Source organism: Silene latifolia, chromosome Y, assembly GCF_048544455.1.
Source record: "Silene latifolia isolate original U9 population chromosome Y, ASM4854445v1, whole genome shotgun sequence".
In the NCBI taxonomy this organism is placed as follows: domain Eukaryota; kingdom Viridiplantae; phylum Streptophyta; class Magnoliopsida; order Caryophyllales; family Caryophyllaceae; genus Silene; species Silene latifolia.
Genome location: NC_133538.1, coordinates 285,848,896 through 285,920,984, shown reverse-complemented (window position 1 = coordinate 285,920,984; position 72,089 = coordinate 285,848,896).

Here is a 72,089-nt window from a genome sequence, read left to right as displayed (position 1 = left end):
CCACGATGTCACCGTAATCGTGCCCGCATCGATTTCCTTGTATCTAGCCCTCCACCACATCTTGGCATCGTCGACTAGATACATGCTTGCAGTGACAACTTCCGCGTCTTCGTCGAGCCCACTTACTCGGAAGTATTGCTCCATATCGAAGATAAAGTTATCGACCGCTTTCGAATCCCTCGCCCCATCGTAGGCACGAGATGGAGGTGCCTTCACTTTATGGCTCCCCACAGATTTCCCGTCATTGGCCACCGCTTTCACGAGCGTGGCGCAAGTGTTCTCTAACATCTCGACTTTTCGATGCAGATGATTGATCTCTTCCTCCCGATCATCGGGGATCGCACCACTGATCGCTAGGATGCGGGTTTCCATCTCGTCCACCTTCGTCTCAAGGTCACAAACCGTCTTTTGCAACTCCTCGAGGCTCGCAGCCATCCGCATAACGATGTCCTCGAGTTTAGGAAGCTTGACGTCGATTGCGTCCTCTAAGGCATCCACTCGGTCCTCGATTGTTTCGCCCATTTTCTCGATCTCGATGAACAAATGCGGCGTCTAAACCCGTCGAAGACCGGCTCGATACCAAATGTCACGGTCCGCTACTTTTGCCGGACCGTGGCGCGCCTTGCTGCCCGTTTCAAGGCAAGATGCAAGCGACAAGGATCTTCGTACTAGTGAGGGATCGCCCACTAGCACGATACTCGGGTCGGTGTGTGTCGGGAATCCTAGTCACGATTATCAAGTCCGGCACACGAAAGCAATAAAAGTAAGCAATACGATTATTGAAAGCAAGCAACAAGCAACAACAAGCTTTTGGATGAGAAGCGGTTTTTCATTGACTAGCACCTCTCAAAGAGGCAAACTTGATAGTTTGGTCCTGGTAGCAGGAAACATTGAATTTACAAGTTTAGTTCAGAATAGCGATATACCTATTTATGGAAACCTATTCTAAAACTACTAAGAAAATACTTACTACAAATGTACAAGGGAAATGAAATTACATAAGTATAAATAAATCTAAGGGTTCAAGTGTGCGGATCGTCACACCAAGCATGTTCAGTTCACTGCTCCTCGAGTGGGCCTGAGATTCATAGATAACCCTGACAAGGGGTTGAAAATTCCTATCGCACTATTCCGTTTGAATAGCCACAGCTCATCATGACCCAAAAGATGCCCATTCGCCAAAATCAATTAACTATTTGGGTCATGGGAATCTTTTGAGCCACGACCAGGATTTATAAAAACTACCAGAACTCTATAAGCGGTCACTGCCCGACAGAGTGTCCCATACAGTTTTAGACACCTCAAAATGTTTACCTAGCCTTAAGGGTACCCGATGATGAGGCTAAAACTTAAATGACTAAATGGAAATTGACAATGTTATAATTTACGGCTCTTTACGCTTATTTCCCCATAAATTACTCGAGATGACACAAAATCACCTTAAAACCTTCCATTTTCTTTAATTTCACTTTGACATTTATACTTTCAAGTTACGGAGTAATGGTGTATTATCCGCCTAAAATGGACCGGATTGATATTATGGTGGCCTTAACTGTGCTCGGTTAAATTGGATTTACGTCCTTTATTACTTCACTCAAAAAAAAAAGCTACGTATGATGATGGGCTACTCCAATTCCTCTAAGGTGTAGGAAACAGGATGCCGAAGACCAAAGATAAGTTTTTAAGATTTAATTTTCCAACCTACTATATCATAAGTTAGGATTCAAGATAACCAAGTATTGTTATGTGATCAAGATTCAAGAGAAGCAAAGGAAGGATATATATATATATATATATATATATATATATATATATATATATATATATATATATATATATATATATATATATATATATATATATATATATATATATATATATATATATATATATATAAATGAGTTGAAATGTTTGTGGATGCGCTACGTGTCAACCTCCTTAAATACACGTATTAATTACAATTTGAAATTAAATACAAACATAATAAATCTTTGTATAAATCTCAAAGAAAATATTAATTATAGTTTAATAAATTTTATATTAAATAATTACGATGATTTGATTCTAAATTTGCTAAAAAGTTATTTTGATAAAATTTCTAAAATGTAAATAATTACGTTCATTATGATAAATGCTTTTAATTGAGTATAATTTTCATCATATTTATTGAAATATTTATTTTGATATGTAGAGATGATTAAAGTGAGTGTCTCACAATGTTTTACATTTACGTAAAAAAACATTTTGAGAAAGTTATAAAACTTAGACTATTAAATCCATTAAGAAAAATATATTTGGAAGAGTCATTGTATATATTAAAAACACAACTTTAAAAAAACTACTAATAGATAAGTTTTTATAATCTGAGAATGAAAAAAATTATATTAGACAAATTGAATACATATGAAATTTTGATAGGTTTCAATAGTGTGATAAAGAGTATGTGTACGAGTGTGTATGTACATAGTGATCGCGAGTGCATTTGAATAATCAAAACAAAAGTAATGATTATTAAGTAATACTCCGTATAGTATTATAAACGACATGAAAAAGTAGAAAAGACATTACATTTTTCTTTAATATCTTTAATTAAATATGTATAACTCAAATATAAAATATTGATTATGACTAACCAAATACTTCGTATTACTTTTAGTTAAATATTTTATATGTTATCTTTTAAATACTTTGAAGTTAAACATCAAAAAATAATATTTGAGAAAGTTCAACCTATTATATTTACAGGTAATAAACTCTTAAACATCATTATACATAATTGTTTAAAAAAACAAAAGGTGAAAAATTCTCATAGATATGTTTGACACATATCACATGCAAAACACAATCAAAACATTTGAATAAGTTGAGTTCGAACTCTATATGTTTGATAGATAAATGTCACATGTTATACATAAAAAATTAAAAATTACATAAAGTTATGTTAACATCATTTTGAATAAATATTAATTGATTTGAGACATAAAGTATCGTGAAATTATATAATTTGAGAACTTATTGTTGATTGTTATATTATTCGAATAAATTTTATTTTGATTAATATGATATTTCACCAGTCACAAATTTATTTATAAAACGTTGATCATGCATAATTAATTATCACTTATTTTGTTTTAATTAAAACTCTTATGTATTTTATTTTAAAACATTGAAGTTAAACCTAAAAATATTAAATTTGAGAAAAAAATTATTTATAAGAGAAAATATTGAAGGTCGTATATGAATTATATAATTTTTCTTCAATTATAATCATAAAATATTAAAACAGGCCGCGCGAAGCGCGGGATACTACCTTGTATTAAAAAAAAGGCAGATGCGGGTAGATGAGACTTTGGCACATGAACTCTTGGCACCAATTTCTATCTTCTAGACTTCCTCAAATTCTAAACCCATGTTCTATAAATATACTCTTATCATACCAATAATCAGGGAGGCACACAAATATTCCAGACGACAGACATACACACAAATAAACGATATATACACAAATCAAAGACCAGATCCAGTAATTCTATACTCAAATATCAATAAATCGTCCCAATTTCATATAAGCGCATAAGAGCCAATAATTAACGACAAAATCGAAATTCATTAATAGTCAAACATCTAGATAGGCCTGAGGGTACCGACAGCAAATAATTTTTTTCTTTACTCTTTCTTTTTCTTTAATTCTTTTATTTTGTCTTTTATTTATTTTCTCTATTTTATTGTATTTACTAACCAAGTTAATTTGTCCTTGTCTCAGATTTATATCGCATTATGTATAATAATTGTATAATTAACCTTTTTTATTGTCAGTTTCATCAAATATATAATATTACAAATAAATAGTAGAGGCCGACAGTTTGATGGGCGGTCCGGGTGCCTAACACCTCCCTGACCGTACCTTTACCCCCGAATCCGCAATCTTTGGTTTAGGCCAGAGTGACGGATCAGTCCCCATACCAGGGATCAAAAGCGGCTTTTTCCGTTAACTTATTTTTGTATGTTTTTTTTTATAAAACCTACTGGCGACTCCATATTATTTATATATTTTCAAAAATGAGATTTTTTCAGAGATTTCACAGTGGCGACTCCGCTGGGGACTTATTAAGAGGGTAAGACTTGAAATTTATTTATAATTTTATATATTTGACTTTTTTTTTACCTGTATAAATATGACGATGACGTATTTGTTACATATTTTGTGCCTCAAAATTTTAATTAACATGGTTGTGGCGTGCGTAAATGGTGTATTAGCTTCACAGAAGCCAATTTGAAACAAGTATTAAAAGAAAAGCTTAATTGACTGGTTTTACATGGAGTATGGTCTCTCATAACAATGGCCATGTTCTTTTGATGAAACTTATCGATCTGAATCGAATCAATTTATAGGATCTCGAATCGAATCGAATCAACTTAACTTATAGGATCTCGAATCAACTTATTGGATCTCGAATCGAATAGAACTTATAGGATCTGAGTCAATCAATCAACTTATAGGATCTCGAATCAACTTATAGGATCTCGAATCAATCGAATCCGAACTTATAGGATCTGAATCAACTTAAATTAAGTAAGGTATAGGATCTCGAATCAACTTATAGGATCTCGAATCGAATCGAATCAACTTATAGGATCTGAACTGAACTTATAAGATCTGAACTAAAGTGAACTTATAGGATCTGAACTGAACTTATAGAATCTGAACTGAACTTATAGGATCTGAACTTAACTGAACTAAACTTATAAGATCTGAAGTGAACTTATATTAAGTGACTTTAAGTCCAAAAGAACATGGCCAATATGGTGGTGTTTTATTTACATATTTTGTTGTTTATGCATTAACCTTTTTATTTCTTTTGTCTTTTTCTACGATCTTGTTTATGTTTATATTATTTTGAGACAAAAGAGGTGTAGGCTCCCCGTTAGCCAATATTACGCCAACTTAAGTTACCCTGATCTACCCTCGGTAAAGTACGATGTATACTTAGAAGGTCCATTCGACCGACTAGACCTTACACGTATTTTCCACCTCATGACGTCGCGTTTTGGCAACTCGTCTGGTCCATATGACTGGGGGAGCACAAAAGCGAGAGATACCCTCGGGTATTTTAATGTTGTGAGTATCCAATTTCCAACCCGCAAACCTAACCGTAGATCCCGTAGAACCTTTATGATTAGGATCATATGTGCATTATTGTTTGTTAATTTATGTTTTTTTTTCTTTCTTGTCCGATGAATCATTCGATCGTATCATAATACTATTAACTTACATAACATCGATTCTTGCATACAGGTTATATTCCTTTTTAAATATGAGTCACGTTACGTTGTCAACAATGAGAATGCACAAGGTCTTCATTAGCATGACCATAATTGCATTTAGCTGTTAGCTCGGTGCATTAGCTAGTATTATACCACTATATTTTAAGTTAGGTGTATCTTTCTTTATATATACTAATAGCTAGACTAATATCTGCGGCATAGTAGTTAGGACATCCTGTTAATACTGATAGAATTGATAATTGTATTAGTTGAATGGATGAATACAATGATACAGAGGTTAGGTATTTATATTGTGTACAAGAGATATGTTAACCTAAATGTGAGATATTCTATCCTAAAGACTAGGAAACAAATAACAAGAATTTATATAATATAATAGGCAAGAATAATTAGAGTTGATTGAGTCCTCTAATTATTCTCAACAAATACAAGATCTTGCATGTATGAGTCTAGATGTGTCTCGTAAAATATCATGTACTAATACTATCTAGATAAGTAGAACCTCTTAAGCTAACTATGTTTACTACCTTTTACGAACACAAAAATCATCATGTAAATATGTAATTAAATACTACTCCTGTAACCAAAGTTTACTCTCTTATTTTGTGTTGTAACGGAGGCGTCCCGTTACCCAAATAGTTAATTGATAAGGCGATAAGAACAATAAATAACGAATGTAAATAAAGTTGACACAAAGATTTACGTGGTTCACCAGTAAAATAACTGGCTACGTCCACCCTGCGAGGAGATCAAATTTCACTATAGTGGAGAAAATAGTACAGTAGTAGACCGGTACACACGCGCTCAATGTGAGCCAAAAGTATACCCTATTCTACCAACAAATATAGTAATCTCAAAGGAACAAAAGAGACTACCTCAATAAGACGAACGACAAATAATCTTGAGGCCTACCAAGATCTGAACAAACTCCTCCGATCTTCAAAGATAAACGAACACCAATAATAGAGCCCGGAACAAATTGAGTTTTCTTCTTCAGAAGGAACCTCACAAATCAACCCTCTTTATTGTGCTCTCAAATCTCTCTCTTAATTAACCTAGAATAAAACTTGGGTCTTTATATATTTATTCCACCCAAGATAAAATACCTAGTCTAATTAAGAAATAAGCTAATAGGAAATAAATACTAATTTCCTAAAACTAACCACGTACAAACAGAAGGCTAAAAAACCAACCAAAGTCAAACACTAAGCTTATTATATTAAGAAAGCCTCTAACTTTCCTTAACTCTAAGCAAAGTCACGTAAGGCACATTAATAGCCAAACGCACTTAATTGAGGTGCTAGTATCAGATGTACGTGCGACTTGCAGAATCAAAAAACGCTACTCACGTGAGACTGAGATAGCTCATCTTCGCTCTTTTTCTTGCCTTACATTAATCCGTCTTCGACACAAATTCAAGGCACAAATTCCTAACAAATCTACACCTTGACTTGAATTATTCAAACACGAACCAAACAAGAACCAAACCCCAAATCAGGTTTAATAGAGTCGATCCACAAGTCACTATCTGTCCCGATAGTCTCCACTGACTTGAACACAACCCACAAAATGGACAAACGAACCAAGTGTGCAACAAATGTGACCAATATACGAAGTATCCAATGTAGTAAGTTGAAAACTACCAATTGTACTAAGTACCCAACATATCTTCATACCAATAGGAAGGCCAAACGTAGCAAACTCCGAAGAGGGCAAAAGCTACCAAACGCCAACACAAATATATGAGATACCAAATGTCACTATGATGGAACGGTGTACCAAAACAACACACACTAGACTCCAAACAAAATCTCCTCCAAAACTACATGGCTAAATGTACCGTCGTACCAAGCTGTCCCAAAAGAAACACAAACACCATGAACAAAACAAATGTCTCACTTGAGTATACTAGGTGTCATGACCACCACAGAAATGCCTACACCAAGGCAACAAAACTCAAGTCGAAACCAAAACAAAACAAACATTCTAAGCGAGCACAAATTACCTCCATCAAAGGTACAAATTGTTAGACAAGATAGTCCAACCCAAAAGCTCCAAAGAATAAACTTTCGTCGAAGTTTCAAATGACCCCTTCCGAGGTCCCAAACGACTCTCTTTCAAGAGCCACAAACAGCTCCACCTGGAGCCCCAAACTGCCCCACCTCTTGGGGCGCAGACCGCCTCATTGAGGCGCAGAGACAAAAGTAGATAGCTTGTCTTGAGAACCCCGTAGCTTGACCTGTACCGGAATAGACTCCACCTTAATGTCAATACTACCATTCTCACTAAAGCTATCCAAACCCGAATTATCCAGAATATCACCAAGTGACCCAAGTGACCCAAACTGGATGTGCTTCAAAGTATCGTTCACATATCCAAGTTGCATATGCCCCAACTTAGACTCGAGAGAGACAAAAGAACGATTACCTGATGCTCCAACAGTCAGCACAGTGCCTTGAAGGACATAAACAGTTCCTTCCTTAACACCCCTCCAAGCAACAGAAGAACCCTTACCAACGCACAATGATCCACCATCACCTTGAAAACTGTAGCCCTGATCAACTAACATCCCAAGTGATACAAGATTTCTCTTCAAACGTGGAACATGTCTAACACCTTCTAGGAAGAAAACAACACCATCACATGTCCTAACCTGAACAGCCCCAACTCCAAGCACCTCACAAATAGAACCGTCACCCATGGCAACATTAACCCCATGTAAAGCTTCATAAGAAGTAAACCATTCTCTAAAAGGACACATATGATAAACGCATCCCGTATCCAAAATCCAACTATCCGAAGAACGTGGAACAACATCAACAACGAGAGCATAATCTTCCTCAGAATCGTATTTAGCAACCTTTTGTGCAACGTGAAAAACACCGACTTCCTTCAACTTAGGACACGATTTTTCCAATGACCAGTTCTTTGCGGTAATTGCGACATTCTTACGAGGACCCTTAGACTTGGCTTTACCCTTACTAGAACCCTCCGAATTCACAACAAGCCCTACAGGACTACTGTCTACAACACCACCTGATGCTACTCGGCGCAAATCCCTAGTGTGAAGCGCTGACCTCACTTCCTCTAGGGTCAAAGAATCTTTACCAACAACAAAAGACTCCACAAAAGTCTCAAACGAATTTGGCAAAGAAACCAACAAAATCAAGGCAGCATCCTCATTATCTACCTTAACATCTAAATTACGTAAATCAAGTAAAATAGAGTTAAGACGGTCTAGATGGTCCCTGAGAGACGTACCTTCCTGCATACGAAGACCAAACAAACGCTGCTTAAGAAGCAACTTGTTGGTTAGAGTCTTTGTCATATACAAAGATTCCAACTTCAACCACAAATCTATAGCAGTTTCCTCATCGGCAACCTCAACCATAACGTGATCAGATAAACATAACAGAATTAAAGAATGAGCCTTCTCCTCCAAGACTACATCTGCATCTGTCTTTCTTTGCATCGACGAACTACTACTGCTTGAATTTGCCTTTGAGATAACGGACCAGGACGCCTTCTTTGTCTAAGCAAAGCTCTCATCTTTAACTGCCACAGCCCAAAACTATTTCTCCCAGTGAACTTCTCAACATTCAAATCATTCGTTCCCGACATATTTTCACCTGAAAATCAAGAAACCCAAATAACGCCTAAAAGACAACTAACGCGAGAGCGGTCCCAAATCGAACCTTAGCTCGATACGAATTGTTAACGGAGACGTCCGTTACCCAAATAGTTAATTGATAAGGCGATAAGAACAATAAATAACGAATGTAAATAAAGTTGACACAAAGATTTACGTGGTTCACCAAAAATAACGCTCGTCCACCCTACGAGGAGATCAAATTTCACTATAGTGGAGAAAATAGTACAGCGATGAGACCCAGTACACACACGCGCTCAATGTGAGCCAAAAGTATACCCTATTCTACCAACAAATATAGTAGTCTCAAAGGAACAAAAGAGACTACCTCAATAAGACGAAGGACAAATAATCTTGAGGCCTACCAAGATCTGAACAAACTCCTCCGATCTTCAAAGACAGACGAACACCAATAATAGAGCCCGGAACAAATTGAGTTTTCTTCTTCAGAAGGAACCTCGCAAATCGACCCTCTTTATTGTGCTCTCAAATCTCTCTCTTAATTAACTTAGAATAAAACTTGGGTCTTTATATATTTATTCCACCCAAGATAAAATACCTAGTCTAATTAAGAAATAAGCTAATAGGAAATAAATACTAATTTTCTAAAACTAACCACGTACAAACAGAAGGCTAAAAAACCAACCAAAGTCAAACACTAAGCTTATTATATTAAGAAAGCCTCTAACTTTCCTTAACTCTAAGCAAAGTCACGTAAGGCACATTAATAGCCAAACGCACTTAATTGAGGTGCTAGTATCAGATGTACGTGCGACTTGCAGAATCAAAAAACGCTACTCACGTGAGACTGAGATAGCTCATCTTCGCTCTTTTTCTTGCCTTACATTAATCCGTCTTCGACACAAATTCAAGGCACAAATTCCTAACATTTTGCGTAAAGGTGTTTCTTACTTTTTTCAAAAAAAAGTTGCACTTACACTAGTCTAATCATTTCCAAAATAACACTTAGATACCTACTTTCATCTTAGTTAGCCATCATTTGCATTAACATAGATCTATGAACATATTTTTTTTAATTCCTTGTAAAAAAAGAGGCGTCTTATTTATTCAATTTTTTTTGTTTTAAGAAAAAAGTTCTTTTCTTTCTTTACAATTTTCTATTTTCCAATTACTTGTTTAACTCATTCGTGATCCATGTAGATATCTGTATAAATCGTCTCACACAACGAGCCTTTTCATCAATTTCGAAACAATTATCACAAATTTCTTTTTTCCAGAATCCACCGTAACCTTTTGGTGTCTTAGTCTTACCAAGAAAGTGCAATTCACTACTACATAGGGAGTACAATATTCAGTTTGTTTAATAGTTGGCAATGATTAGCCGAATGAACATTCACAACATAATTCCATCACCAATGTTGTCACTATTTATAAATTACGCCATACTTGTATAAGACTTTTAAGATTTCATTGTAATAGGACCATCCAAGTCCTTTCTCAGTTGCACATATATAAAAAAAAAAACTAAGAGTAAGAACAAACATGTCAATAGAACAAGAAAATTCACTCTTATAGTCATATCATCTCATACGAGTGTTCCTAACATTGCCTGAAAAAACATAAAACACTAGTTTACATAAGTGTCTAATCATAATAGGACCATCCTAGTCCTTTTTTAGTAGCATAAAAAAAAAAAAACGAGCATATGTCATTTTTTTATTAGTCACTTGTTCTACTTTTTACCCTTAACTAGTAGAATAGACTTGGAATACTTTAGGTCGTAACTTTTTAGTGTAGATTAATCGACCTCTTAGAATCAGCCTAAACGAGGGCGTGCATTTGACCACCTTTTCCATCTTCTATGGTGTGATAATTCCTTGATCGCCGTGTCTCTAGGTGACCTCTAGGTTTGGAGACTACATCCTTCTACCAGATTCGTCAATTTTCCATATGACTACCAAATGAGCACAACTCTCTACCTACCAAACTTGTCAATTTCTCATATCTCAAATGACTACTAGATGAGCACACAAACTCATATGATCGACCATTTTAGCAAATATTGCCAACCATTTCCATTGAGGCTATAAAATTAGCCGAAAAATATTAAAACCATATTCCTAGTATACCCGTGCCCAAACATATCAAATAAAACACGGGAGCACACACTCCATGCCCTTAAAACAAGATAGGTAACCACTAGTCCCTTAGGATGAACTTAAGATGTGAGTCTAAGTACCTATGCAAGCTCAAATATATCCAAATCTAGTTTCAAGACTCTTAAATATTCAAAGAGAAAAATTGTGATCACAAATAGATACAACTCCAGTGTCAAAGACTCAAAATTCACAAGTAAAAAAAAAATTCCAGTCAGAGTTACAAATCAAATTTCAGAGTAGTCATTTTTCCTTTCTCGGACGAGTAAATTCACAGTTTTATTGTCTCCATTCCTCTTTGAACGATCCTTTCATTCATTTAGGTGAGTGAGAGAGGCACACAGGTCTCCAGTGTCTTCTAACACCATAGAACCTTCTACTCCATTCCATTTATCACCCTCGTTCAGCATCTAAGAATTCGGGGGATGTACACTAAGTTTATACGGTCATATAAGTATTTTGTTTCTATGGTATTAGTTTTGCTTAATTAGTAGAGCTTGTTACTGTAAAGAGGGCAGAGCTCGTCAAAGAATAACTCAAATTAATAGGTCAAATAAAAATCATAAATATTCTCCACATCAGAGATATTTCCAGAGTAAAAATGTCCAGTCAGAGTCCATTCTTTCTATTTGGATCACATTTGGGTCAAATCCCATCCTTTTCAAAATATTTTCAAAAAATAAAATAAAAACATTTTCAATACTCATTTCAAATGTTACCATTTTTTGCATTCATCTTACGTGCATCATATCTAGGACACGCATTTTCATTTTAGGTGTCATATATTTGTCACTAACTACTCTCAGTCGACTACTTTGTCGTTCATCTTCCAGATTCATCCAAAGTAGGGGCTTTCTCATAAGGTCTCATTTTATCATAAAATAAAATTTTGCCAGTTTCAAAATCAATCAAAAAATTCCAGTCTAATCTTTATACGAAATAAAATTTTGTAATTCAATCCCTTTTCGTGAATAAAATTTTACGATTCTCAAATATAGCTTCTTTTCGAAATTAAAATTTTGAAATTAAACTTGGTCGGCAAGCCCTGACATGCATTTAAGTTCTTAAAATAAAATTTTCTGAACTTGCCCTTTTTTGCGAAATAATTTTTTTGCAATTTTCAAACATATCGGTCGGCGGGCCCTAACACGCATCTAAGTTTGTAAAATAAAATTTTACGATCTTATTCATCTTTTTTCAAAATAAAATTTTGAAATCCTTTGGTCGGCAGGCCCTGTCATGCATCTGAGTTCTTAAAATAAAATTTTCTGAACTTGCCTTTTTGCGAAATTTTTTTTGCAAATCCTAGTTTGTAAAATAAAATTTTACATTCTAAACCCTTTTCAAAATAAAATTTTGAATCCTCGGTCGGCGGGCCCTGACACGCATTCGAGCTTGTGAAATCAAATTTTGCAGGTTCACCCTCCAGCTAAACAAAGTTTAGCTATTCCAGATTCCAGACCGACGAAACAAAGTTTTGCCATGCCAGTTTCCAGAATGGTGAAACAAAGTTTTACCAGCTTCATTCCAGATTGACAAAACAAAGTTTTGTTATGCCAGTTCCAGACCAGCTGAACAAAGTTTGGCTATACCAGTTTCAGACCAACGAAACAAAGTTTCGTTGCCTCAGTTCCAGTTTCATTCCAGATTATTAAAACAAAGTTTTGCTAAGCCAGTTCATGTTATAATTTACGGCTCTTTAGGCTTATTTCCCCATAAATTACTCGAGATGACACAAAATCACCTTAAAACCTTTAATTTCCTTTAATTTCACTTTGACATTTATACTTTCAAGTTACAGAGTAATGGTGTATTATCCGTATAAAACGGACCGGATTGATATTATGGTGGCCTTAACTGTGCTCGGTTAAATTGGATTTACGTCCTTTATTACTTCACTAAAAAAAAAAAAGCTACGTATGATGATGGGCTACTCCAATTCCTCTAAGGTATAGGAAACAGGATGCCGAAGACCAAAGATAAGTTTTTAAGATTTAATTTTCCAACCTACTATATCATAAGTTAGGATTCAAGATAACCAAGTGTTGTTATGTGATCAAGATTCAAGAGAAGCAAAGGAAGGATATATTAAAAAAAAGGCAGATGCGGGTAGATGAGACTTTGGCACATGAACTCTTGGCACCAATTTCTATCTTCTAGACTTCCTCAAATTCTAAACCCATGTTCTATAAATATACTCTATCATACCAATAATCAGGGAGGCACACAAATATTCCAGACGACAGACATATACACAAATAAACGATATATACACAAATCAAAGACCAGATCCAGTAATTCTATACTCAAATCTCAATAAATCGTCCCAATTTCATATAAGCGCATAAGAGCCAATAATTAACGACAAAATCGAAATTCATTAATAGTCAAACATCCAGATAGGCCTGAGGGTACCGACAGCAAATAATTTTTTTCTTTACTCTTTCTTTTTCTTTAATTCTTTTATTTTGTCTTTTATTTATTTTCTCTATTTTATTGTATTTACTAATCAAGTTAATTTGTCCTTGTCTCAGATTTATATCGTCTTATGTATAATAATTGTATAATTAACCTTTTTTATTGTCAGTTTTGTCAAATATATAATATTACAAATAAATAGTAGAGGCCGTCAGTTTGATGGGCGGTCCGGGTGCCTAACACCTCCCTGACCGTACCTTTACCCCCGAATCCGCAATCTTTGGTTTAGGCCAGAGTGACGGATCAGTCCCCATACCAGGGATCAAAAGAGGCTTTTTCTGTTAACTTATTTTTGTATGTTTTTTTTATAAAACCTACTGGCGACTCCATATTATTTATATATTTTCAAAAATGAGATTTTTTCAGGGATCTCACAACAGTCTGCCTATGTGATCGACTAGTCATCTCTTACGACTCTATGACACTTGAACTTGCCATCAATTGCATCACACTTTAGTCACTTGGAAAGGTCACGTCATATAAGCAACTAGGGGCCAATACTATGTTAATCTAGTTCACTTAAATAAGGTTCAACATTGTCTCGACAACCTATTTGGAAAAACAAAGTATTAAAGAAAAGAGTTTTGCATAAAACTCAAACGATGAATGTATTATCACATATGTAAAATTGATAAAATATCAATTACTACATAATCTATAATCCATTTTTAATCTTGTATATAGTTGATCATCTCAATTCAATTGAAATAGCATGACTTATCATGCTAAGCCTATGAGAAGGCTTTGGTTAGTAAGTCTTAGCAACACTTTGAACTTTCCTAACCTGACTATATACTTTTTCCCTTTGTTATGTATAATCTTTATTATAAAACTTTTGAGTGCGTGTCTAGATCCAATCTAGACATAGGCTCTCTTGCCTTAGAATAGCTCCCATTGTCCTCACAGTGAGTAGGGATAGGACCTTCGGTTATTGGAACGAACTACCATAGTTCTTCCAATTCACAAAACCGAATCCTAATTTCATCCCTTCCTTCTTGCATATCTCATTATGCAAGTGTACTCAATTTCCGTTGTGTATATCTAATTGTTCAGCTGCCTAGGACGTTTCTAGTAGATATCCTCCTTAAATAATATAGCCAAGATGGTTCTCTAACCATCATTATGTGTTTAGAATATGGTTTTTGTGTAACCTCTTGCACATAAATCAATCTCATTTCTAAATGCTTAGCTTCATTTCTTTAGTACTTCCTGAGTACTAACTAATGAACTATGTGGCTATATAGAGACTTCTCTCAAAGATTCGATTTGTAACATCTCGTCATACTCCAAGTATACGAGGTTTAAGGATGGTAATACATCTTAGCGTAATGAATTAATCCCGCAACGGAAGCAAATGGATTCAATTTCTTCATATTCAATACTTTTGAACTTGTCAAGATTCTTATTAACATAAGAATATTAACTTTATGGTAATATCCATCGAACTGGATATCTTAGAGATGTATTATTCTTCTCCTAATTCTTTCATCACTCACAGTGATCAATATGCCATTCACATATAAGACTAATAATACCACCCTACTCCCACTAAACTTCATGTATAAACAAAACTACTCGATAAATCGAGAGAAGTTTATTACATGACTGAAACATACCATTCAACTCATTGACTTTGACTTAAGATTTCTTCTTAAGTTCGTATCCTACCTTAGGATAGTTGTGATTTACAAAACTCATGCAAGATGATTTTAAAATCCAACAGTCAAATAATATTATTAAATCCGAATTTAACGAAGCGTTGCAATTGGTGTAAACCTCTTACCACCAATCAACCAAGTTATGGAAACATCTTAATGTTTATGTTCAGTTCGGACTTTTGCGGAGTTGAAACTAGATAAAGCATCTTAATAAGTTACAGGTTTGTTACTTTCAAAAATAACATAACTCCTGTCCACTTTAGGTTTCGAAGAAATAATTACTGATTTTGACCAAGAAGGAATATCTTCCTACGTCTTATTCTCAGTTTGTGGCTCTTGAACATTTTCTCCCACTCTGTCTTTAAGAAATAATCCTCTTTTCCTTAATAGACAGCATCACGAGCCACAAACCCTTTGTTCTCGTGATCATGTAGGAAGAGAGAGCACATGTTTACTATCGAAACAAGCTACAATTTAGGTACCGTGCCTAACCATATCTCATATGAAAAGTAGATGATTGCTTTAACAATGTTTTATATTAGTGGAAAATTTAAATGCCGGACAAATTTTATAACAGAAACTGCCTCCAACTACAATGTAAAGATTCAATCATATTGTAATGAAAGTGAACTTGTGGTACCATATCACACTCTTTTTGGCGCAGATAAAAGTCATCACTTTATTGTTCCCCATTTTAACAAAGTACTAATACTTTGGTTTTATAATCTGTAGGTTTTGATACTTTTTAAACATTCATTTGAACTTATTCAAAGAATTTCTCTTCTTACCTCATTAAGTGGATATCAAGTATCTACCTAATTCGTTGGTAAAAGAGATGAAGAAGTAATAACCTTCTCTGATTGAAATTGTATTCGACCATACACTTCAAAGTGTAAATAGGGCGAATATCTTGCTCTATTCATAATCCTTTTCCAGAAAAAGTCATGAATTAACTTGTTTTGAATACAAGATTCGCACACACCAAAAGATTCCCAATCAAATGGTTTGGGAGACTAGTCAAAACTAGTTTCTAAATGTGATTTTCAATCGAGAATTGAGAAATGATTGGGGTCACCAACTTGAGGCTTGTATATATGACATTTTATTTCTAGTTTGAATATAATTACCTTGATTTGTATGGTCTGGCCATAAACTTAATCGTGGTATGTTAGGGCACAACGCTTGTTTTAATTGCATAATAGAGAAACCCTTTGCGTTTTATACAAAAAACTTGAATTATATTCTTATTTAGACATATTGTACATCATAACAATTATTGAGGTACATTTCTAAATTAAAATGAGTACACTACAACATTCTTGCTAGTCATCACACGATAATGCCAAATATTATGATGAAATCCACAAATTTGTATCAAATACTCATGATGTGGTATTTGGCAAGAATGCAATGTCAATGTCATAGAGTTTTAAGAAGGAATATGTTGGAGTCACACGACCAACTTCCTTGATCTTTACTTATTGGGGTTTGTATCTATTTTAGTGTCTAACACCTTCTCTTTCGATCCTAGTTCTATCCTTAACAATTAAGATAGGTACTTACTTCTTATTGCTCCCACTGACTTCAAGAATTTCTACTTGATGAAGACTTATCTTCATATAAATTCGTAATTAATCCTTCACAAGGGTTAACTCTATTGTGGGATTTGGTTTAATCAAAATTTCTAACAACTTAATTTACCAATTTAACATTGTCATGTTCTTAATAACTCGTGCTTGATGACAAGTATTTAGTTTAAGCAATAAGACTTTTGAACCGTGGATGCATAGAAGATATTATCAAAACATATTTTGACTAATCATTACTTCTATTCACACTTCTTCACAAGAAATCATACATAGGCATGTTAGAAATTTAAGATGCTAATCTTATATGACATAGGACAACTCCTATGGAGTTCTATGGAATAGATTGATTCCTATGGAACTAGTCCATGTCCTATTTAAACGGTTCATTTGCGGATTTAGAAAGAGATTTTATTTGTCGTTAGTAATAGTGGTTTAGCGGAGACTCATGTTACAATCGAATTGATATCGTATATTAATAGGAGAAATGATAAGGAACAACATAAAACAATGAAATAGTGGGAAAAGAAACATTCCTCATTAATATATGAAAACATTTTAGCATGTTTTAGCATTTATATAATGACCTCTACCCAATTATATAAATGATTACGAGATCCAAATCCATATTAACTCGGGCACGGGGAAACCGATACATCCCTCACTAATATAACTCGGTGGGTTAACTCTTTAACCGATTCTACAATTAGAACTCTCGGTCGATGAAATTACGTTAAGTTCATCTCTAGCCCCGGATCATAAGACTAGTTTTCATGTCCCGTTGAGTCCAACCAAATTTCGCGTGTAATAACATTTTATCACCCCACTTACCCAATGAAAAATGAAAGCACCCCGGGAAAACCAAACCTACCCCAAATGTCACGGGGATTCATGGGTCCTACTATTTGGTAAGGCTTAATCTCAATTTTTTTTAATATGTGTGAGGTCGAGTCAATTTATTATCTATCAAATTTTAAGTGGACTAAATTGTTGAACTAACGATAATTATAATTGACACGGTCGAATACTCGATATAATATGCATGTTTAGTTTATGGCGATTTGGCAATGCATGCAAACATATAAAGGAAAAGTGCAAAGGAATAAATAAATTTCCTAGTATGGCCTTCCTAAAATAGAAAATATAATATTCTATTTACAATTCGGAAACCAACTCCATTGGTCCCTTGAACTTCAAGTGGCACGCTTCCCAAGGACTCCGTCATGATCGAAACGCCTTTTCGATTGGCACCGTCTTGAAGGAACTCCGGAATTACAAATAATAATAAAATTACATAGCATTTCTATTATATATTTGTAAAAATGAATCTAGTAAAAATAAAAATGATACGAGATCACACTAAAATTACAACCGAATCGGTATTCCCTTACATTACAGGTAATACCGATTAAAACTAAGGCCATACTAAGATAAAATTACATAATTCAAAATTACGTAAATAAAATATGACATTCATAAATAAAATATGTATCATAAATATGTGTCTAACATGCCAAATTAATGTGCCAAATTGCCCTACTTAAACCTTATATCTTATATAATCCGGTTTTATGGAAATGCGTGATAATAACTTATTAAAATCAGAAATCGATACTTAAATAAAATTAAGCCCAAGTTAATTATCCTAACCTTCTTAGGACTCAAAAATTAGTCTTCACTAAATATTTTACAATAATTCAACTTGGTTTTGTATTATTACTTATTTAAACTTCTTTTAATCATAATAATTATGAAATAATTCCCAATAAATCATAAAAATTTGAAAATTTTTGAAATCACATTTTTGCATATACTGGAATATTACCAAGATTCCAAAAACCCAATAAAATTTGCCCACAAAATATTTATAATTACTTCATTAATAACAAATTAAACATAAAAATTATGAAAAAAAATAAAAATAAAAATTTTGAACATTCTTAAATAATTTCCAGAACCTAGAAATGGCAAAATTTCAACCAAAAAATTTCGAATTAATTTTTATGACTAATAAAGTTGCCCTTTTATCGATTTTATCATATAAAAATCAATAAACATACCAAATCAATCAAAATTAATCATGTAACTTTATATCTGATGTCCATATCATATATACAATATTAGGAAAAAATTTCATGCCATAAAATTCATAGCCATTTTTGTTAAAAATAGCCACTATTTATATAATTTTAACCATTAAAATTATAAATCATGCATAATGAATCATATTTATCTCAAATTTTACATACAATCTGTAAAATATTCATGTGACATCATATTAAAATTTCATGGTCTGGTTCGAAGTTTAACTATTTTTAGTCATTTAACATCCATTTATAGCATTTTTATCATATAAAAATCATAAATTATGCAATATTAATCACATTAATACGAAATTTTACATACAATAAGTAAATTATGCATGTGAGGTCATACTAAAATTTCATGAACAATTTTAAAGTTTAACTATTTTTAGTAAATAAAAGTTCATTTTACTCATTAAAATGTAATTATTTCACTAAAAATCATTAAAATAAGCAATAATCATCCATAAATCATCAAAATGACCTAAAAATATTTTAGAACTAGAATTTTTAACATGCATATAAATTTCGTGGCCTATCTTATATGTCCCAAATTTCTAGTTTTTATTTTGTTATCAAATAACTCATAAAAAAACCATAAAATGATATGTATGCAACACCAAAGCTCTTGATGCCAATTGTTAGGTTCATATATCTCTATTAGACTAATCTAATTCATTTTTATAAATTACTCATAATTTATGTCATGTGGATCTAGTTGCATGCAAGATGATTTTATACAAAATAAGAAGAAAAACATGTTTCTGACATTATATGTGGGACGAAAACGGGCACAAGTGTAGGACTCCTTCCTACACTCGATCTTGAGCTCATAATATTGGATGATCCTCCATAATTTCAAACTAGAAATTCTCCTCTTGATTGCACCCAAGACTTACCCTTAAATCTAATAAAATTATTAACTAGATAATTATATTAGATCCTCAAATAAAATTCTAATAATATAAATATTACTACACTAGTAGTATGTGAGGTTTATTAGATTTTTGAACATTTTACATAAACAATTTATGTTGTAAGTGTAGAGAGAGGTAGATTTTTTTTTCTTATTATACACATAAGAAAAATAAAAATGAGTATGTGAATGAAAACTACACAACTAGAGTGTAAGGGGGCACCGGTTTTTCTACTCATGGGGAAGGGTAATTTCTCTTTTCAAAACTCCTTTTTTTCTTACCCATAAGTTAGAGTAGGTCCTACGGTTTTAAGGCATGCTTATGGTGTAATGATGATGTCCTAAGCATACAATAAACTAATGATAAAATCATCACCCACTAACCCCTAATCCAACCGGTTTTCATACATAAAATGGACCTCCATTTTATCTTTGTAATTTGTCATTTGTAATTTGGTAGGTCATGTTACATATAACATGTTATTTGATATTATAATGCATATTTAATAAATTAAATAACATTTTATATCAAATAAATTACATTTATCAAATTGACTAGTAATTCATAATTACATGTATATAAAATGGGTCATTTTAAGTCTAGTCAATATAATCTACAATATTTTGCATTTATGATTAATTAATTACTCTTATCTCAAATGTTTCATAAACATTAATCAATTTTAGTAATATAACATATTAATTACTAAATTGAATCTTATTTAATCAAATTACAATAAGATATATAATTCTCACTTATTTATAAATTTTGTTCTATTTAAGGATTTAATTAATCTGTATCGACATACAATTAATTAACTTATCCTATAGGTGTGACCTTAAGGGATCAACTGATCACCACCGTCAAACGATAGTAACGTCAAACTCTAGTCAGCCAATCGTTACCGATTAATGTTGATCAGTTGACAATATATTGAATCATCCCTTTTGTATTCTTGTTATGAGATTTAATATGTGATCGCACTATTATTGAGGACACATACTCCAACAATTCGTCCCCGAAATTCGCACCGACACTAAATGCCATAATTCTACATCCTATGAAGGTCTCAAGGTGAGGGAGAGTGAGTCGGATATCATGAAACTAACATGCTATGACCAACCAAAATTTATAAGGCTAAGTAAAAGGATTAAGAAATTCGTGTTACTTGTACTTGCGTAATACGCCCTACCCTTCTAGAAACGTGGTTACGACCTCGTAACCGAGTCATTCCTGCTCGAAAAGGTGAGGGTATCACTCTTTCATGTTTTCCTCGGCCTCCCAAGGCCTCTTCTACAAGGTTGGACCATAACACTTTCACCAAGACTGTTTTGCCATGTCTTGTCTTCCTAACCTTTCGGTCTAGGATTTCCTTGGGTGTTTTCACATATGTTAGGGCATCATCTAGTTCGATCATCTTCGCCTCGAGTACATGAGAAGGGTCACTTATGTATTTACGCAATTGAGACACGTGAAAGACATTGTGAACTCGGTCCAAGACCAGGGGAAGTGCTAAACGGTAGGCCACCTCCCCGACTCTATCCAATATCTCATAGGGGTCAATAAACTTTTGGCTCAATTTGTCTCTCTTTCCAAATCTCATTACCCCTCTCATGGGTAGACTTTGAGTAACACTTTGTCCCCTACCGCGAATTCGATGTCACTCCGCCTCAAATCTGTGGGTTAATATCCGTATACTACCCTTTAATTGCAGGACTATAACGTAAATTTAAACATGCAATTTATAGTCATAAAACGATAAACACAATGAAATGATTAATGTATAGAAATAACCTCGGGTCCTTTAAAATTGCGGCGTAAAGAACAGAAATCAAAGCAGATTTCCTCCTAATTGTTACACCCAAGACTTTGTCCGAGATATGCCCTTGTGCTAGAACAGTGTTCTCCGATTGCCTTGCAATATAGGGAGAACTGATGTGAGTTTTGTCGAGATGAGAGATCTCAGGTTTTTCAGAGGAGAATGCTCTTCAAAACCCTAGTTTTTCTGCAAATGAAATTGTCTAGGTCAAAAGGAGAGGGAGTCTCTCCTTTTGTTTGGTTCGGCCGGACCGAGTGCATGCATGGGGAAGTGGGCTTCCACTTCCTCTTAATATTAGCTCGAGGTCCAGTTCACCAAATGCTAAAATGTATATGATGCGGTTTATATTATAAACTGTTATCGGTTATCGGAAATTAAGGCATCGGCTAATAATACGGGTTACCTGAATTATTAATACGTGTCCGACAAAACAGTATTGTATAATTATTTTTAATATACATTTAATTAAATATAAATCACGTATATTTAATTTTACGAATTAACTGGTTAATTCGCCTTAGCCCATGATATTTAATCCGTATTAAATATAATATCTCAACATCACATATTTGACTAATTACTAGTCAAATAACTCGGACTAACCGGTTAGTCAATCTTGCATCTACATGACAAAGTATTTTCATACCGTCACATCTCTCGAACGTATCCTATAGGTGTGACTTTTAGGGACCAGTTGATCACCGCCATCTGTATGACAATAACGTCAAACTTATCTAGCAAGCCAACCGTTATTGATAAACGTGGATCAACTGATAATAATACCAAAAGTATGCCCTTTGATCCTTTTAGAGGTTTATAAGTCCTTGCACTAACTGTTAAGGACACCAACCCCAACAAGCTCCCACTTGTCCGTACAAGTGCATGTGCAATGACGTTATCCGCACTAACTGGAGGACACAAGCTCCAACAAACTCCCACTTGTCCGAACAAGTGTAGGTGCGATAACCGATTCTCATATTCATTTAAAATTTCTCCCACTCAATGTAAAACAATTTGCAGATCTGGATCCACAAAGGTCGTATTTTACAATCGATCTGTATCTAGAGTGGTTTCCCCGACTAGAGAGTAACTTAACTGATAAAACGAATCCGTATCCGAGCATGGCCATGCATTTCGATTCTGACTCCTCGAGTGGCCCCGAGAAATATCGAGTACCTGATAAAGGCTGAATATTTCCTTCAACTCGACTCCTTCCGATCTAAGCACGACATGAAATGACCTTAAAAAATCTACTTGGCCCCCTGTTACGGATGACCGTGAGAAAGAAACCAAAGTCACCCAAAATCTGCCGTAGTCTCAAGAGACAGTCGATAGTCTAAGAATCGACTCTTAGGATCACCATGGAAGTCCTATCCACGACCGGGCAACGAATGTTATAAAACATTTAGGACTCCACGTCGATGTCACAATTGTGTCCTACGAAATATCCGTATAAATCGCCTGCGTGATTGGTCGACCAACCGGTTGACTTATGGCTCGTTGAACCCACCATCAACCAACGTCACAAAATAATTGCCGAGTTATCAGCTCATGTGGGCAATTAAGGACTAACAAGATATGATGTTTGTTCAGTTCACTTTGTGGTGTTCAAAATCGTCGTACAATTCCACATGAAAAACAAAATATATATATAAAATATCAAAACGATGAGGTCGTATAGAGTACAAAAGCGAATGAATCTAATCCATAAAAGAGTACTACAACTTAGGAACACGTTTAATTCCCATGGAATTAACGTGCCCTTCATGCTTATCTTGTCGTAATGCTTTAGTGAGAGGATCTGCTATGTTGTCATCTCAGTAGCAATCTTTTCTATCACTCTTTGTCTTTTTGCTCCACGTAATCCCGGATTAGATGAGCTTTCCGTTGTACATGTCTAGACTTGTTGCTAGACTTAGGCTCCTTAGCTTGGAAGATGGCACCACTATTGTCGCAATAGATGGTGATCGGGTCATTCGAACTATGCACTACAGATAGCCCATGTAAGAATTGACGCATCCATATCGCTTCCTTTGTTGCTTCAGACGCGGCATAGTACTCGGACTCAGTCGTAGAATCTGCTGTAACAGTTTGTTTCGAACTCTTCCGGTGATCGCGCCATTAAGAGTAAAAACGAATCCTGACTGAGATTTCGAGTCATCACGATCCGTTTGGAAGCTAGCATCTGCGTAACCGGTTGCACATAGCTTTTGTTCGCCTCCATAAGTCAATGCCCAATCTTTAGTCCTCCGTAGGTACTTAAGAATGTTCTTGACAGCTAACCAATGTGATTCACCTGGATGCTGTTGGAATCGACTTGTCATACTCAATGCATATGCCACGTCCGGACGTGTGCATATCATGGCATACATGATTGATCCTATTGCCGAAGCATAAGGAATCCGTGTCATGCGCTCTTTCTCTTCCGGTGTCTCTGGTGCCTGAGACTTGCTCAAATGCACCCCTGGAGACATAGGAAGGAACCCCTTCTTGGAGTTAGTCATGCTTTGAATCTCTCTAGGACTTTGTCTATGTAAGACTCCTGACTGAGAGACAACATCCGTCGTGATCTATCTCGATAGATACGGATGCCTAGAATTCTTTGTGCCTCTCCCAGATCTTTCATCTGGAAATGGTTTTTCAACCATACTTTCACCGAAGTTAAGAGAGGTATGTCATTCCCAATCAGGAGTATGTCGTCAACATACAATATTAGGAAGACAATCTTGCTCCCACTCGACTTGATATATAGACATGGTTCCTCGACAGATCGAGTAAATCCATTTTCTTTTATCACTTGGTCGAAGCGATGATTCCAACTCCTTGATGCTTGCTTAAGTCCATAAATGGAACGCTTAAGCTTGCACACTTTCTTAGGATGTCTTTGGATCGATAAAACCTTCGGGTTGTACCATGTACAACTCTTCCTCCAAAAAGCCGTTTAAGAAGGCGGTTTTCACGTCCATTTGCCAAATTTCATAATCATGAAAAGCGGCAATCGCTAAGATAATCCGAATGGAACGCAGCATGACTACGGGTGCAAAAATCTCATCGTAGTGCAAACCTGGCACTTGGGTGAAACCTTTAGCAACTAGTCGTGCTTTGTAGATATCTTGGGTTTGACCTTCCACGAATGCTTTATCTTGTAAAGCCATTTGCATTGAAGGGGACGAACCTTAGCGGGTAAGTCAACAAGATCCCACACGTTGTTCTCATACATAGAGTCCATCTCGGATTTCATGGCCTCAAGCCATAGCTTTGAGTCGAATCGGTCATGGCACCTTTATAGGTTGCGGGTTCACTACTCGTTAAGAGTAGAACGTCATCTATGTCATGTTCCTCGACCATACCGATGTATCTGTCCGGAGGAATAGAGACTCTTCCCGACCTCCTTGGTTCCTCAGGAATGTTCACCGCAGCCGGGATTGAAGGAATAGGTTCCTCCAATGGTTGCTCGGTGTTTGGTTCTGGAATCTCCGACAAGTCGAAGGTTCTATCACTCTTTGCATTCTCGAGAAATTCCTTCTCTAAGAATGTCGCACTAGCCGCAACAAAAACACGTTGTTCGGTTGGCGAATAGAAGTAATGACCACGTGATCCTTTAGGATAACCTATAAAGTATGTCTTGACCGATCGCGGGCCGAGCTTATCTTCCGGTCTCCACTTGACATAAGCCTCGCAGCCCCAAACCCGTATAAAGGACAAGTTAGGGACCGTTCCCTTCCATAGTTCATATGGAGTCTTGTCAACACTTTAGACGGACTTGGTTAAGTATTAGAGCGGCGACAAAGAGCATAACCCCATAATGAATCGGGTAAAACCGTGTGACTCATCATGGATCGAACCATATCAAGTAGTGTTCGATTTCTCCGTTCGGACACACCATTCAATTGAGGTGTTCCAGGTGGAGTTAAGCGTAGGGCGATCCCACGGTCTTTAAGGTGTTGATCAAACTCGTGAGAAAGATACTCGCCACCACGATCCGAACGTAGTGTTTTAATCTTTCTACCTAATAGGTTCTGTACCCTATTTTGGTATTCCTTGAATTTCTCAAAGGATTCACTTTTGTGCTTCATTAAGTAGACATAGCCATATCTACTCAAATCGTCCGTGAAAGTGATGAAATACCTATAGCCTTCTCGTGCGGTGATTGACATAGGACCACATACATCCGTGTGTATGAGCCCTAATAGGTCGGCAGCGCGCATTCCAACACCTTTGAAGGAAATACGAGTCATCTTACCGATGAGACATGATTCACACGTGCCAAATGATTGAAAATCAAAGGCCGAGATAGCTCCATGTTTGATGAGCCGTTTTACGCGTTTCTCATTAATGTGTCCCATACGGCGCGAAGCCATAGATACGTTTGATCTTTGTCACCAACCTTTAACTTTTTATTCATTACGTGTAATATTTCCGTGGTCGATCTAAAACATAAATTCCGTTCATAGAGACTGCCTTGTAGTAAATCATATCGTGTAATGAGAAAATGCAAGCATTGTTTTCTATTACAAATGAAAAACCAAGTTTATCAAGCGCAAACCGAAATAATGTTTTTGGAAAGACTAGGAACATAATAGCATCATATAAAGACAACTCAAATCCGCTTGGAAGTCGGATCACATATGTCCCCTTGGAGATGGCAGCTACTCTTGCTCCATTCCCAACACGCAAGTCCACCTCACCCTTTACGAGGGGTTCGATGTTTCGGAGCCCCTGCACATGATTACACAGATGAGAACCACAACCAGGATCAAGTACCCAAGTTCCGTAACTTGCGTGGTTAATCTCAATCATATGAATAAAAGTAGAAGAGAGAGAAGACATACCAACGGGTTTAACACGACCTGCCTTTAAGTCCTCATGATAAACAGGACATGTGCGTCTCCAATGCCCAATCTTGTGGCAATGGTGGCATTCCATGTTTTCACTCTTGCTCTTTGTCATGCCCGATGAGTTACTCGCCTCACCAGGACCACTCTTCCCTGAACCCGACTTCTTGAACTTCGCCTTACCTCTTTGTTAGGTTTGCCGGAGCTTTGCCCTTACCTTTCCCTTTGTTTGACACAACAAGAATATCCTGTTTCGAGCTCCCACTGAACTTCATGTCCTTCTCGGTCCATGTACGAGGAGGAGTGCAATTCATGGGGAGTTTTCTTCAAATCATTCATATAGTAATTCGCTCTGAATTGCGAATAACCATCGTGGAGTGAATGAAGAATACGGTCGATAACAATGTTCTCACGATGTTACGATTAAAGGTCTCCATTTTCTCGACATTCTCAATCATGCTGAGAATGTGTGGGCTAACCGGTTGGCCCTTCTCGAGTCTCGCATCAAAGAAGCGAGTGGTATGCTCATAGGTCACGATTCTCGGTGCTTTCGAGAATTCCTTAGTGAGCGTGGTGAAAATCTTGTTTGCACCTTGGGCTATGAAGCGTTTATGCAAATTGGGTTCCATTGCAAAAATAAGTACGTTCTTTACCGCACTTTTGACTTCTAAAGCGAAATCGTTATACTCGTTGATTTCGTTAATTCCGGTGGGGCCTGGGTTTAACGGCATGGGCTCAAGCGGATATCCGAGCTTCCCGTCGGCGGCGGCGGCATTCCGTATCTTTGCCTCCCGATCCGCGAAGTTGGATCCGTCATTCTTCGATCCGAGTAGACCGATTCATCCGACTCATGAAGATCCTAAGCCAGGACTCACGGTCCAATGTGGCACTTGGCATTGGGTTATCACTTGAACCACCATTTGTTGTTAAGCGGTTTAAAATCGTGATCTACACCGAAAAAGAAAGAAAAACAAAACGAAATAAGCAACTCATCGAGGTGATTTAAGTCTATTTTAAAATTCATTTTAAACATGTAGACTCTTGCACTTGCATAATTGATCTCCCTCAAGAAAGATACAAGTGATCCCAAGACTCAATTTATGTAAATTGATAAGCCAACTGTTTAGCTAATTCTTCCCTAAGAACTCTTGGTCGATAGATTTCCGTAAATCCTATCTATAGTCCACCATAGTCACAGGATCGTACGAGTGACCATGGTGTTGAGATAAAATAGGTCAATCGGTTCCAACTTACCCGACGTAGAAGGGGTCATAGTATGCCTACCGACGAAGAAGGGACTCATTGGAGTTTGACCTATAAAGACCGTTCTCAATTTTAGTTTATACGAGGAAGATCCCATCAACTTAATTGTAATTCATTTTAAGTGAACGAATAACTAGCGTCTGCGTGAATGAATCAATTTAGATGATGGCTTAGCATGATCGTGTGACATACGAATGTCAATGAAAACTAACTCGTGACCTCTATATGTGTCAGTTTTCATGCAATAATTAGGTGGTTTGGTTTTAGGCGGAATATGATGCAAATTATCGTTGCGAAAAATAAATAAAAGAATGCAATACGTAAATAAAAGGTCCTAGTGTGGCCTATCCTAGTAAAAGAACATAATACAACTTTGGAATCCACCGTTGGACCCGAAAAGCTTGTCTTGATGTTCCATCTTGATCCATGTAGCGGGAGTGAGCATCCGGTCTCCATCTTTGGTCTTCTCAAAAATTACAATTAAAATTACAAAATATAAACCTATTTACATTCTAATTAAAAACTGTAATTACAAGTGAAAAATCCAAAACGGAGATACAAGATCTCAAAATACAACCAAGACCGTGTTCCATCATTACGGTAACACGTTCTACTAAGGCCACACTAAGTTACAACTGATTGCAAAATTAAATACGTAATTAAAATGGCATTCACGGCATTCAACAAACGATAAATAAAAATGCATCAACTAAAAACAAATTCATTCGTGACATAATTCCGTAATTATGTTAAATTTATCCAAACCACCTTTTAATGATTAAAATTCATGTGATAAAACCGCTTCTATCATTCAATTTTAATCTATTATAATCCGTTACTTTAAATATAATTTAAAATAACTTAATGGTACGTGTGTGAACCGTTTCACAATCATAGCGAGTGTACTATATCCGGATAAAGTACATATTGAAGCCAAAAGAAAATTTAAATCAAAAGAAACAAATTTTCAAAGCTGTTAAAGATGAAATCCCTCGATCCAGGGACACAAGTGCTCGATCGAGGACGGGAGAGGGCTCGATCGACCGATCTGCAAGTCGATCGAGAGGTATGCCAATCAGAGGTGCTCGATCGACTAATCATGAGGTCGATCAGTACCTATATCAACAAATCTGCTCGATCGAGTACGAGGACAACTCGATCGAGCGAGGGGTTTTGAAAATGGGTCGATCGAGTACAAAGAAGGACTCGATCGAGCAAAAAGTTTTGAGATGCAGTCGATCGAGTACAACAGGGACTCGATCGATCAAAAACAAGACAGAAACAGCACTCGATCGAGTAGAAATACGCTCGATCGAATGCTAAAGAGGCTGTAACTTCAAAAACCCTCGTGAAAACATATTTTCGAGACAAAATCAATTGTAATTTTGATCAAAACCGCATCAAAACAATTTTAACAATTGACAAAAACTTGACATGTTGCTATAATCTCCGTATAAAATAACAACATGTAAAAACAACATGAAATTTGAAACAAAACAGCCGTGTAAAACATGGCACGGTTTGGTTTTGAGACAAAATAAAGAAACAAGAGTAACCGTGTAAACAAGACACGGTTCCCAAAGCAACCAAAAAAACGCAGCAAATAAAAAAAAAAAATTCTGCCGAGTTAAAAAAATGGCTGCCGAGACAAAATTTTTTAACCAAAATACATCGTTTCAACGACGTTTTATGAAAAACACATGAAAAATTCACGTGGCCTCGCTCTGATACCACTTGTGGGTTAATATCCGTATACTACCCTTTAATTGCAGGACTATAACGTAAATTTAAACATGCAATTTATAGTCATAAAACGATAAACACAATGAAATGATTAATGTATAGAAATAACCTCGGGTCCTTTAAAATTGCGGCGTAAAGAACAAAATCAAAGCGATTTCCTCCTAATTGTTACACCCAAGACTTTGTCCGAGATATGCCCTTGTGCTAGAACAGTGTTCTCCGATTGCCTTGCAATATAGGGAGAACTGATGTGAGTTTTGTCGAGATGAGAGATCTCGGGTTTTTCGAGAGGAGAATGCTCTTCAAAACCTAGTTTTTCTCGCAAATGAAATTGTCTAGGTCAAAAGGAGAGGGAGTCTCTCCTTTTGTTTGGTTCGGCCGGACCGAGTGCATGCATGGGGAAGTGGGCTTCCACTTCCTCTTAATATTAGCTCGAGGTCCAGTTCACCAAATGCTAAAATGTATATGACGGGTTTATATTATAAATCACATTATCGGTTATCGGAAATTAAGGCATCGACTAATAATACGGGTCAATTTGAATTATTAATACGTGTCCGACAAAACAGTATTGTATAATTATTTTTAATATACATTTAATTAAATATAAATCACGTATATTTAATTTTACGAATTAACTGGTTAATTCGCCTTAGCCCATGATATTTAATCCGTATTAAATATAATATCTCAACATCACATATTTGACTAATTACTAGTCAAATAACTCGGACTAACTGGTTAGTCAATCTTGGCATCTACATGACAGTATTTTCATACCGTCATATCTCTCGAACGTATCCTATAGGTGTGACTTTTAGGGACCAGTTGATCACCGCCATCTGTATGACAATAACGTCAAACTTATCTAGCAAGCCAACCGTTATTGATAAACGTGGATCAACTGATAATAATACCAAAAGTATGCCCTTTGATCCTTTTAGAGGTTTATAAGTCCTTGCACTAACTGTTAAGGACACCAACCCCAACAAAATCGGCATAGCTCTTTTGCCTATCTTGTGCCGCTCTCATCTTCTCTCGGATTACATGGACTTGATCAATCATGTCTTGAATCATTTTAGGCCCCAATAGTACGGCTTCAGTGCTATCGTCCCAATATATCGGGTTTCAGCATTTTCTCCCATATAAAGCTTCAAATGGTGCCATGCCAATGGTAGCATGGTAGCTATTGTTGTAGGAGAACTCAATCAAATGTAATCTTTCTTTCCAAGAGCCTCCAAATTCCAAGACACAAGCTCTCAACATATCTTCCAATATTTGGATGGTCTTCTCCGTTTTTCCATCTGTTGCCGGGTAGAAGGCCGTACTCATCTTCAATTGAGTACCCAAGGAGCTTTGAAGTTCTTGCCAAAATCTTGAAATGAATCGCGAATCTCGGTCCGATACAATATCCTTTGGAAATCCATGAAGCTTGACCACATATTTGCAATAGACATTAGCCAACTCCACTTTGCTCCAATTGTCCTTCATTGCAATGAAATGAGCCTATTTAGTCAACCTATCCACAATAACCCAAATCATGTTGTTCCCTTTTTGAGTTCTTGGTAGTCCGACTATGAAATACATAGATATCACTCCCACTTCTATTCCGGCACATCTAGAGGTTGTACTTTCCCTTGTGGTCTCTTGTGTTCCCCTTTCACCCTTTGGCAAGTCAAGCACCTTGCTACAAATTCCGCCACTTTCCTCTTCATATTTGACCACCAAAAGGTCTTCTTAAGATCCTTGTACAACTTATCGCCACCCGGGTGCACCGAATAAGGTCTATTGTGGGATTCATTCATTATCTTCTTCTTAAGCTCATCATCATTTGGTATACACCATCTCCCTTTGAATCTAAGGCTTCCATCCTCATGCAACTCAAATCTTGAAGGCTCTCCCCTTTCTAGTACTCCTTTCCACTCTTGGATCTTCACATCACTTGCTTGCCTTCCCCGGATTTCATCATACAACTCGGGCTCTAAGGTCAAATATCCCATGGCTTCTCCCTTCCGTATCACATAGATACCCATGTTCTTTACTTATTCCTTTAACCTTAACCTAGACAAGGCGGTACACAAGAAGTGCACCGACTTCCAACTCAAGGCATCGACCACCAAATTAGCTTTCCCTTCATGATAGATTATCTCCATATCATAGTCCCCAATAAGCTCGAGCCATCTCCTTTGTCTCATGTTCAACTCCTTTTGGGTGTAGATATACTTCAAGCTTTTGTAGTCGAAAAATACTTTAAAGGTTGCTCCATACAATTAAGGCCTCCAAATTTTCATGGCAAAGACAAAGGCTTCCAATTCTAGATCGTGGGTTGGGTAGTTCTCCTCATAGGTCTTTAATTGCCGCGAGGCATAGGCAATGACTCTACTATTTTGCATAAGTACGCATCCCAAGCCATTCTTTGAAGCATCAGTGTATACTTCAAAATTCTCACTCCCTTCCGGCAGGGCTAGTACCGGGGTCGTGGTTATTAGGCACTCCTTTAGGGTCAAGAAGGACATCTCAAAACTCCCGTCCCATTTGAAACTGTTCTCTTTTCTTATCAGTGATGTCAAGGGTCTAGAAATCTTGTAGAAGTCTTTCACAAATCGACGATAATACCCGGCTAGGCCTAGGAAGCTTCGAATTTCTGCTATATTCTTAGGTGCCACCCACTTCGACACGGCTTCAATCTTGGTAGGATCCACGACAACTCCTTCCCTTGATATTACATGACCTAGGAAAGCCGCCTTCTCCAACCAAAACTCGCACTTACTAAGCTTTGCAAAGAGTTGGTCCTCCCTCAAGGTTTGCAAAACAATTCTTAGGAGCTCCTCGTGCTCTTCCTTGGTCTTGGAGTAGACCAAAATATCTTTTATGAATACCACCACGAACTTGTCCAAGTACGGACTAAACACCCTATTCATGAGATCCATGAAGGCGGCCGATGCGTTCGTTAACCCAAATGGCATCACTACGAACTCATAATGGCCGTAACTTAATCTAAATGCGGTCTTTGGGATGTCCTCATCCTTGATCTTCAATTGGTGATAGCTCGATCTTAGGTCAATCTTTGAAAATATTCCGGCTCCACTAAGTTGGTCAAACAAATCATCGATCCTTAGTAGAGGGTACTTGTTCTTGACGGTGACGTTATTCAACTCCCTATAATCGATGCATAATCTCAAGGTTCCGTCCTTCTTCTTTACGAATAGAACCGATGCTCCCCATGGTGAAACACTCGGTCTAATGTAACCCTTATCCGCCAATTCCCAAAGTTGCTTCGTTAACTCCTCGAATTCCTTTGGACCCATTTGGTACGGGGCTTTGGAGATTGGTCCCGTACCCGGTTTCAAGTCCACTCCAAATTCTACCTCTCTTGCTGGAGGCAACCTGGGTAACTCCTCCGGAAACACATCTTCAAAATCTCTCACCACCGGTATATCTTGTGCTTGTGGTTCTTCCATAGTAGTGTCCAATACATGACACAAGAGCATAGGACAACCCTTCTTCAAACATGTTTTCAAGGTCATTACCAAAACTAGCTTTACCTTTGGTTTGAATAAGTAACCTTTGTATGACACCCTAACACCTTTGGGTCCTCTCAAGGCGATCTTCTTTTGGTAGAAATCTATATTGGCTTTGTGTCTACTTAGCCAATCTATCCCTAGGATCACTTCAAACCCTTCTAGAGGAAACTCAAATAGGTTTACCGGAAAGTTAGTCTTATTTACTATGACCGACACCTCTTTATATACTTTTGAACATAAGATGGACTCTCCTGAAGGTAAGGACACATCGTCATTGGCTAGTTATCCCTCCCCCAAACCTAGGGTCGACACATGACTCTTAGACACAAAAGAATGAGTGGCCCCCGAGTCAAATAAAACGAAACAAGGATGAGAATTGATAAGCAATGTACCAGAGACAACATGGGCATCCTCTTTGGCGCTTTTCTTATCCATGACAAAGAGCTTGTGATGGGTGATGTCGTCGGGTCTCCCAATCAAACACATTTCTAATTCTCAACAAACAACTAGTTAGTGGTAAGTCGAGGTCGATCCATGGGACGGTGTGCTTTGGGTTCTAAGTCTATCTATCTCAATTTATGCTAATGTCACATATTGTTTGGTTTTGTAGTTGTGTTCTTAGACTAATGCAAGCAATAAAGTATAACAAGCAATGAAATAAAAGATGTAAACAAATGATTAAAAGTGCTAGGATATCATGGGTTCATGGGGGATTCATGGGAGTTGACCATACAAACATATTCACAAAGTTGCAAGCAATTAATGTTGTAGAGGAACCGAGTTAGTTTATGTCTTACGATTCTTAGGAAGAGTTGGGTCCCGTAGCCGAATCGATTATATTGTACAACACCTACAAGTCGACTTACTTTCCTCCTAATCACTTCTATGCATGGTCTAACAAGACTCGAGTTGTTTTATATCTTACAAGTCAAGTTGAATAGATAAGAGATGGTTGTAAATGCAAGGATTCATAGGCTTAGCATTTCATCAAACATAACATGTGGATAGGTTGACATCACAACAAGCAAGCAATTTAGTTATGAAAACATATTAGATTAAGCATGATTATTCCCCATGTTGGTTTACCCTAATTACCCATTAATCCTAGCTAAAGGAAACTACTCACTCATTATCATGAAAAACATGTCATTAATGGTGTCAATAATTACAACAAGTATAAACATGATAAGAGCTTAAGGAAATAAACAATAAAGAGTAAAGAATAAAGGGATTTACCAAACTTGAGATGATTCCCAATAATAAAGCAAAAATAAAAGAAGAGAACTTGATTGATTGATGAAGGGTTGTCAATCCTCCAATAATAACCTAAATAATCTTCAATTACCCAAAAGTAATAAACTTTAACAATAATTAAGGAGATATTAATGTGTGATTTGTGGAAAGATTAAAGAGTAATCTATTCTAATCTACTCCTAGTCTAATCTAAGAGGAATTTCTATTGTGGAAGCCCCCTTTGATTATCATCAAAATGGGGTATTTATAGTAGTGCCCCATTAGGTTAACTAAGGCTAAATTAGTAATTAACAATTCTAAGTTCTAAGTAGGGAAATGCAAGTATTTTGGAGAGATGCGCATCCTTCTTTGAAGACGCGCGAGGACGCTCGTATACAAGGGTGGGACGCTCGGATTGTAGGCGGTAGGACGAGCGGCCGAAGGTCGGGGACGCTCGGATTAGGGGAATTTGACGAGCATCTTGAAGCTTTGGACGCTCGGATTCTTTGTAAATGCTTCCTCTCGCATACTTCTTATTCTTGCAATATTGGTCTTTAATTCTTGCCTCTTCTTCCATACTTGTTCAACCAAGATCGTCAATGTCCTTCCAAATAAGCTCAAGAGACGGGAATTTCCGCCTAATTGTCTCCTTCCCTACAAAACATATGAAATGCACTACGAAAGCAAAATAGAAAGCATTTGACGGACTAAATGGCTATGGAATGTTATAATAGTATGCAAAATAGGCTCAATTAGGGGACTAAATGTGCGCAGAAATGAGTCACATCAAATATCCCCAAACCGAACCTTTACTCGTCCCGAGTAAAGAGGTGACAAAAACTAGACCTTTATTTAAAATATCCTACTAATATAACCGATATGAGACAATTAGCGGGTCTCACTCCGCCCCTTCAACTCACAACAAGACAACCATGAGGTAGGATGCCTTCTTGCAAGGCAAGGTGGGTCTTGCCAAAATGGCGACACATCCAATCATTAAAGCATACAAAATCGAGTAATGGATGCAGATACAAAAAGAATAGCCACTTTCCTCATCTAAGTGGCAGAAATTATCTAAAGGGGAAGCAATTCAAGGGTACACACTCCTTCATAAATATGGTTTTTTCAAACTACTAAGCCTAGAAGGATACCAATAAATCACCTCCAAGTTGTGTCAAGCTAGGGTACCTTTGTCCTTAATCGTTAAATGCTTTTGTCAAGAATAAACTCCCTATGGTGTTAGAAACACTGGAGGATCACAAAATTCCCCTTCTTGTCTAGACAAGAAGAAGGGTCGTCCCCTCTCTACCATGCACAAAAGTGGTTTTGGTGGATAAAGGGATCAATAGGATTTGAGTTTCATTTGGGAGTTTGCTTTTGTTGTTGCCCCCCCCCCCCCCCAATTTCTTGTGACATTTGACATTTTGAGAACATTTTTTTTGATGCTTTGCATTTCAATACTTGACAATTTTTCAACTTTTGCATTTCTTTTTGAACATTTTCAAAGTCACCCCATTTAATAACGAGGGTGGCTTATATTTGAAGCATAGGAGTTTTCAATTTTGTTATTACTCCTCTTTTCTTTTGATGCAATTTGCAAACTTTTTGACTTTTTATTTCATTTCTTGAACTCAAATTTGAACAATTTTTGTGCCCACTCCCTTTGATGACAAAATGTATGGTAGACCATGCATGAATGATGATTGCATGGTTTCAAGGGTCACCTTGGAATAAACGGTAGCCAAGGAGTTGTCACACCACAAGGTACTCTTGATTAGGCCGTAATCCATGGGTCAAAAGATACTAGCATGACACATCCTAGGGTGTTTTACAAGTATTCTAACAAGCAAAGTTTTAAGAAGAAAAAGCATCTACTAGGGCCTATATACACTTGTCAAGCTTCCCAAATAGACGGTTTCACAAAATTTTTCCTAACATGCAACTATATGCCATGATGCAACTATCATATATACAACCTAATGCATATGCTTCTATCAACTAGTATGCCAAATAATCTAAATGCAATCCTAAATTCACATTGTTTATACCGCATCAATCAAAATAAAGTCACATAATCTTTAACATAAAGAGGAAAAAGGAGATGGGAAAGATCATACCATGCGGTCTTCTATATCCTCATGTCTCGGATGTGGCGTAGTCAATCAATGTGAACAAGGATAAACAAACACAATATATATAAAACAATATATACAAGTCTACACTACAAAGGAAATGAACATGTTTTTGGTTTTTGAATTTTTCAAATTTTTATGGGTTTTGTTTTTATGAAATAAAAAGACATGTTTTTGTATTTTTCAAAATTTTTCAATTTTTAAGCATATAAATTCCCATCCCCCACTTTATTTTGGACATTGTCCTCAATGTACATGTAGGAGTAGGAATAAAAAAGAAATACATGTTTTTGAATTTTTTGATTTTTTTGAAATAAAGTACAAATGCAATGATATGATATGAATGAATGCATGCTCTAACTAAATGCAATTCTATATGACATATATAACAAATGAATGCAATTTAAACTATACTATATGATGCATGGTTTCTATTAAACTATGGTCACCTATGATCAAACCTCCCCAAACCGATTTAAGCACTATTTCTAGTGTAGAAAAGAATAGGATTGGTCATTAGTGACTATGCATGAATTCTAGTCTATATGCAACTAACTACATGAATCATGTGAGATATATTACAATGCAACTAATACTATATGAACTAACTAATGTAAATGCAATATGAAATATAATACAAATGCAAGTGAAGACTAAACTAAATGCAATGCAATATACAAAAGAGAGAGGGAGGGAAGAGTATCATACAAATGGAGGTGGTGAGGTAGGCATATCTCACTCGTCATCATCATCCTGGTGGTAGCCATACCTACTAGAACTTCCTCCTTGATCATATCCTCCTCCTTGACCAGAGTATTCTCCACCTTGACCATCAAAGTTCCCGGGTTGGTTCCCTTGATTAGGGAACAAAAGGTGCGGTTGAGCCCAAGATGGTCGAGGGCCATTAGAGTCGATATACCCTTGTTGTGCCATTTGGTAGTACTGAGGATAAAGGGCCATGTAGTTATCGACCCGCCCATCGTGTACTCCGAGATTAACCTTCTTCATAAGGTTCATCAAGTCATGCATATCCGGAGCATTGGGGATTTGTGGTGTGAATGGCGTATGAGGAGTAGGGTATGGTGGGATAGGCACATAGGACGGCGGGGCAATGGGCCTTGCTGGAATCCCTCGAGGTTGTGGAGGTTGGTCGGGTACTTCTTCTCTTTGAGGGGGGTTGGGGTGGATTTGGATGTCGAGAAGGTAGCTCGGCCTCGGCGAATACGGGCTCAACCTTGGGTCAGTACCGGGTATATTCCACCCCGAAAGAATAATAGAGGAACACCCTTTTGTGAACCATTCTACACTCCCATTTTTAGTGTAGGCACACCACCAGTGGTGGTTGAAGACGGTGTAACACCCCCATACTCCAAGTGTCTTACCAGGACCACTCAGGTATAAGGATACTACCATCTCGGTTGCCCGAGGTACTGAATATCATAAGACAATAAAGAAACGTACTTTTAAAGTAATTATAGATTAAGTGATTAAGTGATTACATGTTCAAACCAAAACTAATAAAAGGAATTACAAGGTTCTCATACGGTCTACAGCTAAAACTATCAAAGCTACTAGACTTAAATCGACACACGGAAGACTTCTAACTGCCACGTGATGACTCATCCCGGCTATCCCATACGCGTCATATCACACCTGCTCAATAACTGCTCACCACCCCGAATGGATCACCACGCGTTTTAAAACATTTAAACGGGTCAGTACTAATCACACAATTCAATACATATATCAACAATAAGATAAACAGACAAATGAATCTGAACTGTCACACACACACACACCACCAACTCCCATCGTCTCAATACCGACGTCCACTTTGGACCCATACCCCACGCCATGGGGGACCGCAACCGTTCCCACCTAAGCCCCGCTCATCATACCGAGCGATAACCCTGTCCCATTAATGTGCACATCCCCTTCCGTGGCGGGTTCCACGAAGGGCGAAACTAGGGCGTGAGATCACTCCCGCAAGTGACCCCACTCAGCCGAGAACGCATCTCGAGAACCATCAACAAACACAACCACAATCACAATCACAATCACAATCACCATATCAAACAACTAACTACAAGACATCACCAATATCCCATTATGGGACTAATACTGAGTAGGAAATCCTACCTGAAAGCACAACACGCAGACGGTATCTACAAATTGTATCAAAACGGCTCCTCTCGAATTCTCCTCCTATCATACAAAGACATAAAGACTACACATCACAAACTACACACCAAAACCCCAATTCCTAAATTAGGGTTTAACCAATCTTAACAAAACATTATAAAAACTATATTAAAAGCTTACCCTCGACGCAAGGAACTCAACAACCCATTTAATAACGACAAGAACTGACCGATCAACTCAGGAATTGCTAAGAATGCGATTAGGAAGAAGAACTAGTTGCTTTCTCTCTTAAACAGGGTTTTAGGTTTTGTAAAAGTGATTTAAAACAATGACGACGAAGCTTAAATACCTTAATCACATAATTAACAAAACCCGAGAAAACTCCCCGCAAAACCGGACACTCGATCGAGTACCCAAGGTACTCGATCGAGTACCCCCTTACTCGATCGAGTGCCCCAGCTACTCGATCTAGTACCTAACAGGTCAGAAACTATTCTAAAACGCAACTTACCCTTACTCGACAGAGTAAGGCCTACTCGATAGAGTACCCCAAGACTTATAAATACGGAGTATTACAGTCTTCCCTCCTTAAAAGGAACTTCGTCCCCCGAAGTTCAACCCATACATAAAAACAACCATACAGACTCGACCAAGACACAACAACTTAGCTAAGGACTCAAGAACTCGACCGAACATAGAACATGAACTCTTAACACCCACTCCACCAACTATGTTTACTTCCACAACATGACTCACTATATCGTATCTACCACATATATATCTCTCACGACACCAACTCCATACATAACCAACTACCATCCCCTAATGCTGCTAGCTCCATAATATCATCAACTATCAAATCCAATACCAAGACACTCATAGACATCAAACGGAATGTTACATTCTACCACCCTTAAAAAAGAACTTCGTCCTCGAAGTTTACTCACACTCGTAACCTCATCATCCAACCGTCAACACTAGCGAAATATTCTCACACTCCTAAACATCACGCTACTACAAGCACGGTCATGACCTTTAATAAAATCACCCACAACACGAATCTTTTATTACCATATGTACAACCATCAAAATCTGTTTTATCGCATCCTACTCCTCTTAAGACAAATGTTACGTCCTCGTAACTCACTAATACCAAACCATATCTACATCTCATTACCCTCTGTACCACCACATGTCAAAGATAACAGTCTATAAACCAAACACTCACCATTTTTATATCCAAGGCTCCCATACATAAACATTTCCCATTCCTCAACTCATTCGGCAAAAGACCTAACCTATACCATGAACTCGTAGCAAATCACCATACCCACTCTTCATTATTACTGCCAAACAACATACCTCTCTACGTAAGGCACTTATCTCCCAGAAGCATAACTCACGGTCCGCACTCGTTACGTACACGCACACTAGATCCTCAAGTTCTTTCTTTCATTACCGCAAAATTCATACACAACTTAACATGACACTAATTTCCCCAACACCCTACACTCACTGTCCCAACAAAATATTATGAACTACCTGCCGCTTTCAGCTCATTACAACACATGTTCCACGAATCCTTTCCCATTATCATGTCTACCGATGTCTCATCTGCAAACAAGATCAAAATTACCGTAACAACCTCTCACAACCGTGTCCCATCAACAGATTATCACTATCCCATGACAACAACGAAACATATACAACTCTATTTCACATCATACTCTACCTCATTCCCAACTTAACCTGGTAAAGAAAACATGAATAAGCAAGACAACTGTCTATCAGCACAAACTGACACTCGCAGAGAGCAACATCAAACAAAACAACAATCTATGTATAACTGGTATGTACTTTCGAAAACTCGTATCATAATCATCCCGCCTACTCCACCACAACCGGTGACGGCATCACAACACCGCCACCAACAGCCACACCGTAGTGCGAAAATACCCGCATCACAACACTAAATATCGTGCCCGGATCACCACCCGAGGCACCACAACCACACCGATAGACATCACAACTGCATACAATTCCCATAAATACGACTCAAAGATAACTTCTCAGACAAGAAAAACTTACTTAAATCCACCTTATTAAATCACCACACAACATATTATATGGATAAACAGATAAGCATCTCATGAACATCATCTCTACCATTTCACGGAATACACATGTGTTATCAATACACATAAAATTATAACTAGCCATGTCAAATCAATTAAATTATTACCTTTTTGGATATCATTAAATTAAATTACCGTGTCCAACATATATATTACCGAACATTCATAAAACAACTTTATAATTATCTCACCATACCACTTCTTATGAGGTCAGAACCTCACACAAACATTTACACATATCATAGACCCGTAATCACAACCAACTAGTCAATCCTGACCACGTAAGTTACCACTCGAAAAAGGTTACCTCTTTGCTGAGTTTAACTCATATGCCCCTCATAACATATTCCCCCATTCGCACAACCATCACTTCCTGCCAAATATAATCACACCTTCACTATTCAACTAATAATGTCCGCCTCATCTAACCACATCTTATACCCTCTCACAATCATACACAACAATCAGGTCCCTACCAAATCAACCTCTTTAGAATTGCTACCTTTCTAATATACCATCACTCTTAACCACTAGTGATAACACCACGATGCCAACTGCCCGTATATCAAACCCCTTACACTCATATCAAAATAACATGGTTTTTCTCCAATTTTTGTTTAACATTGCAAATAACGAACATCAAACCCATCCACAAAATTACCTCAACATTATTCCCAATGCTATCTTATTTGTGTTGTCATCCAGCTCTCCACCAAATACCTCGTATCGTGCCAATACTCCACCAACTTCTTACTCCCTTAATTCCTCGAAACTCATTACCAATCATGTTGTCCTGAAACTCCTATATAACCTTTAGCTAACATCCTCGTGATACCATCACACATTTCGATGATTCCTTATCTTTATATCACATAGCTCCTGAACATTTTCCTCGCTTACTTTTATCCTTCCTTTCTCTTTACACTCAATAATACCAATTAATAATTCAACTCCTTATTCCTTCTAGCTAACTCTTTAGAAATCTGGTTACCCCTTCGTTGCTCCAAAACTTAATTCCATTATTTTCTACCGACATCATCTCACTCTTTCTTCCCATGGATCTTCTCTTATTATGCTATCACTCATACTTGCCACTAATCTATCCATAGAACCAACGTTTAATGTTCAAACAATTGCATCTCCCTTTTTACATCTCTAGAAATCAGAATTCATTTAATACCGTTAATTACCCAAGGAACTCACACAGTAGTTTCATCTTTTAATAAACCTCCCAAACTCACTCACTGTCTATAAATACACCTCGCGACATGTCTCCACAAAGTTCACTATATATTACTCTTCTCAACCCCTTTAAACGAACTTTCACTACATAAATCCATAACCCACACGACTCCTAACCATTTCCTTCCATAACTCTTTACACATCTCAAGTTGCCACTATCCACATTCTTACTTTCAATCTTTTCATTCTCACGTTCATTATACTCACATCATCCCTTGCCTATATTCACTTATTTTTACATTACTCAACACACAATCATATCACTCATCCCGTCTCGCAAAACGTGCGCCATGCCTCAATAAACTATACCAATCTTCCTTTTCTTTTTCCACCATCTATCATAATCACTTATAATTTATGTCCTCCCCACCGAACTCATACTCATCATAGTGCCACTCTTTACAACATAAGATTGGGTAACTTACGCTTCAGGACCAACACATACGTAAAACAATGCATAAAGAAGTAATACAACACCTTTGAATTAAACATAATATGCAACGAATGTCAAAAGATAAACATATGACCTGAAACACGCATATGACCTGCACAGACCCCACTCGATCGAGTACCAGAACCTACTCGATCGAGTTGAGGCTACTCGATCGAGTGCCCAACATGCTCGATCGAGTGCCCCGACTCCAGAACCCAAACAGACCTTCTGATCTCTGACTTACTCGACCGAGTAGCCCCGCTACTCGATCGAGTGACCCCATACTCGATCGAGTGCCCGAGGTACTCGATCGAGTGCCCAAAAACACGATTCTGGTCAAAATAACGACAAATACCCACTCGATCGAATCAAACCCACTCGATCGAGTCATGCAGACTCGTGAATACTACCCGAATGTTATCTCACATACCCTAACGTACTATGCATTCATTATTATTTCAACATTATGATTACAACTACGCATTCAAATCTGCGCGACTCCTCATACAATCAACAAAATAATCTACTTCGTGTTATCAAGTGCCACGTTATAAACAACCATCATGCTTTTCATCCAATTCGTTATATAAAACACATATCATTGAACCTCTATTCTTCATGTTACTACTCACCAAAAGCCAAACATTACCATCTATCATGCTCATATAACATTCAACTTTCAATCATGTATTACCCGGATGTTTTAAATTTTCATAACTTTTCATAACACAAACCACACCCATACACTACAAATCCTATTCCCATGTTGCTAATACAACAACATTACAAATCCACTTCATCACACATCATCATATACGAACTACTTTCTTTTTCTACCATATCATTCATCATTCTCATATACTTTTCCAACGATTCCAACCAACATGTAAGCCAACTATCATGCAACATGCTTTCAACAAACCATATACAACACAATTAACATACACGTCGCACATATACACACGGACTCCACGTTCCCATACCATGTGGACCGCTTAAGTATCATGGGGCCAAGATTTTGAAGTGAGGGCGCCTACTCACCCAAAACCTAGCATCACCCGGCTCCCATTACACATACACCAGGTTCATTTTATTAGACTCCCTATGTTCATTATGTTCATTTGTTACAGGTTCCAAAATCGTCGCTCTGATACCATTTGTAACACCCCCATACTCCAAGTGCCTTACCAGGACCACTCGGGTATAAGGATACTACCATCTCGGTTGCCCGAGGTGCGAATATCATAAGACAATAAAGAAACGTACTTTTAAAGTAATTATAGATTAAGTGATTACATGTTCAAACCAAAACTAATAAAAGGAATTACAAGGTTCTCATACGGTCTACACTAAAACTATCAAAGCTACTAGACTTCGTCGACACAAATGGAAGACTTCTAACTGCCACGTGATGACTCATCCTAGCTATCCCATACGCGTCATATCACACCTGCTCAATAACTCGCTCACCACCCCGAATGGATCACCACGCTTTTAAAACATTTAAACGGGGTCAGTACTAATCACACAATTCAATACGTATATCAACAATAAGATAAACAGACAGCTGAACTGTCACACACACACACCACTAACTCCCATCGTCTCAATACTGACTGTCCACTAGACCAGCCCTGCCAGTGGGGGACCGCAGCCGTTCCCACCTAAGCCCCGCTCATCATACCGAGCGATAACCCTGTCCCATTAATGTGCACATCCCCTTCCGTGGCGGGTTCCACGAAGGGCGAAACTAGGGCGTGAGATCACTCCCGCAAGTGACCCCACTCAGCCGAGAACGCATCTCGAGAACCATCAACAAACACAACCACAATCACAATCACAATCACAATCATCATATCAAACAACTAACTACAGCACATCACCAATATCCCATTATGGGACTAATACTGAGTAGGAAATCCTACCTGGAAAGCACAACACGCAGACGGTATCTACAGCTGTATCAAAACGGCTCCTCTACGAATTCTCCTCCTATCATACATCACATAAAGACTACACATCACAAACTACACACCAAAACCCCCAATTCCTAAATTAGGGTTTAACCAATCTTAACAAAACATTATAAAAACTATATTAAAAGCTTACCCTCGACGCAAGGAACTCAACGGTACGAATAACGACAAGAACTGACCGATCAACTCCGGAATTGCTAAGAATGCGATTAGGAAGAAGAACTAGTTGCTTTCTCTCTTAAACAGGGTTTTAGGTTTTGTAAAAGTGATTTAAAACAATGACGACGAAGCTTAAATACCTTAATCGCATAATTAACAAAACCCGAGAAAACTCTCCGCAAAACCGGACACTCGATCGAGTACCCAAGGTACTCGATCGAGTACCCCCTTACTCGATCGAGTGCCCCAGCTACTCGATCGAGTACCCAACAGGTCAGAAACTATTCTAAAACGCAACTTACCCTTACTCGACAGAGTAAGGCCTACTCGATAGAGTACCCCAAGACTTATAAATACGGAGTATTACAGACGGCGTCCTCATCAATCAAGGTACTACCCTCAAAAGATGTATAAGTCCCATAGGTGTTGAACCCGGAACAAAGGTAGTTAGCCAAGATAGTAATTAGACCTCCCATCACGAAGGTCTTAAGTTGGGAGTTCCCTTGAGAGAAATCATAGAATCTCGTAAGCATCTCAAGGGGGGTATTGAAGTTGTACCTCCTTGTCCCCCGAACATTTAGATAGGACTCAAGGAATGTCAAGTCGAGGAGAGTGCACCTATCTTGCTCATATCTCCCATTAATGGTGCCGGCTACGAAACGTTCAGTGATCCGAATCACCAGGTGTTGAATAGCAAAGGTGTAGCATTGTTTTTGGTGAATAAAATCCCTCCTGGAAATAGCCTTCCAAACTAGGTCCACATCAAAGTCGTAGGGTTTGTTGATGTTGCTTGTTGGTACAACAGGACCAAAAATTTGAGCAAATTGGTCAAGTGATAGGCTTTGGTCAAGGTTGCACAACCGGAACTCCATACCAACATTGTTCCGTGTGTTCGAAACAATACAAAGGCTACTCAAAAATTCCAAGGTAAGGCTAAGGTACGTCTCTTCATGGGCATGGAATAATTTCCCAATCCCCAAACCGTCAAAGAACATTTCGGTTTGGTACCTTATACCTAGGATTTCTAACACCCTAGTGTCAATAAACTGAGTCGGTTCGTAATGCTTACCTAGCAACTTAACGAACTTAGCACGGTGGTCATCGGATGTGAAGAGTACCTCCGGAAAGTACTCAAGTTGATCCACCCCTCCTCTTATCACGGGATGGAAGCTTCTTGGTACCATCATTTCTTGAGGGGATGAAGAAGATGAGCCCTTGCGTTTCTTGGTAGCGGCTTCAACAAGCTTCTTGGCTTTTCCCTTGAGATTCATCATTTTTGATTTGGGAAAGTTAGGGTTTGGTTGGTTTTTGTTGTGAAGGGAGTGTTTGGTGATGAAGATGAGTGGATTAGGTTTAGATAAGATGAGGAAATGAGGGATGGTGGGGGTATTTTTATAGAAAAGAGGGGTGGGACGAGCGGCTGAGGGTCGGGCTCGGGCGGATTAGTCGAGGTAAGTGCAGGAATCCGAGCGTCTTTATGGTCGGGACGAGCGTCTTGCTGCATTTGGTCCGAGCGTCTTCGCGAAAATCCGCTCGGATTTCATTCTAGGGATCTTGCTTTAGCTGGGATAGAGAAAAGACGAGCGTATTGAGCTTAGGACGAGCGGCTGAACTGAGACGAGCGTCTTTTTCAGAATCCGCTCGGATTCTTGCCTAGCGTGAAATTTTTCTTCAGATGTCCTACAGGACGAGCGTCCAACTGATAATACGGGCGTCTTTTTCTGGACGAGCGTCTTCCTGCATAATCCGCTCGGATTTCATGTCAGCGCCAAACAGTACCCTGAGGACGGCTGAGGACGAGCGTCCTGCCTTCGGGACGAGCGTCCCTCGCTTCTTTTCAAACTTTTCTTTCTTTTCTTTTCAAGATCGTACCCTTGTACCCTTTTGTCATTCCTCCTTATCTTTTTCTGAAATTTTGCTCAGTAAAAATGTAAGGAAAATCTCTCTCTCACTACTCTCATGCAAGAAATTATAAATAAAATTGCTAAAATGTACAATATCATACTAGGCAAAGGTTCAATGAATATCTTACAAATGGTGGTTTGAGATATGACTCCACCAAACTAGTTCAAATTGTAAAAATTCTTGTCCATAGAGCTCAAGGCTCTTAGAAGGAGATCGAAAGCTTGTGAACAAGCTCCAAATAAGCATGAGTATGGTTTGCTTAACTTCAAGACGAAGCTTGGCCAAGGAGGTTTGTCATTCATTCTTGTTTTCTTCCTTTGGCACTTGAATAATTGCAATGCTTCAAACCCATTAGCCCATGATTCTTGTTAGCGTAAGGTAGGAAGTATGGTTTATGGTTGTCCGGAGACTTCCACTTACTACCTTTTTCTTCAAGTTTGGTGATGATGATAGCATTTGAATTTATCAATCCTTCAAGAGTAGAAGGAGAATTCTCATAGCATTTGTAGATACCCGTATCCGTCGATATTGGAATTTATAGAGAACCCGACAAACACCCGATGATGATAGGACACATGTATTCTTTAGTTGTCATTGTCATTATTTGGGCTCGTTTTACGATGTAGAATGAGCGTTGTCGATTTAAGTATTTTATTAATTTAAATGATATTTAAATTAAATGTTTTTTTTAAAGTGAATTCATTTTATTGTTTTAATTTGAATTTATTTTCTTAAATTTATTTTATTGAAAATAAAATATATTTTTGATTTGAAAAATAATTCTTTAGTTATTTGATTTGAAAAATCAATTTATATCGTTTATAAACCGTATTTGAAGAACTCGATTTTTTACGATGGTTTTATACGCGATTTTTGAGCTCGTTTTCTACTTGATTTGGGCTCGATTTTCGACGCACTTTCGGCTCAATCCCCTCTCCTCCAACCCGTGTTCAAATCCCAGCCAAAACCCACCAAAAAACCCTGGCTTAGCCCTCCTAAATCACGTCCCAAACAGCCCAACACCACCTTCGCTGCTCTGTTTTGCAGCCCCAAATCCGACACCAAAACAGTCCCGTATTCGACTCCAATGCGACCCATATCTCACCTCACACCTAGCCCACATATCAAGCTATAATTTCAAACCCTTTCCCATGCAACCCACGTCCAAACTCCTTCACAAACCTCACGCAACAAGCAGCCCCCCTGTTTTCGTTCTCCAAACCCGAGCCCAATCAAACACTTCCAAACCCGCTCCAAACGGCTACCAAACCCGTGCCCATGACCACCCATCCACACCTGACTATCCTAAACATATTACCATGCCTTGCCCAATAAGAAACACCCCTCAAAAACCCTACACGAGCTCATGAAAGCTGCTGGACAGCAGCAGTGAAACAAAGCAGCCCGACTGCTTGTTGCTCTCTTTTACCCTACTTTAACTCCCTATAAATACCTCCCCTCTGCCATACTTTTATTCCTCTAAGTTCTCCATACATACTACCGTCACTCACAAGCATTAAAATCCAGAAACAAACCCTAATTGCCTCTCAAAACCCTCGATAAAACCGAGACATCCAAACTGAAATAGTTTGTGTCTCTCTCGAAATACAATTCGTTTCCCCTTCAAATATCCATTAAAATTCGAGTTTCTTGTTCCTAATTAACCACATAACATCCATCTACATCTTAGATAAAGATTCACGAGCCAAATTGACCTTGAGAGTACACGAATCCCCTCGAAAAATAGAGTGTCATACACTCTGTTTTTGTGACTTTTCTGTCTGTCCGATTCTGTTTGTGCTCGTTTTTCGTGCCCAATAACTCAGAACGAGCGTGGTTTGTTTTAAGATATTTGTTCTACTCTCTTTCTAGTTTTCAAAACATCTTTTAAATCTAATTTTCACCGTGAAACGAGTGATAAATTGCAGTTTGAAAGTTGCTGTCCAGATTTGCAAAAAACGTGTTGTTGCTTTGTTCCTTCGTCGACGACGGCCTCTCGAGATAAAATCTACGATCGATTACGAACCAAGACGGTGTCAATGATACATGTAGGTTGAGGGTGCATCAAATCCTCCTCTTCTCCTTTTTATTTCGTTCTTTTATGTTTGTTTTTTTATTGTTCGTTTTACGTTGTTTATCGTATTGTTTGTCGTTTGATATCGTTAACTATGAAACTAGTTTAGTCCGAGTATGAGTTAAAGTACCACCACGAACACCCGCGTTGACTTGATATGGGAAAGAAATCCGCCACATCGGTCAGTCGTATCCCCCATCTCATTTATATATCCTCGTGTTAAGGTAGGGCATTAATAAAACGAATCCTAACTTCGTTCCTCGCTTTTGACCCCTTGCTTGTTTCGTTCAATTCGACCTACCCTAGGACCCGTTGCATGTTAGTTCGACCCCTTTTTGTTAACATATGATTCATTTAGACGGCTTTAGATCGATTAAATAACCTAATTAGACATGTTAGGTGACATCGACATAGCTTTAAAAACCGATTAACAATTCTATAACCTAATTGAATGCATCTCTCTTTTCACTTGATTTCTCGCTAGTATAAGAGTGCGTGATTAGCACCTTCTTATTAACACTCGACGAGTTAACTTAATTAGTGAACTTGACCTAATTCGACCCTTTTAGGCCGTGTAGAACACTCGGTTTTAGGCGAAGCTTTCTAACCTCTTTTATCATCAATTTCTAATGTACATCCCATATCGCTTTGCAAATCTATCTAACCTAATGAACCTAACCTAGGAACTAGGGTGGCCGTGTCTGAGGCCGTGTGCTTGGCCGTGCCTTTTGTCATTCTTGCTTCATCTTTATATCGTTTATTCATCGTTGTTTTGTATTTTGTAATTACCTTTTGCTTATCGAGTCGTCTCTTGTAATTCACTTGTAATTAGTTTTCTTTTATCGAGTCAAAACCTCTTCAAAAACCTTAGTCTCATTTGGTTAGACGGTTGTGCTCCAATTCATGTAAGAGCGTAGTAAATCGCATGTTGTTTAAAGCGACATGGCCCGATTTATGCTAGTGCATGCTTTGGTGTGTGACCTAATGTCTAATTCGGTAAGATTAAGTGAAAGCACGCATTACGAGGAGTAACCCAAGGCCGTGAGTTATGTAAACCGTGGGCCACCCCTTTATGCACGTTTTCCTAGGCCGAATGGCCATGTGTCGTGTATGGTGTCGTATATAGCAATTGTATTTAGATCGAGTTGTATCTCTAAATTCTCGTTGTGTCGGCATGAAATGCCTGGGTTGTAATAGGGTAGATCCCAACGGCTCCCCCATTCCCATCAAGCCTTGTTTGCTTTATTTTGTATGTTGTTAGATCAATCAACCCACATGCTAAATTATAACTTTGACAAAGTTAGTTTAGTTGCATCTAAATCGACATAGAAACTTCACATGTTAGGGTTTTAAAACGATGTTTGCATATCATATATCGCAGTAGCTACGATCTTGTTTGAAATCCGATACTTGACTTAGTAGAGGCCGTTATTGACGGGCGGGGTTAGGTGTCCTTATGGGCTTCCTAACACGTACCCTCACCCCTTACTCAAGATCTATGGTTTGTGGATCCGTCTAAATACCATTGGATTACGAGAGTCATTCAAATCGAGTGATATAGGGTACAAGTCTTTATCTTTAATCACTCGTAGTCGTTTGGCTTTATGCTTTTCGATGAAAGGTGTAAAGTTGACTTGAACGGTTCCAAGTTCCCATAAAACTTGGTGGCGACTCTAATTTGTCTTAGTTCGATTCGAAAGAACCTCGAGTCGATTATGCCTAGTGTGGATCCCACGGACGCAGTTCCCGAGGGCCTTGTCCACAGCATTGATGACCGGATACCTTAGGAATTGATGTTGTGGGTGCCAAATTTCCACAAGTAGCCTCATGTGCAAGTTTCTTTTTGAGCTTTTCCACCAAGTATCCTTTGTATCAGGCCTTGACCTTTTGGAGGAGATCCACCATATCGTCGTCAACAATCATAGGTTCCATAGTAGGTGTAAAGTAGTCTTCATGGGCGATAATGAAGGAGCTTTCTTCTTCATGATAAGATATCTCAAATTTCTCAAGGATAGGCTCTTCAAGGAGAGTAACCTCATACACTTCCATTTCCTTACCCCATGAGTTCTTGCAAAGCACGATTTTATCACCATAGCTATCTTCATAAGGATCATAGATGGGCGCTTCATTTAACTCTTTCTCCAACATCTCAAAATTCACATCAAAAGACACACCCTCATACTCACAAAGGCTAAGAGTACTTGGTTTACTCAACCTCATGTCTTCTTCATCAAACACCACACTTTCATACTCACAAGAGCTCAAAGAGGTTGGCTCTTCCCACTTCTCATTTTCCATATCAAAGGTTACTACTTCAAATTCCTATTCATGATCAATGTCCAAAGAATGGTGAGGAGTGATTGCTTGGGATTCTTTCATTTGGGCAATTTGAATCTCCAATTCCTCACCTTGGGCAACAACGCCTTGAAGAACATTGTCCCTCTTTTGGCTCTCCTCTATCATTTGTTTGAAGAAGTTTTGTTGATCTCCCATCATTTGGAGAATCATATTTTGAATGGGCTCATTTTCTTGTTGTGGGTGGATGTGAAAATGGTTGCATTGTGGCAATTGAAAGTCATTATGACGTGGGTATTGAGTGGGTGGTTGTTGTGGTGATTTCGGTGGGAAAAATTGGGGTAGTGGTTAGGATTTTTATTGTACAAATAGTAAGGTAGGTTTGTGTTGACTTGTTTCTAAAACTCCCCATACCCATAGTCATACTCAAATGATCCACCACATACTCCACGTCAAGTCTTGAGCCATCATAGCTAAGACAAGGAAACAACTACAAGCATGGAAACTACATGAAAACGGTAAGAACAATCCTTGAGGAACAAGTTCCTCAAGGTGAAAGCAAAATAAAAATAGACAAACAAGTAAGAACTTAATCACATAGCACCATCCCTGGCAACGACGCCATTTTGATCGGTGATGTCGTCGGGTCTCCCAATCAAACACATTTATAATTGATGTAAACAAATGATTAAAAGTGCTAGGATATCATGGGTTCATGGGGGAGTCATGGGAGTTGACCATACAAACATGTTCACAAAGTTGCAAGCAATTAATGTTGTAGAGGAACCGAGTTGGTTTATGTCTTACGGTTCTTAGGAAGAGTTGGGTCCCGGAGCCAAATCGATTAGATTGTACAACACCTACAAGTCGACTTACTTTCCTCCTAATCACTTCTATGCATGGTCTAACAAGACTCGAGTTGGTTTATATCTTACAAGTCAAGTTGAATAGATAAGAGATGGTTGTAAATGCAAGGATTCATAGGCTTAGCATTTCATCAAACATAACATGTGGATAGGTTGACATCACAACAAGCAAGCAATTTAGTTATGAAAACATATTAGATTAAGCATGATTATTCCCCATGTTGGTTTTCACTAATTACCCATTAATCCTAGCTAAAGGAAACTACTCACTCATTATCATGGAAAACATGTCATTAATGGTGTCAATCATTACAACAAGTATAAACATGATATGAGCTTAAGGAAATAAACAATAAAGAGTAAAGAATAAAGGGATTATACCAAACTTGAGATGATTCCCAATAATAAAGCAAAAATAAAAGAAGAGAACTTGATTGATTGATGAAGGGTTGTCAATCCTCCAATAATAACCTAAATAATCTTCAATTACCCAAAAGTAATAAACTTGAACAATAATTAAGGAGAGATTAATGTGTGATTTGTGGAAAGATTAAAGAGTAATCTATTCTAATCTACTCCTAGTCTAATCTAAGAGGAATTTCTAATGTTGAAGCCCCCTTTGATTATCATCAAAATGGGGTATTTATAGTAGTGCCTCATTAGGTTAACTAAGGCTAAATTAGTAATTAAAAATTCTAAGTTCTAAGTAGGGAAATGCAAGTATTTTGGAGAGATGCGCATCCTTGCTGAAGACATCGAGGGACACTCGTATACAAGGGTGGGACGCTCGGATTGTAGGCAGGTAGGACGAGCGACCGAAGGTCGGGACGCTCGGATTCTGGGGCATTTGGACGAGCGTCTTGAAGCTTTGGACGCTCGGATTGTTGTTCAGAATGCTTTCTCTCGCATACTTATTATTTTTGCAATATTGGTCTTTAGTTCTTGCCTCTTCTTCCATACTTGTTCAACCAAGATCGTCAATGTCCTTCCAAATAAGCTCAAGAGACGGGAATTTCCGCCTAATTGTCTCCTTCCTTACAAAACATATAAAATGCACTAGGAAAGCAAAATAGAAAGCATTTGACGGACAAAATGGCTATGGAATGTTATAATAGTATGCAAAATAGGCTCAATTAGGGGACTAAATGTGCGCAGAAATGAGTCACATCAGCTTGCCACTAGACTTGGGTTCACCTTGTACCTTGCTTCCCGATTAGGTTGGCCTACTCCCAGAAGCATTGCCTCCCGTGAAGCTGGTTGCTCTAGATGGAGCTCCCCGGTTGAAATTTCCCTGGTTGTTGCCACCATTGAAAGTGGAGTTAGCATTCCTCGGGTTGCTCCATGCCCCCGAATTCCGGTTATTGTTCCCGCTTTGAGAATGAGTGGAGTAGGAGTTTTGTTGCCCGAACCTCCGGTTGGGCCATTTTGGGGTGCTCGAGCACTCCACTTTCTTGTGGCCAAGGCCACCGCAATTATAGCACCAAAGTCCTCCTCCTTCACTCATGACCCTTCTGCCGTAGCCACTTGTGGGCGCTCCTCCCGAGTAGGATCTAGTTTGATAAAAATTAGTCTTCTTGGGTTAGTACCCTCCACTTTCACTTTAGACTTTCCTCTTCTCTCCGGACTTCTCCTTAGCATCCTTGGTCATGCCGAGTAGCCTCTCCGTGTTTCCGGCCCTAGCATTGATCTCTTTCACACTTGAGACTTCTCCGGGTGAGAGGTTCTATAGGATCTTGACGTTCAATTCTCCCTCAAATTTTAGAGCCAAGTGTGATTGGCTAAGGTGGAGGTCTTCCACATAAGTAGCTAGCTTCGTTGAAATGGATATAGTAATCTTGAACTCTCATAGCATCGGTCATGACAAAGCGGTCGAACTCTGCCCGGAGTTTGCATCTCACATGCTCGGGAATGAATTCATTTCTCATCTCTACCTTGAAATCGGTCCATGGTATTGCGGCCTCACCTCTTTCCTCATAAAAGTCTCTCATAGCATCCCTCTCTTTATACCACCATCCCCCCGCGAGTCCTCCCAAGTAGAAGGCGGCTTGCTCCACCTTAAGTTCTTCGGGGCACCTTACTACTTCGAATACGTTCTCCATCTCCCTTATCCAGTCGCTAAAGAGACAAGGCTCCCCAACCCCAAGGTACTTGGTGGGGCGGTGGCGCGAGATAGTACTCGGTCCTTCACTCGGTCGAGTGGAACTTCACTCGGCCGAGTGAATCGTCTAATCAGTCAAGTCTCAGTCTTTATAATTGCGGGGTATTACACAGAGGGTTTGCCTTCACGAGAGTCAATTCAGTACACTTTTTTTTGTTTCCACTTGGATTGCAAGTAGCACCCAGTGCTTCCTATTCAATTTGGGACATTGAACTGTTAATTAGTTCATTTACACGCATGTAAGCATGTTAATAATAAATTTATAGAATCGTGATTCATTACAATAATCACGTACTATACATACATATTCTCATTGTAGGGGGCAAGCCATAGTTTTTTGGTCGACATCAACCGACGAGCGATACTATTGATTTGTTCTTCGTATGAAATAATGTGCACATAGAACGCCTTAGGACTCAAGAATCCGTAGGCGTGAATTGGGAACTTTCTCTCAGCGATCTGATTATTCAGGTACCTATTACGCCACATGGAATGAAGAATGTTATTGTAATTGATAATTTAAACAAACGTCATTATTCGTAAATGGAAATGACTAAATAGTTTTATTAATAAAACTTACTTCATCCAAATCAAAATGTGAACATCATCTAAATTTTCATGGTCCACAAATTCCATCAGTTGCTTCGGGTCCAGTACGACAATATCAGTTGCGCCCATAGTTTCCTCTTCAATGTTAATCATGATTACATCCCCTCTAAATGAATTCTTTACAGCCAGGTTGTGCAAAGCCTTTAGCGAAGTAGTTTTCATTTTTTTTCTTATAAGCACACGATTCATAATAAGAATCATAAGGAGGCTTGACTGCAACAAAATTAGTTGGCTTATATTGTATGTGGTGTGGCTTTGTTTTTGGGAAAGACGTAGTCCTTTCGGTGACTTTGTCCGTTGACGTAGTAGTAATTGCTTTAGCTGCCGCCACGGATTTGCTTAAATTCTACAAATTTAAAGATTAAAGTACTTACGATATGTTAATATTCGTACCCTAATATATTTAAAGAACAAGTAATAATTAACGTCTGCATATAGGTACCTCTGGGATGACAACATTGATGAGGTTGTCAGGTCATTGCACATAAGAACTTAGACCTTCTTTCAAATAAGTGATCTCCTCATTAGGAAATGGTACTTTTACTTCCCCATACTCGTCTTTATATAATTAGGACACTTCCACTTTCTTGCATTTATCACGAAGGTGTATACCATGAACCTTAACTTTTTGAAGCCGGTCGTAAGCGAACACGTATCCTCTGACAACAACAACTTTCTGTTTCCCCTATAAATAGAACAGACGACAAGCCACCTTGCAATTGCCCTTCACGACAGCTATAATTAATTAGTACACATACATGCACTACCTAAAATAAATTTCATAAGTAAAAAACATGTATGATATGAATAATTATAAACTAGCAGCTATTACCTTTTTTGGTGTTGAGAAGAACGTATGATCATCACCTACCTCCACCTCATCCTGTGTCACAGCCTTCCTGGCTTGCTTTTCCTCTTCAACTGCCTGATATCGATCGTCGACTCCCACCTTAGTCTCTTTTCCATTTCCTTCTCTCTTGCTATGTCCTCCTCGGCTTCCTTCTGTACATTAACACTTGTCTATATAACACGTACTGATTTTCCAACTCATATAAGACATAAATATTATTACCTCTTTTTCCTCTTCCTCCTCATCCTCCTCCTCCTCCTCCTCCTCCTCCTCCTCCTCTTCCTCCTCCTCTGCTTCCTTTATGACTTCTTGAACCATATCCAACTCTTCTTCTGATGGATTTTCCCCAGTTTTCACCATTCTCAGCATCAACCTGGCCATTTTCTGTAGCTGTGTAGTAGAAATTAATGTCAGCATATATAGTTATAAATTATGTTGAATCAAATACAGTATTTATATTATTACCTTCTTGGAATCATCACCACTCATCATCCTTCGAGAAGTTTTCCCAAAATACTTAGTGATACCAACATGCATCGATACCCCTCTCACACGACCTGAATGCTTTGCTTTGCTGATTGCCCTAGCAAGAATATCATCACGACCTTGAGGCTTCCATTTTCCTTCCTCTACCTTCTTCTCATAGATTCTCTACATACACAAAAGACCATTAAGCAACTAAATTTTATTTAAACTCACAATTATATAACTCCGACCACCATTGATAGGAGTGACATATTAAGTCAAACTTACGATTTTCTCTTTGATGTTCTTATCATATTCAGTTTCCGTCTTTCCATTCTTAAGAGTGTGACCTTCCACCCAAGCGTCGTGACGACTGAATTTTCCAAGCTTTGCCTACAATTCATTCATCACATTGATATCCTCTCAAAATATGTATGATTACTATGAACATATATAACATCCGACTAAAACACCTAATAGTCTAATACTATAAGAATTATGTACTTACAAGTTTCCTCTTAATCAACCTATAACCACCTCGGGTGCCGTAAAAGCCGGTCTTTTTCTTTGAAATGTTCGCCTTGTTCCTCTCACTTATAGCCTTCATCAAATAAATTGTATCGAGAAACGTAAGCATGACAAAACACTAAACTACATATACTTCTTTACTTATTAAGTTACCTTAAACTTGTTAGACTGCCTAAAAGCGATATAGCTATGCCAATGGTCCTGACTGACATACAAATACTTCTTTGTTGGTGGTTTCTTGTTCATCTCCCCGATTTCCTTGTTGAACAAGTGGTTCTCAGCAATATTTAACTTCCAAGAACTGAGGGCTTCTCCTGTCTTTTTTTTAAGGTACTTATCATACATTTCGGGGATAACGTAAGCTAACTGCATATATGATGAGTATAGTTGGTTTGTTTCGGCTAATACACATATCAAGTAGTAACTTAATTTCAGCTAAAGCATATATTATAGTATATACACACCTTTATTCTGTTTATTAGCATGATATAACGTATTTTACTCAGTTCACAGATACGTGGTGTACCGAGAGGCACATACTATCTTACACAACAACCAATCCAACTCGCAAAATACTCGGCATTCTCACCATATGGCAGTCCCGTATCTTTATCCTATTGTAAAGGATTAGATATCTTTGAATTTATTGCTTCTAAGGAAACCCTGTGGCGCATTCGACCCGGAGTGTGTTGCAAATTACTCATCACTTGAGTCGTCGCCTGACGCATTTCCATCGTTTCTTTTCCGCTTTTCGACAATATCTAAAGCAGAAATGAATAAACAAATAATAACAATGCATACTTATAATAACAAACAAATCTCTAGAGAGGAGGGTTTATTACTTCTTTAAAGAGGAGGATCCAGGTTGATCTAGCGGCGGCAATGACGATGACGATGATGACTGCGACGGCGATGGGGTAGGTTGGTGGTTGAGGGAAAGCTCGATGTTTGAGGATATTATGTGGGGGCGGTGAAGCTCAGGGTATATATGTGTGAATAATATAACCCTTGCAAGACCTTGTTTAATGGAAAGTAATAAACACGGTATAAGAAAATCCGTTGTATTTTGTTTCCACACAGACAACGGTTTTGTTTAAAACCGTAATTGATTAGTATTATCTACAACGGTTTAGAAATAACAGTTGTCTTAAAGCTTTTCATTTTGTTTGATTTTACCGCCAAAAAATAAAGCATCATTTTTATATAGATAACAACGGCCTGAACCGTTTTAACTGTATACGTCCTGAACAACGGTTTAGGTAAAACGGTTGTATTTTATATTTCATTATTTTGATTTTACCGCCAAGAAATAAAGCATCATTTGGTACGATTTTCCCCTAAGCTGCTGCAACAACATAAAAAGTTTACAACATCAGTTTGATATATGCAAGCTAATTACAATATGTTTCATAGAAAATCTTACTTATTTCCATTAATTTAAAGGATTACAAGATTACACATAAAGATTAAAAACTACCACCATGCATAATAAACTAGGTAAATAATAATTAGAAGAAGAAATTTTACAATTAACTTAAGCCATGCCTCATTATTTTTGAGTTCTACGATATCCATGGTTAACTTCTTGCATTCTTCTTTTGCCTACAATATTTCACTGTCATTTCCCCGCTTCGCTTCTTCAAGTTGATGTAGTATACTTCTCACTTGAGTAATATCGATATCCATGCTCTTTTTCTCATTCACTAACCTGTTATTTAAAATCTATGTTATTCAACCCACTTGAAGTAATTGCATCCACGCATTTTAGTCTCGGGATTATAGAATTTGCAAGTAAGAAACTTTCTTCCCGGATTTTGCAAAGTCCAAGAAGTCCGTAATGCTACCGGAACAGAGCAATTACATGTCCCTGTTGAAATAGAGGAAGAAGAAGAGCTACCACTTGACATAATTTGAGTAATAAGAGAGAGAAAGAAAGAAAGAAAGAAAGAAAGAAAGAAAGAATGAATGAAAGAAGGTTATTTAAAATCTATGTTATTCAACAATTGCATAATCTAATACGGTTCTTATACGAACCGTTGTAATTATATTATTAATATCTTCCAATTTCCATTTATTTTTAGAGGTGTTTATATTCTAATACGGTTCTTATGAGAACCGTTGTCAATATATTATAAACTCATTACTAAAGTATGAAAATGTTTATTTTGATTGTTTAATTTTTGATTGAATATTTATATGTTATTGTAATTAATATAACCTAAATCATTATTATTGTTTCATTCATTTGTCTGTTCGCAAGTTATTTAAAATCTATGTTAACAAGCATTTGCATGTAATTAAGAGTTGAACTATATACTAAAAGGAGTATATCATACAATGGCAAAAAAAAAAAAAAACAGTACACCAAGGAAAAAAAAAGGAAACACAATAAAAAAAACCACAAAAACAAACAGCTTGCTATGTAAATGAATTAAACACCCTAACAGAAGTTTGACTAGGGGGTGGGTAATCAGGATAAACTTGATTATAAATCAAGCTTACTACATCGGCATCAAGACGGTGATCAAAATGAGGCACTTCTTCGTCTTCCCATGATTTCTGTACATTAATAAAACTGTACGAAAAAAACCTTCTCATCTGATGAGCGTCCTCAGCAGTGGCAACCCATAAGTAAGGCCTATTTTGTACATAACGATCCTTAGGGTCGTCGGCATAAAAGTCACGTTTGCCCCTTTGATGATCACGTGATGCATACCTTGTAGCGAGTTGTTTTGCTTGGCAAAATTCGTCAAGACCATCCCCTCGAAACACGATCAGAGCATATCCAAGAAACCCACGACTCGAAATCCAAGCCGGGTAGATTGCCTTAACATTTGAAAACCTATTCTCAATAAGGATGTCCCTCAACGGTGTAAGGCTCTTAGAAGCTGGCTTCCCAGCAGCATCGCGTATGACTGGGAGATTGTGAATTATGCACTTAATCGAATTGATATAGCGGGTTACCGATTACTGAGGAGGTGCGACTGTGGATGATAAAGACGACAACATTTTAATTATGATATGTATGTATATCTATATTATTTAAAAAGTGAAGTAGATAAGTTAGTAATAATAAAGTGATTCTTATTATTACTGCAAATGTGATGCTATTTATAGTATAAAGTTACAATTAATTAGATTAATTTCATTCATACGTTACATTCAAACTTGTATTAATTGTGCATGCATTCGGTGAATAATGGTCAAACAACCAATAGTATTAGGCATGCATTGGTAAAATCACAAACTTTTCAGTTTTCACAGTGGATCTGTGTTTACAACTGATACCGTCGTTTTAGTATCAAAAATAATATTTATAAAACCAAATTACTAAAAGGTAGTAATAAGGGTCGATCCGCAGGGAGGCAAGATATCTGTTTTAACAGTTCGTTTATTAATGTCACAAATTGGGTTGATTCGATTTTAAAGTCTAAATTACAGCAAGGTAAGGGATGAGAGAAAAGCAAGGGAAAGGGATAGCTAGGACAATCGGTTCACCGCGATTAATTAGTCTAGTAATAATCTAAGTTTAAGGTCAAGCAAATAGATCTAAGGGGTAACGAACGTCACCTTTCGGTCCTTAATTCGCCCTAAAGCACAAATAGCTTAGCTTTCGCCCTCACTACCACGCCCTAATGTATCGCTACGAGTCTCACCCTTTCCAATCTTTCGATCTAGGTCGAGGTTTACTACGATTTATAATCTAATTGCGTCGACTCAGAAAGACTATAACAATTAATTGTAACAAAAACAACATGGATCATATGAGCATTATCATAATAGATCGATTACTAATCTAACATAATTACGGTTCCCCTAATATCCTTGCAAGAGAATTAGCAATGCATAATTAATGAATAAAGCATAAGGGAAGAATTAAAGGAATAGAATTACCGATTAAAGATTAAGAATAGAAGCAGAATTTAAGATCCGGAACAAAATAAGGAAGAGGTGCCGAAACTGGAGAAGAGCTCCAGTCCCGTCTGATGTATCTCATGTGTTTGGCGTGCAAGCCTATTTTATAACAAAATAATGACTTGCTAAACCTAAATAACAAAAAAGGCCAAGCCCGTCAAAGATTGTTGCTCGATCGAGCACTTAAGGCTCTCGATCGAGTGATATTCCTTAGCATTCCTCTCGATCGAGAACAATTCCTCTCGATCGAGGACTTCTCAACGCGTAATTCCTGCTTCGCGCACTGAACTTCAAACGGCTGCCATTTCTTCGTTACTTGTCCGAATCAAGCGATTTTTATGGCGTTGGAAAGCTAAGAGGATAAGCTTTCATCTCCAATTCGAATCACCTGAATATCTGTTGTAGATCTCGAGATATGGCTCTTTGAATTAAGCACTCGTAATTTGGAGTTCTTGTTTTGCTCGCCTAGCTTCTTTACTTCCGCGCGCATCTCAAATCAATAGTTCCCAAGCTCCAATTCAACTCATCTCCTAAATGCATGCCTAGAGACATGTTTTAGGCTTGATTTACTCCTTTCTGGCTCATACCTGCAAATATGACAAGAGAACCCAAAATAGACTATTCGGGGCATATTCGTAGCAAATTACTACTAAAATAGCATAGAAATGTGTGCATAAATGGCCTATAAAGACTATGTAAAATGCACACATCAAACTTCCCCAAACCAAACCTTTGCTTGTCCTCAAGCAAGTTAAATGCAACTAACTAATGAGCTAAATGGAAAGGAACAAAAACCATGACAAGCTGAAACCGTTTACTCAAACCGATTTAATGCAAAAGAGTCAACTACTAATAGCGCAATAACAAAGCAAACGAATTTATACATATCTTATAAATAGTTGAACTTTTGACCTTGCAAGACTTTCAAAATTGGACTCTCCCGGGTCACTCTCTCTCAATTAAGCACAAGGTAAGCATTATATGTAAGAGATAAAGAAAATATAGCCGCTCACCTAGACTACGACCAACATGTTCATGTATGCTTAACTAGCATGAATAATGATTCTAGCTACCATACATACGCATAACCACCATCAAGGACTATTACATGCCGAACTATTGCAAGATATGGATATGTGAGGCTAAGTGGGAAAGAAGGGGCAAAACAAGTATGGAAATGTGGGGTAAAAAGCCAAGCTAGTACCTAACAAACCATTAGAAATCGCATCCGTTCTTCTAACTCGAAAAATAAATCATTGCCTCTAATATTTAGGCAAATCCCAACACATAATCCAAAATGGACACCTCCAAATCATAAGAATAAGCATATGAGGTGTATATCATCTCAGCCAAATTATTAGATAAGAAGTAATTTTTATTAACTCTTTTTTTTTTCTTTTTCATTCATTCTTTTTTTTTTCATTCATTTTTTTTTCCTTTTTGGTGGCTGACACAGGACGAACCCTCTCGATCAAGGAATGATGCCACTCGATCGAGAGGTTCCAACTCCAATCCACTCGATCGACCACATGGACTTGTCGATCGAGGACTTTTAGGACCATCAATGGCTCGATCGACCATATAAGCTCTCGATCGAGCACCAACTTCAGCGTACTCCAACATTTCTCATCAATACTCACTCCAACAGTACAAAACGAGCCATAAACTGTACAAATACAACAATTTCCTCTGCTACTACCTAGCTCGGCACAATGGTAGGCTAAGTATGGGATGTAGTTAAGGGCAACTGGCAGATATGGCTTAATGTGGAGTTAATGGGGCAAAACGAGAAAGGGGAGATGCAATAGTTCTCAAAACATGCAATACCGACCACAAACCAATGCGTATAGGCAAAAAGCAATCAAAACTCATACATATGCAAAACATGAAATGATGGGAGTACTACTCTCATTCCTAAATTAACCGGTCATGAATGCCACCAGTTATAGGCTCTATATCTCAGAAATTATAAGTAGCTTGCCAAAATTTCAAGTCGAGTCTAATTGTTCAACATATTTTGAAACGAAATTCGAGAAGATGCTTTGAAAATTACTAAAAGACGTGAGAAATTTGCAAGGCTTAAGCTAAAGCAATTCCAACATAGAAATGTTCCATTCCGACTCAACCTAAATGCAAAATTAAACGTGATTTTTTTTTGAATTTATGTGAAATTTTTAAGTTTTTATGGGTTAAATAATTTCTCGAAATTAAGTGCAATGCATACGGAAATGCAAGAAATATGAATGCAAAACGAATGCAAATGCAGATTCAAAAGGATGCATATACCCTCCCCAAACCAAAACAGACAATGTCCTCATTGTCTTCACAGCTAACCAACAGCAGCAAAAAGGGAGATGGGGTACGCAAACCTAATACATGTTCCTAAAATACAGTAAATGAGATGGAAAAACAAGGGAAGGCGGTACTCACAGACGGCTTCCCAAATCAAATCAAACTAAGGGGACGAGTAGCCGCGTACTACTCGATGTAGCGCGCATGAGACAAAAGCACAGCAGAAGAGGTGGCTACGGCAACAGCAGGGTCCGTAGTCCTATTTGGTATTTTTTGGGCTAATATAAACAGATAGAAAATTAAGGGGGAGGGGGTGCACGAAATTGGGAAGTAACAAGAGGAGGAAATAAGGTGAAAAGAAATAATAAAAGTCGAAAACTCCCCTATCTTCTCGATCGAGATGTTCTTTCTCCATAATCCTCTCGATCGAGTAACAAAGTTACTCGATCAAGCCTTCACTAAGGTCTGCTTCCTCGATCGACCAGAATGGCCTTTCGATCGAGGCTTTGACTTTCCAATTTCCCCTCGATTGAGTAGTAAACTACTTGACCAAATCCTTTATCAGCCACCTACAAAACTAAACACAAAAATATATCCAAATACCAAATAAATGTTTCACGCAAAACATTGTCTTAGAAATGCCTAACAAAAACAGAAATGGTTTTAAGTATATAATTTATTACAAATTGCACGGGGTTGGAAACCCGGCTTAACGAATAACGAAATACATCGCCCCTCCTCGAGGCTTTTGACTGAAAGCAGTTATTTCAGCCATCGACAGCTTCACTACCGTCCTCCATAGTATAGCAGCAGCAAGGCATCGGCCTATCATAGCATCCATCACGACTCTAACAGATCTTTGTCGTGCTTTCTTCCTAGGCGGGATAGAATCTTTCGATCCCTTTCCCGTGTCACAACTCGTTAGACCTGCATAAGAAGAAATATAGCGATTTTCCTCCAAATTGCTCCCGAGTCGGGGCGGAGGCGTCAATTCAAAGGCAGTATATGAATTGAAGGAAGGATGAAAAGTAGTCGTACTAATGTCAACAAAAGGAGTGATACTACCTTTCATTGAAGCGGTATGGTCTTCGTTCACCTTCTCATCGCCAATCTGGACAGAGTCGGATGCTAACTCAATGCTGCCCGCAGCTATTGTGCTCGATCGAGCAACTAAATCACTCGATCGAGACTCTTCTTCACCAAATCCACTCGATCGAGCAATGGTAACAACTCGATCGACCAAATTTTTCGGGATTTCCTTGTCAAATGTCGCAATAAAGTAATCGTCCTCGAAGTCCGAGTTGTACACATCAAAATCCGTCTCGATCGTTACAGAGCGACACAGTGCGTAAGACTTTCAATTGAGGCATTCCTCGATTGTTCCATTTGTTGCGAGTGAAGAGTGAGTGATGCTAATAGCGATTTCAACTCGTCAAACTCTTCGTTGTTGACAGCAGGAGGGGTTGGTTGTTGCGGTGGTGAAAAAGAATAGGAGGGCTCTCGGAAGCCTTGTTGATAGTACGGATGCGGTGGTGCATAACTGCGAGGTGGGGACAAAACATAGTGACTTTGTTTATACTGTCGATAAGCATAAACTTGGTCACGATCTGCAAGGCAGTGAACTGCATCGTGTCCCACAGTACCGCATCTCTCACAAAATACCTCCTGAAGCATCGCCATAGGACCTGTAGGACCTATCAAACAACACTAGCAAGGAAGATAAGAACTGTCTCGGAAATAAAATTCCCCGAGACAGAGGGAAAAATAAACGAAACGAAACAAAAAAAAAACAAATAGGGCAATTGCCTCCCAAGAACGCGCCAAAATTTGATACCGTCGTTTTAGTATCAAAAATAATATAGATAAAACCAAATTACTAAAAGGTAGTAATAAGGGTCGATCCGCAGGAGGCAAGATATCTCTGTTTTAACGGTTCGTTTATTAATGTCACAAATTGGGTTGATTCGATTTTAAAGTCTAAACTACAGCAAGGTAAGGGATGAGAGAAAAGCAAGGGAAAGGGATAGCTAGGACAATCGGTTCACCGCGATTAATTAGTCTAGTAATCTAAGTTGAAGGTCAAGCAAATAGATCTAAGGGGTAACGAACGTCACCTTTCGGTCCTTAATTCGCCCTAAAGCACAAATAGCTTAGCTTTCGCCCTCACTACCACGCCCTAATGTATCGCTACGAGTCTCACCCTTTCCAATCTTTCGATCTAGGTCGAGGTTTACTACGATTTATAATCTAATTGCGTCGACTCAGAAAGACTATAACAATTAATTGTAACGAAAACAACATGGATCATATGAGCATTATCATAATATATCGATTACTAATCTAACATAATTACGGTTCCCCTAATATCCTAGCAAGAGAATTAGCAATGCATAATTAATGAATAAAGCATAAGGGAAGAATTAAAGGAATAGAATTACCGATTAAAGATTAAGAATAGAAGCAGAATTTAAGATCCGGAACAAAATAAGGAAGAGGTGCCGAAACTGGAGAAGAGCTCCAGTCTCGTCTGATGTATCTCATGTGTTTGGCGTGCAAGCCTATTTTATAACAAAATAATGACTTGCTAAACCTAAATAACAAAACAGGCCAAGCCCGTCAAATATTGTTGCTCGATTGAGCACTTAAGGCTCTCGATCGAGTGATATTCCTTAGCATTCCTCTCGATCGAGAACAATTCCTCTCGATCGAGGACTTCTCAGCGCGTAATTCCTGCTTCGCGCACTGAACTTCAAACGGCTGCCATTTCTTCGTTACTTGTCCGAATCAAGCGATTTTTATGGCGTTGGAAATCTAAGAGGATAAGCTTTCATGTCCGATTCGAATCACCTAAATATCTATTGTAGAACTCAAGATATGGCTCTTTGAATTAAGCACTCGTAATTTGGAGTTCTTGTTTTGCTCGCCTAGCTTCTTTACTTCCGCGCGCATCTCAAATCAATAGTTCCCAAGCTCCAATTCAACTCATCTCCTAAATGCATGCCTAGAGACATGTTTTAGGCTTGATTTACTCCTTTCTGGCTCATACCTGCAAATATGACAAGAGAACCCAAAGTAGACTATTCGGGGCATATTCGTAGCAAAGTACTACTAAAATAGCATAGAAATGTGTGCATAAATGGCCTATAAAGACTATGTAAAATGCACACATCAACAACGGTTTTAAGAAAAACCGCTGTTTATTGGTGTAATATGACAACGGCTTTAAAATAACCGTTGTTGATATATGTAATATGATAACGGCTTAACAAAGAACCGTTATCATTTTATATTATACATATGGTCAAACAATCGATATTGCAACTTTGAATCAGAGAAAGTAAAAATTACAGGGCATGCATTAGTCAAATCACAAACACTGTAAAATCACAAATAATTAAATTGATAATATAATGACATTGTTTAATAATTTAGTTTAAAACGGTTTTTGTCCAACCGTTGTGTTTTTACTCATTGGAAAACGGTTTTTTTGGATAACCGTTGTGTTTTTACTCATTGGAAAAGGTTTTTTGGATAACCGTTGTAAGATTATATGTTTAACACGGTACAGTGAACCGATTCTTATTTAACATATACTGTTTCCACTTTCCAATTCTTATCTTATTATACCTGTTCCAATTCTTATTATCTTATTATACCATTTCCAATACAACCCAAACTCATTATAAGTAGAATTATAATTTTCCCTCTTTCAAAAAAAACAGCTAGTCCTCCATTAATTTTCCACATCGATTTTGTCGTCAAGTTCATAAACTTATAGTGGTTCATATTATTCATCCTCTGATGATGATGATGATGATGAAGCATCCTATGAACCTCTTGCAAGACCCCCAAGTAGAATTATGTACGCTAAACCCTTTACGTGTATCATTCGTAATCTCCCGTACACAGAGGACCGACATGGAAAGGCTATACTCTCGTATAGCCTTGACTGGTTAATAGGTTTGATTCGGTTAGCCGGATTGAATTTGGTTCAAACTATCTACCCGGACAATGATGCGCATGATGGTTTCGGGCGGTGCGCCCTCATCGAGTTTGGCAGGGGTGAGGAGTGGGAATGCTTTCGTCAGGCTCGCAAATTTGAGTGGACATTCTATAACAATGACTCTTCGAGACTCTGGTTTGATCACGACAATCAGCGGGTAAGCTCATAACTATGGGTTGCGACTGAATCTGACCGTCTCCTACTACATCCGATTCTACACCGCCAAGGTCGCAGTGCCGAGCAGGGGACAGTGTCGTTGGAATGGGAAAACGACTCTGTGGATTGGGCTGAAGGTTAAAGAGACATATATGGTGATATTGTCTCTGAATTCCAGAGGATGGGGTAACAAAAAACATACTCCCTCCATTCAACTCCATACTACACATTTGCTTCACGTTTGTCAACGCTTGTTTTACGCGATAAATATCTTTAGCTACGTATTTGCAAAAATTATAAAAGTTAGATATTTTTAATGCACTCCTAAAGACCTAAGTCATTATAACATTTTATTTGGTGGATTGCATTGAGTGCAAGGAGTACCGTAATCTCGGAGGACACAACAATTTTTCTGGTGATATTGTCTCTGAATTCCAGAGCATGGGGTTAAAAAAAACGTAACAAAAAACATAAATAATTAAACTTTAATTCATAGAACCACCTTAATCTAAATACAACTTACAATGCCAGATAATAATTAAAGACTCAATTATTAGAATCTGATGAAGTATTAGGATACTCGTCATGAATTTCGGTATAGAGCAAGTCGTAGATTGACCCTTCATTATCATCGGGCAGCGCACGTGGAATGACCTCTTTCTCCCATGACATAGGCACGGTGGCAAGAATGTGATGCCTCCTGTAATATCTCAACAGATGATGATCAAGATGGGTCGCAACCCATAGATAAGGGCCTTGTTGTCTATCATCCGAATAGAAGTCCTCTTTCCCCGCAAATCTAGGCCCTAATTTTCTTGCTGACAAAAACTATCATGGCAGTTGGCTTTGTCAAACTCGATAAAACCGAAGCTTAAAAAACCTTGCTTGTTTGTCGACACAGGGTACACTTTTTTAACCGCGGTGAAACCGGACTCATGAAGCATTTGCGTCAACCACCCAAAATCAGGGTTTAAACCCTTTCCATACTCATCATAATGAACCAGGAGATTATGGAGAATGCAAGTGAAAGGCTGTGCGTAACGAGAACGTGATTGTAGCTCCGATAAACCAGCCATATTTTACTTAGAGAGAAATTAACGAGTAAATGTTTGATAATTTAGATTTTGACCAAAAATATTATGAAGACATATTTATAGAATTATTTGGGTCAAATTGAATATTATTGGTCAAATTGCATTTTTATTAAAGTTCGATAAACTTTTGCATGTAGTGGTCAAACTGAGAAATATAATCAAATAGTGACAACGGTGGAATTGAAAAACCGTTCTTTCATAATAGAAAATGATAACGGTTACAAGAAACCCGTAGCTATGACATTAAAAAAGGGTACCACAAACTGTTGCTGATGTTAATTTAGTAATGATTTTCGAAATGCCGTTTTCTTAAACTGGTAACGGTTGTCTAACAACCGTTGATATGAGTGATTCTATAACGATTTTTTGGAAACCGTTAAATGTTTTTGATAACGGTTTGTTAAGAAGCCGTTGTCACATTATAATAACAATGGTTTTCGAGGGAAACCATTATTCTTATTAGCACGATCTAGGTTTCCACCAATATTTGGAAAACAGTAATCTAAGTTTAGTTATTATATGCATTAAACCGTTGTGATACGCTCATTATTGATGGCCAGATTTGACGTAGTGGAAGAGGATGAACACCATGGACAAAAGTTGAAATTCAACCTTCATCCATGGTGCAAACGTTGGGATTCAACGTGGCTGCCATGTTCGAAAGTTGAATTTCAACTTTCATCCATGGACAAATGTTGAATGTTGAGGTTACTCCATAGTTGAAAGTTGGATTTCAACTTTCGTTCCAAGGCCAACCGTGAGTTTTGAGGTTCGCTCCATGGTCAAATATTGAATTTCAACTTACTCCCATGGTCAAACATTGATATTCAACATTTGGCCATGGTCAAATGATGAATCTCAACATTTGGTCCATGGTCGAATGTTGAATGTCAACATTTGGTCCATGGTTCGTTCAATTTTTTTTAAACCGTGTTTATTGCCTTTATTTGCCGATTTTTTTAATTTTAGTTGATTTGGGTTATTTGTAACATATTTTATTTGTTTAATGCAGATGGGAGATCAAAATGATAGAGGGAAGAACATTATGCAACCTACACCTCCGCTACCTAAGCGGTCCGACCACGACCGTACTTTCGGCAGGTTCGACACGGGATCTAAGCATCATATGCGCTTTTCCAAGACGGTGGCACCTCCACCGCCACTTAGAGAGTCACCTGGCATGGTTATGATGCCTACTCCCGGTCACGTAACTAGTAGTGATTCGGAGGAGGCGAGGTCATGGGAGCTAGCCGGTTGTTTCCGACATGATGGAGAGGAGGAGAAGCCGTCGAAAGAGGGGTCGGAGGACGAGGATGTAGGTGAGTTTCCGGTCATAGAGAACCCGTCATCCCAGAGATTGTTGACTCGAAGGTTGGCCTGGGATCATAGAGGCCGCTATTCGAGTACTAGGGAGACTTCCTCGAGCACGGAGAGGTCAAGGCCGATTAGGGATACTTCATGGATCTTGAGAGATCCCGTTGTGGGTGGTCCTAGTAACTGTTCCGTCTTATAGAGCTTCGGTGGACATGTAGCGTTCAGAAGTTAGTCTGAGGCTAACCCGGATGTGTAAAGATCGTGGCTCAAGTGCTACGAGAGGCCGAGTTGTGTGAGGGAGATCAGAAAGATTCAGCTCCCCGCGGTTGTTGCCGATCGGGTTCATGAGAGCAAGCTTGGGGTTTTGAGATACTGTTTTACCACCGGTCTAGACAATAATTTTGGAGTAGGTGTCCTCCACAATAGCGCGTATACATAATAAATCTCATGTAAGGAATACACTCGGGATATTCATTGGCAATACTAGTCAGCTGATCAACGTATATCAGTAACAATTGGCCAACTAGGATTTTACGTTATTGTCGTTTGACGGCGGTGTTCAGCTTATCCTTTCGGTCACGCCTAAAGGAACAAGCCCCAATATAAACGCTAATTGGTATGTACATCATACGATTAATTAGTCCCTTGATAAATTGGCTAAAAGTTAGTCAATTGATTTAATTTAGAGAGAACGAGTTCGGAACTCGTGCCGACGGAAGTTATTATTTAATTATCCGGTAATTGAATAATAAATTAATTGAGATGGGTTTTAGTAACTAGTTGTTAATTTACTAAATTGTACTACTTGACTAATGTGATTAGTGCTAGTACATATTATATATACATGTAAGTTTACATGTATGTAGATAATGAGTGTTATTGACAAAACATAATTGGGAAACACTTTATCATATAAGATGATTAAGTGGGCATTTACATAAATTTGTGAGATAAATTATAAAATCAAAATGGACCCATAGAAGGTCCATTTGGACCGTGTATATTGAGTAGTAAATGGGTGTTTAGACACCATCATTACTACTTAACCATGCTTTGTGTTGTCGATGTGTAATTATGAGATTCTTGCATAAAATAGAATAAAAGTAAAAGCATGCAATAGAACTCTCCACTCCCTCTCTCCTCTTCATTTGGCCGGCCCCCCTAGGGCTCATAAGAGTAATTGTTGCTCATTTTACACTTACTTATGCATGTGTGGAATTCATCTTTCTAAAATATTAGAAATACTTACAAATAGTTAGTAATATAAACTTCTAATATTCTCATATTATTACTAAGAATTAGTAATAGTATTTTTAATATATTTAAAGGAAATATTTGTAGTATCTAGTTAATTCTACACATATTTGTTGGAGGCAAGTTCTTGGGTGCAACAAGGAAGGAGACCTTCTACTTTGGAGGTTAGGTACTTGGAGGATCTTTCAAGATTTTTAGAAATTCTAATAAGACAACAAGTGTTGTTGTACTTATATTTCCCATAAGCAATGTAAGAAAATCACTACTCTTCTTTATTATGCCTTTATAGTTGCATACATGCTACATAGATCCTTAAATCACTAAATTAATGAATTTGGTAAATATAATTAGAGGAGTCTTATTAGGGTCTATGGACTTTCATGTGGTATCAGTGACTAGTCTTGTAGTTTGCATGTTAATTTTAGCCATTTTGTCGAGTTATGAGATAACTTGGAAAATTCGAAAATGGGTGTTAAATATTGTTTTGGCACGAAATCTTATTGGCATGTATACTTACTGTTCTCAAAATATTTGTGGTCAAATTTGGTGATTTGTGAAGTTATTTTGCTATTTATTATCATTTTTATATAAAATTGAGTCAATAATGCAATATTTTGGTTAAGTGTTGACTAAAAATAGTTTCATGTTGATTATGACCATGAAAAATTTATATAGTCTCACATGAATTTTTTACATAGTGTATGTAAAATTTTGTAATTTGTTATTGAGTTTTGCATGTTTATTGATTTTTAATGGTTAAAAATCGATAAAATGGGATTAATATGTTCAAAAATATGGAACGAAACTTTATGGATATTAGAAATTTTTTGTATGTTCAGCAATATGTTTTAAAATTTAAAAGTGAAATTTAGAAACTGATTTCACCTCTTTTTGATGTTTATTGGTTTTTATGAGATATAAACTGATAAATATGGATGTTTTAATTCTCAACATTAATTCGAAATTTTTGAGCCAAATTTTTGGATTTTTTTGGGTCCCTGGAAATGTTCCAGAATATAAAAAAAGTTATTTCAAATTATTCTAATGGTTATAATTATTTTTGACTTATTTCATAAAAGTTATTGTAAAACCGATATAATTAGCATATAATATCAATTCAAACTAATTAATTATAAATAAATTAGTCGGAACTAATTTTTTGAGTTCTAAAATAGTTTAGATAATTAGTTTGAGCTTAAATATGATTTAAGTATTGATTATTAATTTTTAATGGTTAAAAATCGATAAATTCCACAAAACCGAGCTAGATACTTATGATTGTGCTAAGGTGCGATTTTGGCATGAAATTTTCATCATTTTATTTATAGTTTTATTGTTGAATGAATGAATATCATTTATTTAATTATTTATGCAATTTGTACATAGTATGACCTAGTTTATTTATAATCGTTATTACCCGTAATGAAAGGGAATAACGGTTCGTTTGTAATTTAATTGCGATCTCGTATCGCCGGTTTTTAATTATTAATAGTTTATTTTTATTAGATCAAATGTATAATAGGTATTGTTATGTATTCATTTGTATCTATTTTTATTACTACTTATAATGAAGATCGGCGTTTTCTCGAGATGATGCCATTTTGGAAGGTGTTCCAAATCCCACAAAATGGTGCAATTTTTTGGAAGGTGTTCCAATGAAGAGGCAAAGGACCAAGGAGTTGGTTTCCGAATTTGTAATTATCTAGTTAATTTGATTAGCTAGGTGCCCATACTAGGATTTACTATTTTTGCATGTTTATATTTTGCTTGCCCATCGTGCCAAAATCGCCGCACATGCTTTTATTTTATTTAGCGATTGTCAATTAACGGTTATTCACAATTCACCGACTTAGTTCACTTATAGGAGAATTAATAACTAAATTGAAAAGATCTCTCACA